Below are 71,089 nucleotides of genomic sequence, written 5' to 3'. Positions count from 1 at the left end.
GAGATGGGGTTTCACCATGTTGGCCAGGCTGGTCTCGAACTCCTGACCTCATGATTCCCCCACCTCAGCCTACCACAGTGCTGGGATTACAGGCGCGAGCCACCGCGCCCGGCCGGCTCTTTTTCTTGACAGGTTCATGCGTCTCTTCTGCCTGGAGACCCTTCAGGAGGATGTGCACTGTCTCAGAGGGAACGTGACGTGTTAAATTTGTCATAGGTCAGACAGTTCCTCATTCAGATTCTTCTGCCCGAGTTCTCACTTCTATCCTGGTTCATCATTATGGAACAAAGCATTTCAGTTCTTTAGAGTTCACTTAAAAAAAAATCCCCAATCACATTACCGACAGGCCAAAGGAAGCACGTACAGGGTTCTACGCAAGCATCGCCGCTTCTCGGATCTGCTGTCTCCACGGATTTTCCTGCTGTAAACTGTGAAAGGTAAATAAATCTCAGGACCTCAAAATCACGAAGGAAAGGAAAGGTCATAGTGGAGACTGTCTCAGGCAATCTTGCCTCCCATTTTATTCGTAAATAAGGTACTACAAAGATTTTAAAAATTACATAACGGGGCCGGGCACCATGGCTCATGCCTATAATCCCAGCACTTTGGGAGGCCGAGGCTGGTGGATCACTTGAAGCCAGGAGTTTGAGACCAGCCTGGCCGACGTGGAGAAACCCTTTCTGTGCTAAAAATACAAAAATTAGCTGGCATGGTAGTGCGTGCCTGTAATCCCAGCTACTCAGGAGGCTGAGGCAGGAGAATTGCTTGAACCCAGGAGGCAGAGGTTGCAGTGAGCCAAGATCGTGCCACTGCACTCCAGCCTGGGTGACAGAGAGAGACTCCATCTCAAAAAACAAAACAAAACAAAACAAAAAAGGACTACATATCTCCCTCACAATATGGCCACAAGGAAATCCTTGGAGATAAAGGACAAACAGAATTCAAAGTCTGATTTTTTCCTCTCCCCTACCTTTTTTTAAAAAAAATTTTTTAAAGGAGTTTCGCTTTGTTGCCCAGGCTGGAGTGCAGTGGTGCGATCTCGGCTCACTGCAAACTCCGCCTGCGAGACTCAAGCGATTCTCCTGCCTCAGCCTCCTGAGTAGCTGGGATTACAGGCACCCACCACCACACCACACCTGGCTAATTTTTGTATTTTCAGTAGAGACGGGGTTCCACCATGTTGGCCAGGCTGGTCTCGAACTCCTGACCTCAGGTGATCCACCTGACTCAGACTCCCGAAGAGCTGGAATTACAGGGGTGAGCCACCGCGCCCGGCTCCTCTGCCCTATTGTTCATGTAAAAATGCACATTTAGGGCCGGGCGCGGTGGCTCACGTCTGTAATCCCAGCACTTTGGGAGACCGAGACAGGTGGATCACGAGGTCAGGAGATCGGGACCATCCTGGCTAGCGCGGTGAAACCCCGTCTCTACTAAACATACAAAAAAATTAGCCAGGTGTGGTGGCGGGCGCCTGTAGTCCCAGCTACTCGGGAGGCTGAGGCAGGAGAATAGCTTGAACCTGGGAGGCGGAGGTTGCAGTGAGCCGAGATCGCGCGACTGCGCTCCAGCCTGGGCGACAGAGCAAGACTCTGTCTCAAAAAAAAAAATGCAGATTTACTGAGCCAGACTAAACTGTGTATTCTGTGGAAGACTGATCAAGGACTCAAATGAAACCTTTTGTCACTTAAGGACTTACTGGACATCATCAATGCATATCTTACACGTATTGATTGATGTCTCATATCTCCCTAAAATGTATAAAAGCGGCCAGACGCAGTGGCTCACGCCTGTCATCGCAGAACTTTGGGAGGCCGAGGCGGGTGGATCACTTAAGACCAGGAGATCCAGACCAGCCTGGCCGACATGGGGAAACCCCGTCTGTGCTAAACATACAAAAATGAGGCCGGGCGCGGTGGCAGGTGCCTGTAATCTCAGCTACTCGGGAGGTTGAGGCAGGAGAATCGCTTGAACCTGGGTGACAGAGGTTGCAGTGAGCCGAGATCATGCCACTGCAACTCCAGCCTTGGCTACAGAACGAGACTGTATCTCAAAAAAAAAAAAAAGAAAAAAATACAAAAATGAGCTGCGTGTGGTCGCCCACACCTGTAATCCCAGATACTCAGGAGGCCGAGGCAGGAGAATTGCTTGAACCCGGGAGGCGGAGGTTGCAGTGAGAGTGAGCCGAGATCGCAACATTGCACTCCAGCCTGAGTGACAGAGCAAGACTGGATCTCAAAAAAAAAAAAAAAAGAAAAAAAAAAAAAGGCTGGGCGCAGTGGCTCATGCCCGTCATCCCAGCACTTTGGGAGGCCGAGGCAGGTGGATCACTTGAGGCCAGGAGTTCGAGACCAGCCTGGCCAACATGGTGAAACCCCGTCTCTACTAAAAATACAAAAATTAGCTGGGCGTGGTGGTGAGCGCCTGTAATCCCAGCTACTCAGGAGGCTGAGGCAGGAGAATCGCTTGAACTCGGGAGGCAGAGGTTGCAGTGAGAGTGAGCTGAGATCGTACCATTGCACTGCAGCCTGGGTGACGGAGCAAGACTGGATTCCCAGCCCCCCCCCCCCACAAAATGTATGAAAGCAAATTGTGCCCTGTGCATCCAGAGCACCTGTCATCGTGATTTCCTGAGGCTGTGTCATGGGCAGGCGTCCTTAACCTCGGCAAAATGACTGAGACCTATCTCAGATACGTCCTTTTTGGTTTACAGGACGTTTTGCAGTCGTGGAAAATTATGCAATATCTTCGCGTTTTGTCTATACCGCTTATACTTCTCTTCTTCTTTTTTGTGTTTACAGAATGAGTTTTCTTTCCCCTTTCTGTAAATTTTCCGCTGATCCTAAAATAGACGTCGCCAAGCTTCCTTCTCAGATTCAAAGCAAGAATGATAGAGAGTGAGAGAAATCATATTTTACCCCAACACAGGGCTCCGTGGTATAACAAGGATTTTTAATGAAAAACCCTTTGATGCCAGGAGCGGTGGCTCATGCCTGTAATCCTAGCACTTTGGGAGGCTGATGCGGGCAGATCACGAGGTCAGGAGATTGAGACCATCCTGGCTAACACAATGAAACTCTGTCTCTACTAAAAAAAAATACAGAAAAAAAATCTGGGCGTGGTGTCAGGCGCCTGTAGTCCCAGCTACTCGGGAGACTGAGGCAGGAGAATCGCTTGAACCCGGGAAGCGGAGGTTGCGGTGAGCCAAGATGGTGCCACTGCACTCCAGCCTGGGCTACAGAGTGAGACTCCGTCTCAAAAAAAAAAAAAAAAAAAATACGGCTAAGAAACATGTTTTGGGGCAAAATATGTTGTTTTTTTCTCTTTGTCTTGTAATGTTTGCCAGAGTTAGGTTGGAAAGTAAGTCATGATATATAGGGTTAAATAAATTCAATTTGATGAGAATTTATGGTTTGTAGGGCTTGCCTCCCCAGGCCTCTTAGACAGGAATTTGGGCAAGATAAAAAAAAGTCAGAGGCCTGGTGTGGTGGCTCACGCCTGTAATCCCAGCACTTTGGGAGGCTGAGGTGTGCAGATCACTTGAGGTCAGGAGTTCAAGACCAGCCTGGCCAACATGGTGAAATGCTGTCTCTACTAAAAATACAAAAATTAGGCAGTAGTGGCACGTGCCTGTAATCTCAGCTACTCGGGAGGCTGAGGCAGGAGAATTGCTTAACCTTGGGAAGTGGAGGCTGTGGTGAGCTGAGATTGCGCCACTGCACTCCAGTCTGGACGACAGAGTGAGACTCCATCTGAAAAAAAAAAAAAAGAAAGAAAGAAAAAAAAGAAAAAGAAGAAGAAGCTGGGTGCAGTGGCTCAGTGGCTCATGCGTATAATCCCAGCACTTTCGGAGGCCGAGGCAGGTGGATCACGAGGTCAGGAGTTTGAGACCAGTCTGGCCAACATGGTGAAAGCCCCGTCTCTACTAAAAATACAAAGAAAATTAGCCAGGCGTGGTGGCAGGTGCCTGTAGTCCCAGCTACTCAGGAGGCTGAGGCAGGAGAATCGCTTGAACCCAGGAGGTGGAGGTTGCAGTGAGCCGAGATCGCGCCACTGCACTCCAGCCTGGGCGACAGAGTGAGATGCGGTCTCAAAAAAGAAAAAAAAAAAGAAAAAAGAAAAAAATCAGAGTTCAGTCCTCACTAGAAATCATATATTGCTCCTCAACAGAATTCATCTTTCCCCCCAACCCTATAACTTTGTTTTTTTTTTGTACCAGGATCCAATCTCGTATCCTTTCTGTAGCCTCAACGTGGTGTACAAGCTTTGAACCCAGAATCTTGTGTATACACATTATATAAATGTGTAAATCTGGCTGGGTGCAGTGGTTCACGCCTATAATCCTAGCACATTGGGAGGCCGAGGCAGGCAGATCACCTGACGTCAGGTGTTTGAGACCAGCCTGACCAGTGTGGAACAACCCTGTCTCTACTAAAAATACAAAAATTAGCCAGGCGTGGTAGCGCATGCATATAATCCCAGCTTCTGGAGAGGCTGAGGCAGGAGAATCAGTTGAACTTGTAAGGTGGAGGTTGCAGTGAGCCGAGATCGCGCCATTGCACTCCAGCCTGGGCGACAGAGGGAGACTCCATCTCAAAAAAAAAGAAAACAAAACAGAAGTGTATATCTTTTCTCTTATTAATCAATCTGCCTCATGTCTGTCATTTACAGCAAACCTATAGGGGACCAAGAGCTTTCAGTCCCCAAGAAGAGCTTCTTGAGTTTAAACCAAAAATTTAAAGAGCGAAATCCGGCCGGGCGCGGTGGTTCACATCTGTAATCCCAGCCCTTTGGGACGCGAAGGTGAGTGGATCATTTGAAGTCAGGAGTTCTAGACCAGCCTGGCCAACATGGTGAAACACCATCTCTACTGAAAATACAAATATTAGCCCGGTGTGTTGGTGGGCACCTGTAATCCCAGCTACTCAGGAGGCTGAGGCAAGAGAATCACTTGAACCCGGGAGGCAGAGGTTACAGTGAGCCGAGATGGCATCACTGCACTCCAGCCTGGGCAACAGAGCAAGATGCTGTCTCCAAAAAAATAAATAAATAAATACAAAAATTAGCTGGGCATGGTGGCACGTGCCTGTAATCCCAGCTACTCAGGAGGCTAATGCAGGAGAATTGCTTGAGCCCGGGAGGTGGAGGTTGCAGTGAGCGGAGATCGCGCCACTGCACTCCAGCCTGGGCGACAGAGTAAGATGCTGTCTCAAAAAAAAAAATACAAAAATTAGCCGGGTGTGGTGGTACATGCCTGTAATCCTAGCTACTCAGGAGGCTGAGGCAGGAGAATTGCTTGAACCCAGGAGGCGGAGGTTGCAGTGAGCAGAGATCGCACCACTGCACTCTAGCCTGGGCGACAGAGCAAGATGTTGTCTCAATAAATAAATAGATTAGCTGGGCTTGGTGGTGTGTGCCTGTAATCCCAGCTACTCAGGAGGCTGAGGCAGGAGAATCACTTGAACCCGGGAGGCAGAGGTTACAGTGAGCCGAGATGGCGCCACTGCACTCCAGCCTGGGTGACAATGCAAGACTCTGTCTCAACAAAAAGAGTGAAATTTGATTTAGCACACCTATAAAACACCCAACAAGCTGTCCAAATCCAGATTCTTAGGACCCCAATCTGGGTGGTAACTAAAATGCTTCATTTCTGTCTTTTTATAATTTGTAATAATTTAATCTTCTTTTTATACACAAGGAATGGGGGCTCTTACGATGTTGCCCAGGCTGGTCTGGAATTCCTGGCCTCAAGCAATCCTCTCTCACCTCAGCCTTCCAAAATATTGGGATTACAGGCGTATGCCACCATGCCCAGCCTTAAACGTTTTATTTATTTATTTATTTATTTATTTATTTATTTATTTATTTATTTCGAGATGGATTCTCACTGTGTCACCCAGGCTGGAGTGCGATGGTGCAATCTCAGCTCACTGCAATCTCGACCTCCCAGGTTCATGCGATTCTCCTGCCTCAGCCTCCCAAGTAGCTGGGATTACAGGTGCCAGCCACCACACCCGGCTAATTTTGGGTATTTTTAGTAGAGACGGGGTTTCACCATGTTGGCCAAGCTGGTCTCGAACTCCTGACCTCAGGTGATGGCCTGCATCGGCCTCCCAAAGTGCTGGGATTACAGACATGAGCCACCATGCCCAGCCTTGTTGGTGTTTTTTTTAAAGAGACATGGTCTGACTTACTCAGGCTGGTCTTGAGTTCCTGGCCTCAAGTGATCCTCCTGCTTGGCCTCCCAAACTCCAGGGATTATAGGCATGAGCTACCATGCCTACCCTTTTTTTCAATGTTTTTTTGTTTAACAAAATCATATATATATGCTTATATATGTTTATAGAGAGAGATATTGTGGAAATTTTGCTGTATTAAAAAGCTTAATGCAAAATATGATTGCACAACCTATATAACTGTAAATTAATAAAATTTAGAATGTCTGGTGTATAGCATATTTGAAAGCTCTTTAACAGAAGATGAAAAATTCCCTTTTGAAAGAATATTCTAGGCCAGGCATGGTGGCTCACGCCTGTAATCCCAGCACTTTGGGAGGTGAGGCGGGTGGATAACCTGAGGTCAGGAGTTCGAGACCAGCCTGGCCAACATGGTGAAATCCTGTTTCTACTAACAATACAAAAATTAGCTGGGCATGGTGGTGGGCGCCTGTTATCCCAGCTATCTGGGAGGCTGAGGCAGGAGAATCACTTGAACCCAGGAGGTGGAGGTTGCAGTGAGCCAATATTAACCCAGATTCCCAAACTATAACCTGTGAAAATTGTAGATTGTTTACTTGCATTGATTCAACTTTTAATTGGCAGCACTGTATTCTACTAGTGAGAGCAAGAGAGGGCATGTGGATCCCTGTGTCCATGGACCGACCGTGGGAGGCTTCGCCATCCATCCATATTTTAACTGAAGTATTAAAAGGAGTTCTAAATAGATCCAAAAGATTCATTTTTACTTTGATTGTGGTGATTATGGGATTAATTGCAGTCACGGTTACGGCCGCTGTGGCAGGAGTTGCATTGCACTCTTCTGTTCAGACAGTACACTTTGTTAACAATTGGCAAAAAAATTCTACGAGATCGGGGAATTCACAATCTGGTATTGATCAAAAATTGGCAAATTAGATTAATGATCTTAGACAAAATGTCATTTGGATGGGAGACAGGCTCATGAGCTTAGAACATCATTTTCAGTTACAGTGTGACTGGAATATGTCAGGTTTTTGTATTACACCCCAAGCCTATAATGAATCTGAGCCTCACTGGGACATGGTTAGATGCCATCTACAAGGAAGAGAAGATAATCTTACTTTAGGCATTTCAAAATTAAAAGAACAAATTTTTGAGGCATCAAAAGACCATTTAAATTTGGTGCCAGGAACTGAGGCAATCACGGAAGCTGCTGATGGCCTCACAAATCTTAACCCGGTCACTTGGGTTAAAACCATCAGTAGTTCCACTATTGTAAATTTCATATTAATCCTTGTGTGCCTGTTCTGTCTGCTGTTAGTCTGCAGGTGTACCCAGCAGCTCCGAAGAGACAGCGACCATCAAGAACGGGCCAAGATGCAATGGCAGTTTTGTCAAAAAGAAAAGGGGGAAATGTGGGGAAAAGAAAGAGATCAGATTGTTACTGTGTCTATATAGAAAAGGAAGACATAAGAAACTCCATTTTGATCTGTACTAAAAACAATTGTTCTGCTTTGAGATGCTGTTAATCTGTAACTTTAGCCCCAACCCTGTGCTCACAGAAACGTGCTGTATCAAATCAAGGTCTAATGGATTAAGGGCTGTGCAGGCTGTGCCTTGTTAACAATGTGTTTGCAGGCAGTATGTCTGGTAAAAGTCATTGCCATTCTCCATTCTCTATTAACCAGGGACACGATGCACTGCAGAAAGCCGCAGGGACCACTGCCCAAGAAAGCCTGGGTATTGTCCAAGGTTTCCCCCCACTGAGACAGCCTGAGATATGGCCTCATGGGAAAGGAAAGACCTTACATCCCCCAGCCCGACACCCATGAAGGGTCTGTGCTGAGGAGTAGTGAAAGAGGGAGGCCTCTTTGCAGTTGAGATAAGGGGAAGGTTTCTGTCTCCTGCTTGTCCCTGGGAATGAAATGTCTCAGTGTAAAGCTGATCATGAGGTAGGAGAAAACCACTCTGTGGCTGGAGGCGAGATATGCTGGCAGCAATACTGCTCTGTTACTCTTTGCTACACTGAGATGTTTGTGTAAAGGGAAACATAAATCTAGCCTACATGCACATCCAGGCACAGCACCTTTCCTTGAGCTTATTCATGATACAGATTCCTTTGCTCACGTTTGCCTGCTGACCTTCTCCCCACCATCACCCTGTTGCCCTGCCACACTCCCCTCGCCAAGATAGTAAAAATAGTGATCAATAAATACTGAGGGAACTCAGAGACTAGCACTGGTGCAGATCCTCACACGTTGAGTGCCAGTCTCCTGGGCCCCCTGTTCTTTCTCTGTACTTTGTCTCTGTGTCATTTCTTTTCTCAGTTGCATCTCCACCTGACAAGAAATACCCACAGGTGTGGAGGGGCAGGCCCCCTTCACATATTGGCCAGGCTGGTCTCAAACTCCCGACCTCAGGTGACCCCCCCACCTTGGCCTCCCAAAGCATTGGGATTACAGGTGTGAGCCACCGCACCCAGCCCACTAATTTTTTCTCCTACTGTTTTTCCCTCCGTAGTCTCCTTTGTGGCCTTGTCTTCCTCTGCTTCTTTCTTGTGTTTTTTGGTGCTATTGTAGGTCCTCCTGTCTTCTATGCACTCTCTAGGTGATCTTATCCATAACCATGGTTATCAAATCTGTATCTCCATTTTTGAACTTTCTCCTGAGCTATACATCCATGGATCCAACATCCTATGCCACATCTCCACTCTGATATCCCATAGGCATGCCAGTCTTGATAGGGCTAAGCCTGTTGCTTCTCTCCTCTGGTCTTCCTCTAGAAATGGCACCCCCTATACTTCAAGCCAGAAAGTGGGGCTTCATCCTTGACAACTTCCTTCCGTATACACTCTAAATCAATCAAATCCTAAAAGCTACCAATGGTTCTTCTTACTTATCTCATGAATCCATCCACTTTTCACCAATCCATTGGTCAAGGATATACTCAGGAACTTACCGTTTCTTCTGTTACTGCAACAGTCTTCAGATTTGTCTATTGGCTTCATTTTCTACTGTCTATGCTGTCACTGCTGTGATCCTTCTACAACACACATCTGAGATTGCCACTCTCCTAATTCTAAATCCTTCAGTTGTTTTCCACTGCTTTCAAAATGCAATGCAATGGGCCGGGCACAGAGGCTCACCCCTGTAATCCCAGCACTTTGGGAGGAGGCCGAGGAGGGCAAATCACCTGTTAGGAGTTCAAGAACAGCTTGGCCAAGATGGCAAAACCCCATCTCTGCTAAAAACACAAAATTAGCCAGGCATGGTGGTTGCCTGTAATCCCTGCTACTTGGGAGGCTGAGGCAGGAGAATTGCTTGAACCTGGGAGCGGAGGCTGCAGTGAGACAAGATTGCGCCACTGCACTCCAGCCTGGGCAACAAAGCTAGATTCCATCTCAAAAAAAGAAAAAAAAATGCAATGCAATGGTTTCATGACCTGCCACAACATGGCCCTGCCTAGCTCTTCTTACTTGCCATTGCTCCTCATTTTCCCCTGCCCTCCCCACTCGACTGAACAGCTCTCAGTATCTCAAATTCATCATGCTCTCTTCTACTCCAGACTTTTGCTCATGTGGTTCCTTCATTTCCAACATTCCCACTTTTCCAACATTGACCTTCCCTTAGCTCATTTCCAACATTGACCTTCCCTTAGCTCAACTGCTAAGGTCTTGCCTCCAGGTGCCACCTCTTTCACCTTCTTCAGGAACCTTTTTTTTTTTTCTTTTTTTGAGACAGGGTCTCACTGTGTTGCCCAGGTTGGAGTGCAGTGACATGCTCACAGGTCATTGCAGCCTCAATCTCCCAGCTCTGCTGGTAAACAGATGGGCCTCTCTGGACCCCAGTTTCCAAAGGTTGAAGATCAAGACAATAGCTTGCAATTCCCTACATTTGTTAGGATTGTATGAGGGGTCCTTCCAGCACTGTCCTAGTATGGTGCTCGGCTAATGGAAAACCAATCTGTGTAACTTGGACTAGTTTTATTCCTACCTTATTTGGGAATTATAAGAATATAAAGGTATAAGCTTGTAAAAATATAAAGTTAACAATCTGACCCTCACTTGGGAATCATAAAATTACAATCTGATAACCACTTTACTTGGAAATTATGGTCAGCCCTCTGTATCCTCAATCAACCTGGGACTGAAAATATTTGAAAAAATTACAATAACAAAAAATCATACAAATAAAAAAGCACAGTGTAACATCTATTTACATAGCATTTACATTGTATTAGGTATAAGTACAGCAGGTCCTGGAATAACATCATTTCATCATTTTGCTTGGTGGTTTTCTTATAATGATGAGAAAAAAATAGATTTCTGGCTGGGTCCACTGTCACATTTTATTCATGTCTGTGTGGATTTTCTGTCTTCTGGTGTCTTGTTGCATCCCAAAGCCATGCAGTGCACTTTAGGTGAATTGGTGCATCTACATGGTCTCAGTGTGGGTGTGGGTGTGTGTGAGCGCGCCCTGTGAGGTGCCCTGAGTTGGAATAAGCCGGTAAAAACGATCTCACTTTTATTAATCTTTATTTTTCTCTAAGGGAGAGGGATAGAGGGTGTTTAAAAAAAAAAAAAGCTTTTTCTTTGAGACAGAGCTGTGCTCTGTCGCCCAGGCTAGAGTACAGTGGCATGATCTCGGCTCACTGCAACCTCTGTCTCCTGGGTTCAAGCGATTCTCCTGCCTCAGCCTCCCGAGTAGCTGAGAATACAGGCATGCACCACCACAACCAGCCAATTTTCTGTATTTTTAGTAGAGATGGGGTTTCACCATTTTGGCCAAGCTGGTCTTGAACTCGTGGCCTCAACTGATCTGCCCACCTCAGCCTCCCAAAGTGCTGGGATTATAGGCGTGGGCTAAAAATCTTTTTAAAATATATACATGGCTCACACTTACTTCAATGTTTAATATTAGAAGTGTTTTGGTCTTTATTTAGAAGTTTAGGGGCGATTTTGTGACCACAGATATGTTGTAGGAACTTCACTCATATCAATTAGCCTGTGGTCAAACTGGTTTCCTTACAGTCATTTGGCTTAAAGTTTCAGTTTCCAAAAACCCCTCCACGATGTTAGGTGAGGACTTAGGGAATGGAGATGACCTAAGTATACGACGGGAAGATGTGCGTAGGTGATACGCAAATACTATTTTTTTGTTTTTAACCAAGGACTTGAGCATCTGTGGACGTGGGTCCCTTGGAGGGGCCCTGGAACCAATCAGGATTATAAAATCCTTTTAAGGTTTTAAGAAGAGCATTGTTATCTCTGTGGTACTGACGAAGCCCCGTAAGCTCACCGAGATTAAGTGCCCCTGCCTAAGGTTACAAAGCCTCTTATCCTCAGGCCACCTCCAGTACAGCAAATTCAAGCCCTCCCGTCTAAACTTGGCGCCCTGAGTACCAAGGGTCACCTCGGCCTTTCAGGCTGAAGGAAGGGAGGCAGAGAGTCTCAGAGCAGGGTCTGAGCCCCACTCCGCACCCCACCCACTGTCTGGCACAGCTAACCAAACGAAAGTGCCCGAAGCCATGACATCCCAGCTGGCGGCTCGCAGGCCCTCGCCCTCCGCACGTCACGGCCGCCGGGTGCAGTGCCCCCTAGGGGCCCCCTGCGGACCACGAGGAAGCGCCAGGTCCTTCCCCCACCGCCGCCGCCGGCCGCCCTCGGCAGCCGCAGCTCCGTGTCCCCTGAGGACCTGCCTCCCCACGCCATGGGCACGCGTCTGCCGCTCGTCCTGCGCCAGCTCCGCCGCCCGCCCGAGTCCCCGGGCCTGCCGCGCCGCCTCCGCGTGCCCTGTCGCGCCAGCAGCGGCGGCGGCGGCAGAGGCGGAGGCGGCGGCGGCGGAGGCGGCGGCGGCGGTGGCCGGGAGGGCCTGCTTGGACAGCGGCGGCTGCAGGATGGCCAAGCCCGGAGCAGCTGCAGCCCCGGCGGCCAAACGCCCGTGGCGCGGGACTCGATCGTCAGGTGAGTGTCGGGTCTGGCCCTGGCCCAGGTCTCCAGCGGCTGCGGCCCCAACCCAGGGGCGGAGTGCCCGGGGCCGCCGTGGGGAGCGAGGCGCGGGGCTGCGAGTGTTTGGTGCCAACTCGTTAGGGGCGTCGGGCGGTGTGTCGGGAAACGCGGGCTTGGGGACTGCAGCTGGGCGCGCTGGCGGAGAACGAGGGATCCAGGACCCGATCGGACCCGCAGTGCTGGCGAGCGCGGGCATCCCCGATGGGCGCCGAGCGGCACGGACGGCACGCCCGGCTCCACGTGCGCAGCCGGCCGCCGACTCTGATGCAGTCGCGCCGGGCGCGACCCAGACGGTAAAGGGGCGGTGCGGCTGGGGCGGAAACCGGGGGAGGGGGCGAGGAGTAGGAGGAGGGCGGGGCTGCGGCTCCGTGCGCCTGCTGGCCCGGGGTTCGGGGCGGGCATGCGGAGCTCCGGAAAGGCGGGCTCGGGCCCAGCACTGCCCGCGCGAAGCTCCCTGGTGTTGTGTGCCCCTCCCTGCGCACCGCCCCCTCCTGCGGGGCTGGGGTCTGTGGCTCAAGTCCGCTTTTCCCGGAACGGCAAAGGTGGAGCCAGGCCCCCGGGGCAGCCGCCGGGGGAGTCCGAGAGGTCTCATCGCTGGTTTCCAGCTCCGCTGCGCAGCGCGCACGGAGTCCCCGCGCAGCTGGGTTTGCAGGGTTCTCTGCGGGCCCAGAGCGAAATGGCAGCCCCGGACCGGGTCTTTCCCGTCCCGGTCCCCGCCCCTGGGCCCCAGCCTTCCCCGCCCTCGCCGAGAGGGGCGCCCAGGTCTCGGGCCTTGCAGGGCGACCCCTCGGGACAACCTAGAGGTGGCGAGAAAGCCCCTTCCGCCTGCCTCGGAACTGGGACTAGGAACGAGTTCCAGGATGCGGTTTCCTCAGCAAGCGGACCACCTCCTCCATTCACATCCTCTTCCCTTTCCTTCTAGCCGTCTTTCTTAGTCATTGCCTGCTTGCGTTTGTCTCTGCCTTTGCTTCCTCCCTCTGCTCTCCCATTTTCCTCCCCACTCCCCTTCTCCCCTGTCTCAGTAGTAAAATACGTTTCCTAGGCTCTTTATTATGAGGCGGATGATTTTAAGGGGCCGTTTATTTAGTTTGCCTTGTTCTCTGTCTTCTTTTCCTTTTAGAAATGGAGTCTCTGTTGCTCAGGCTGGAGTTTAGTGGTGCCATCTCGGCTCACTGCAGTCTCCGCCTCCTGGGCTCAAGGGATCCTCCTGCCTTAGCCTCCAACTGGGACCACAGGTGTGCGCTACCATGCCCGGATAATTTTATTTTATTTTTGTAGAGACAGGGCCTCACTCTGTTACCCAGGCTGGTCTGGAACTCCTGGGCTCAAGCCATCGTCCCTTCCCCCAAAGCGCTGGGATTAATTACACGTCAGGTCATTAGGTTAATGCTGAGACTCATCTTACCGGTTAGAGTCTGAGGCCAGGATAGGCGGCAAAAAACACCCCCTTCCGTCATGCTGTTTTATTTTCTAGGTAACACTGATTATTACCTGAAACTTCCTTCCTTCTTTGCTCATTTCTTGTCTGTCTCACCCACCAGGAATATGAGCTTCGTGAGAGACAGCTGTCTCTTCTGTGCTATATCCTAGGTCCTGGAGAGAGTGCGCAGCATGTAATAGGCACTTGTGAAATGGTTACAGAAGGAGTGCATCAAGATTTGGGGTCATCTGTGGGTTTTATTCATACGTATTCTTTTTTTTTTTTTTTTTTGAGACGGAGTCTCGCTCTGTCGCCCAGGCTGGAGTGCAATGGCACGATCTTGGCTCACTGCAACCTCTGCCTCCCAGGCCTGGCTAATTTTTGTATTTTGAGTAGAGACAGGATGTTTCACCATGTTGGCCAGGCTGGTCTCGAACTCCTGACCTCAGGTGATCCGACTGCCTCGGCCTCCCAAAGTGTTGGGATTACAGGCATGACCCACCGCGCCTGGGCTATTCACGCATACTTTTAGGTTTAAAGCCATGACTGCCTTAGAGATGAGTAGAGAGGTTAGTAGGGGGCTTTAGGGCCTGCACTGGGTTCCCCAAACTCAATTCCTACAGGAAAATGGGAGGAGTAACAGTACCTACCTCAAGGGGTTATGGAAACAATTATGTGAGACCAAACATGCAAAATACATAGCCCAGGACTGTTACATAACAAGAAAAGTCCCTCAACAAATGGTGGCTATTAATTTTTTTTTTTTTTTTTTGAGACGGAATCTCAGTCTGTCACCCAGGTTGGAGTGCAGTGGCACGATCTCGACTCACTGCAACCTCCACCTCCCGGGTTCAAGCGATTCTCCTGCCTCAGCCTCCTGAGTAGCTGGGATTACAGGCTCGCACCACCACGCCTGGCTTATTTTGTGTTTTTAGTAGAGACGGGGTTTCACCGTGTTGGCTAGGCTGGTCTCAAACTCCTGACCTCGTGATCCACCTGCCTCGGCCTCCCAAAGTGCTGGGATTACAGGTGTGAGCCACCGCGCCCAGCAATATTTTTACAACTCACTAAGCCAGGAGTCCACAGACTTTTTATATAATGGGCCAGATAGTAAATATTTTAGGTTTAGTGAACCTAGAGGCAAAATCAAAATTATTAGTAGGTACATTTATAACAAGAGAAAAGACAAATTTAGGCCAGGCACCATTGTTCATGCCTGTAATCCCAGCACTTTGAAAGGCCAAAGTGGGATGATCACATTCCCAGGAGTTCAAGACCAGCCTGGGCAACATAGTGAGACACCCATCTCTATAAAAATTTTTAAAAAATTAACTGGGCATGGCGCGTGCCTGTAGTCCCAGCTACTCAGAAGGCTGAGGCAGGAGGATCACTTGAGCCCAGGAGGTCAAGGCTGCAGTGAGTGGAGATTGCACTACTGCACTCCAGCCTGGGCAATGGAGTGAGAACTTTTTATTTTTTATTTTTGCAATTAAGTATTTTCAATTAAGGTATGTACATTTTTTAGACATATTGCTTTCGCACACTTAATAGATGGCGGTATAGGGTAAACGTAACTTTTTAATTTTTATTTTACTTTAAGTTCTGGGAAACATGCTGAATGTACAGGTTTGTTACATAAGTATACATGCGCCATGGTGGTTTGCTGCACCCATCCACCCATCATCTAGGTTTTAAGCCCCATATGCATTAGGTATTTGTCCTAATGCTCTCCCTCCCCTTGCCCCCCACCCCCGACAGGCCCCGGTGTGTGATGTTCCCCTCCCTGTGTCCATGTTTTCTCATTGGTCAAATCCCACTTATGAGTGAGAACATGTGGTATTTGATTTCTGTTCCTGTGTTAGTTTGCTGAGGATGATGGTTTCCAGCTTCTTCCATGTCCCTGCAGAGGACACGAACTCATCCTTTTTTATGGCTGCAATTTTATTTTTGTAGAGATGAAGTCTGTAGAGATGAAGCCTGTTGGCCAGGCTGGTCTCAAACTCCTGGGTTCAAGTGATCCTGCTGCCTCAGCCTCCCAAAGTGCTGAGATTACAGGCATGAGTCACCACGCCTGGCTATATTGTACCTTTCAGTTGAGTTATGTGCATGGTTTGCTAAAATTCTCTAGCCCCTGAGGATTGGAGCAAAGTGGGTGGGGGCATGAGTCAGCTAGAAGTCACCTGGAGTAGACATCCAGAAGCCAAAGTGTCTTAGGTCAGAAAAGTTAAAGAATGAGCTCCCTCAAAAGCATAGTGACCTGTTGTTCCTGGTGATGGGACTAGATGACCATAATCCCTCAGCCTCCCAAGTAGCTGGGATTACAGGCAGGCACCACCACACCCAGCTCATTTTTGTATTTTTAGTAGAGACAGGGTTTCACCATGTTGGCCAGGCTAGTCTTGAACTCCTGACCTCAAGTGATCCACCCGCCTTGGCCTCCCAAGTTGTTGGGATTACAGGCATGAGCCACTGCCCCTGGCCAGTAATAATACATTCTGTATAATAGTCACAGTAATGGTGAAAATAACAAAGCTGCTGCTGATGGCTTAGTTCTGAGTTTTAGCTACACACGGCAACCTAGCTAGAGAGCTCACATTCCTTCCCACTGTCCTCAATCAAAGTGGAAGCTCACAAGGCCGTTTTTCTCCCCCAAGGACATGAAAATCTCTGATTAGAAACATTTATGCTACTTTTTGGATTTATTGAGCCTAATGACTCCTTTTTCTTTCTTGCTTTGTTTGTCACTGTAGGAATGAGTAACCTCAAAGAATGAAACATTACACATATAACAAGTTGTAGGGAGCATGAACCTATTTTGTTTTATTAGCTTTGGTGGTAATAGCATTGAACGCCTTTACACACCTGTACAGGCACCCCTAAGATATTGTGAGTTCAGTTGCAGACCACTGCAATAAGGGCAATATCACAGTAAAATGAGTCACACAAATTTTGTAGTTTCCCAGTGCATACAAAAGTTATGTTTAGACAATACTGTAGCCTATTAAGTATGCAATAGCATTTTGTCTAAAAAAAAAAAACCATATATAAGGCCGGGCGTGGTGGCTCATGACTGTAATCCCAGCACTTTGGGAGGCTGAAGCGGGTGGATCACGAGGTCAGGAGTTCGAGACCAGCCTGGCCAACATAGTAAAACACCGTCTCTACTAAAAATACAAAAATTAGCCAGGCATGGTGGTGTGCGCCTGTAGTCCCAGCTACTTGGGAGGCTGAGGCAGGAGAATCGCTTGAACCCAGGAGGTGGAGGTTGTGGGGAGGCGGAGGTTGTGGTGAGCCACTGCACTCCAGCCTGGGAAACAGAGCAAGACTCTGTCTCAAAAAAAAAAAAAGAAAAAAAAACACCCAAAAAACATATCTATGTATATACCTTAATACTTTATTGCTGAGAAACGCCAGTGATTTGGTGGAGGACTGTGACTAGATATTGATGGTAATTGACTGATCAGGGTGGTTGCTAAAGGTTAGGGTGGCTGTGGCAGTTTCTTAAAGTAAGACAATGAGGTTTGCTGCATTGATGGAACTCTTCCTTTTGTGGAAGATTTCTCTGTAGCAGTGCTACAGAGAAAATGGTAACATTTTACCCACAGTAGGACTTCTTTCAAAATGAGCGTCAATCCTCTCAAACCCTGCAACTGCTTTACCAAGTACTTGATATCAACTACTGTAACCTTTTTTTTTTTTTTTTTTTTTTTTTTGAGGTGGAGTCTTGCTCTGTCACCCAGGCTGGACTGCAGTGCTGCGATCTCAGCTCACTGCAACCTCCACCTCTCAGGTTCAAATGATTCTCCTGCCTCAGCCTCCTGAGTAGCTGGGACTACAGGCACCCGCCACCACGCCAGGCTAATTTTTTTGTATTTTTAGTAGAGACGGGGGTTTCACCATATTGGCCAGGCTGGTCTCGAACTCCTGACCTTGTGATCCGCCTGCTTTGGCCTCCCAAATTGCTGGGATTACAGGTGTGAGCCACCGCGCCTGGCCTAACTACTGTAATCTTACAAAGCCTTTGTTGTCATTTTATTTTATTTTATTTTATTTTATTTTATTTTATTTTTTGAGACAGAGTCTCACTCTTTCACCCAGGCTGGAGTGCAGTGGCACGATCTCCACTCACTGCAACCGCTGCCTCCCGGGTTCAATAAATTCTCCTGCTTCAGCCTCCCGAGTAGCTGGGATTATAGGTGTGCACCACCATGCCCTGCTAATTTTTGTATTTTTAGTAGAGACGGGGTTTCACTATGTTGGCCAGGCTGGTCTCCAACTCCTGACCTCGTGATCCGCCCACCTCGGCCTCCCAAAGTGCTGGGATTACAGGCATGAGCCATTGCGCCTGGCCTAATAAGGCTGTTTTCTTATCATTTGTGTGTCCACAGGAGTAGCACTTTTAAATTTCTTCAATAGCTTTTCCTTTGCATTCACAGCTTGGCTAACTGTTTGGCACAAGAGGCCTAGCTTTTGACCTGTCTTGGCTTTCAACACACCCTCCTCACTAAGTTTAATTATTTCTAGGTTTTTATTTAAAGTGAGAGACCTGCGACTCTTCACTTGAACACTTAGAGGCCATTGTAGTTACTAATTGTCCTAATTTTAATATTGTTGTTTCTCAGGGAATAGGGAAGCCAGAGGAGAGGGAGAGAGAAGGGGGAACAGCCAGCCCAGTGAAGCAGTCAGAACACACACCATCATGAACCGTCGTGGCCACGGTTTGGCCAACACAATTACAACAGTAACATCAAAGCTCGTCAGTCACACATCACCATAACATACTAAAAATGAAAAAGTTTGAAATATTTCAAGAATTATCAAAATGTGACAAAAAGTGAGCAGATGCCATTGGAAAAATGACTCCCATAGACTTAAAACACAAGTTGCCACAAACTTTCAATTTGTAGAAAAACACAATATCTGTAAATTGCAATAAAGCAAAGCACAAAAAATGATGTATGCCTGTATTTCTTTTTCTATCTACATCCACCCCCTAACTTTTTTTTTTTGGTAGAGACCAGGTCTTGCTATCTTGCCCAGGCTGGCCTTGAACTCCTGAGTTCAAGTGATCCTCTCACCTCAGCCTCCCAAAGTGCTGGGATTGCAGGCATGAGCCACTGCACCCAGCCCCCATCCCCAACTATTTTAAAAGTCTGATTACTTTTTGACAATTGCCAACTTACTTATAGAAGTGTTCCTTTCAGCCCGCGAGGTGGCTCACCCCTGTAATTCCAGCACTTTGGGAGGCCGAAGTGGGCAGATCACGAGGTCAAGAAATCGAGACCACCCTGGCCAACATGGTGAAATCCTGTCTCTGCTAAAAATAGAAAAATTAGTGGGACATGGTGGCGTGTGCCTGTAGTCCCAGCTACTTGGGAAACTGAGGCAGGAGAATTGCTTGAACCTGAGAGACAGAGGTTGCAGTGAGCTGAGATTGTGCCACTGCACTCCAGCCTAGCAACAGAGTGAGACTCCGTCTCAAAAAAAAAAAAAGAAGTGTTCCTTTCATCAACTATGAATGGATCAAGACTGTGAATATTTCTGAGAAAATTATTGCTGTTAGTATGAATGTTTTTAGTGTTTAAGGGTAACTTTGGGGCACAGAAAAAAACAAACATGTACATTTATAAGAAAAAGAGGAAAGAGCCACTGTAGTATACCTGTTTTACAGATGAGGAAACTGAGGCTCTTAGAGACTATTGCCCACGCTAGTAAACGAAAGGCCCAGTACCAGTCCTGGGCCATATTTCCACTTAGTGCCTCAGAACTACCTGGACTCTGTTAAAAATGCCCATTTCTGGGCTCCACTGAGACACGTTGAATCAGACTTTCTGGGGTGAAACACCAGAACCATTATTTTTTTTGAGGCAGAGTCTCGCTGGAGTGCAGTGGCGTGATCTTGGCTCATTGCAGCCTCTGCCTCCCGGGTTCAAGTGGTTCTCCTGCCTCAGCCTCCTGAGTAGCTGGGATTACAGGCATGCACCACCACACCTGGCTAATTTTTGTATTTTTACTAGAGATGGGGGTTTCACCATGTTGGCAAGGATGGTCTCGAACTCCTGACCTCAAGTGATCCGTTTCACCTTAGCCTCCTGAAGTGCTGGGATTATAGGTGTGAGCCACTGCACCTGGCCTGGAACCTTTATTTTTACCAAACTCTCCAGTGATCCTTATACCATGAGCCGCTTGGGACCCACACTCCAGGGCTTTCCTGGACCCAGACAAAAATAAGAACCCGGTATAGCCAAATTAACAGTCACGACAGGCTGGAAAGAGCGCGGCATGTGGGCCTCAGTCGCCCCTTATTGGATGGTTGGATTTTAGTGCTTATTTATAAGGCAGTTTGTAAACTTTCCCATATGGTCACATTTATTCAGCACAATAATACAATTAATTCCCTGGGAATGAAGTAGCTTTATCCCAAGTGTTTCCAAACAAAACAAACTGAAATGTTCCCAGGTTATAGACAGTTGCCTGCACCCAGTCCATCTGTTCCAGTAGAAAGGCTGGTCCTGGTTGTGAGTCTGAGCAGCTCTCCCCTCTAAAGCCCCGCCTGGGCACTGCAGTGCCTCCAGTTCCATTTGTCAGCTGTGTCTCTCTGAAAACTGGGGGAAGCTTCCCGATGCCTTTCTGCTCTTGGCAATGTACTGTTGATGGCATTGGCTGGAACTTCTTCACCCTGCATTTTTGTTAGGTGCAGTGCAAGACCCTGTCAGAGACTGAAAACAAAATGTAAAAGTGGTCTTAGCACTGAAGCCTGGGGGCTGCTGTGGCTGAGCCTTTGGTCTATTGTGAGAGGGGGAAAAGCCAGCTCCCAGTGCTCATGTGCTGCTGAGAACATATCGTAGGGTGGTGGTGAAGGTAGCCTCTGCAGTCGCTCCTCCCAGAAGGTTCCAGAAAGAGCTGAGCTCCTAACACTTTTTTTTTTTTTTGAGACGGAGTCTTGCTCTGTTGCCCAGGCTGGAGTGCAGTGGCACAATCTCAGCTCACTGCAACCTCTGCCTGCCAGGTTCAAGCGATTCTCCTGCCTCAGCCTCCCGAGTAGCTGGGATTGCAGGTGCCTGCCACCACACCCAGCTAATTTTTGTATTTCTGGTAGAGATGGGGTTTCACCATATTGGCCAGGGTGGTCTCAAACTCCTGACCTTGTGATCCACCTGCCTCAGCCTCCCAAAGTGCTGGGATTACAGGTGTGAGCCACCATGCCTGGCCTTTTTTTTTTTTTTTTCTTTTTTTAAAAAGAAATTGAGTCTTGCTCTGCCACCAGGCTGGAGTGCAGTGGTGCAGTCATATCTTACTACAGCCTGAAACTCATGGTCTCAAGCAGTCCTCCAGCTTCAGCCTCCCAAGTATCTGGGACCACAGGCATGCACCACCACGCCCAACTAAATTTTTTATAGAGATGGGATCTTGTTATGTTACCCAGGCTGGTCTCAAACTCCTAGCCTCAAGCAGTCCTCCCGCCTTGGCCTCTCAAAGTGCTGGGACTACAGGTGTATGCCACCATGCCAGGCCTTCTACCACTTTTACCTAGGCCTGCTCACCCCAGGCTGGCACCTCCCTCAGAGGCGGGAGGTGAAGGTGGCTGTTGCTGGGCATTTAGCAGATACAGGTGCAGACTATATTGTGGATTCTCAGAGGACTGAGAAGCTCTCTGTCTCTCTCCCTAGGAGGCTTTGATAATGTTTTCAAAGTGGGTCTCCAGTGTTTCTGGAACTTTCCTCTCCTTCCCTTCCTTCCTTACCTAATTCCTTCTTTAAATTCCGGGACCTGGAATTTATCTTGGCTTGACACTCCTTGTCCAACAGTGAGCCCCCCGTCTTTACCCCGCTAATCACCTGTCTTCACTTCCCTCTTCCCACTTTATTTGCTTTCCCCATGGACCCATACTCAGGGTTTTAGGAGGATGGCAGCGGAGTATGGTGGAGGAGAAGGATTATTTACAGTAGAAACCCAAAGCTTTTATTATAGCAAACTTGGAAAATACAAGAGAAAAATTCACCCCTAGAAAATTATTGTAAACATCTAGTTTGTTTCCCTCTGCATATGTTAAAAACTGGATTGCTACATTTTACCTTGTGTTAGTGTCCTGATTTCATTGTTACGCCGCCTCCCCCCTCCACACTGTATACTTGGAGTGTGTCCTTCTGTGGTCTGATTATTTTCACTTGGAGGAATGAACTTTCTGAGAAAATGAGTTGTGTCAGTCCTTGCTACTCATTAACCAAGAAATCACAATGTTGTTTTTCTTTCTCAATGTAGAGAAGTCATTCAGAATTCAAAAGAAGTTCTAAGTTTATTGCAAGAAAAAAACCCTGCCTTCAAGCCGGTTCTTGCAATTATCCAGGTAAGCCAAGAACAACGTTCAGTCCTACTGTTTTAGGATGCCTTTCAATTTAGAAAATGATTGTATACAAAAGAGCAGCTGCATTTCTTGCCAAAGAGGAGAGGGCTCAGTTGGCAATGCTGTTTTCTTTGGTCTTTTGCTTCTTTGGGGTCACGGGTGAAGTACTGCCCTGCTTAAATGTGTCTTCTTTCGTGAATTCTCCTCTCTGAGGTATGGGTAGCTTTCAGAGGTCTGGGATGTAGGCACTTACATGCATTGCATTACACAGGATATATCATGGTCCATGTGTGCTCACAAATGCTTACCAAATGTGATTTGAAGGTGCTGGGGAAAAAAGTGGCATTTTTTTCAATAGACACAGATGCTAGATGAAACATGGATATTTGGTAATCTTTTTACTCTATCTTTTAAAACCTGCTGTAAACTTAATGGGACAAAAGTCATTACCCCATCAGAAGGGCTTTGCATTCCACATACTTCTTTTGGCTGCAGCCTCTGGTTCTGAGCCACAGTTGGCCCCAGTTGCCATCCTGCTTAGCATACTTGTGTGATGGCAGGTGCCGAGAAATAATGAGGTGAGCCAAGCCTGGAAGTAAACACAGTCCGACAGTTGGGCTGCTACCGCGGGGCTTGGCACGCACTTAGGGTATCAAACTAGCAGCCTGTGGTTCCATTGTGCTGCGTATTTCAGGATTAGAGAGCTGTGCTCAAGTTACTTACATTCTTTGGGATCTGTAGCCACATCTCATTACGAAGATAGACAAGTTAGAACAATAGAAAGAAAATTAGATTAGGGCTCAGGCCTCCTGGGAATCTGCTGACTCCCTGGCTTTCCATCTAAAGGCAAACCATTTCAACTCCTACCTTTGGTGTCCCCATTTTTTGGCTTCTTCTTGTGATGGGGTCTTGCTCTGTTGCCTGCACTGGAGTGCAGTGGCATGATCTTGGCTTACCGCAGCTTTGACCTCCTGGGCTCAAGCGATCCTCCCACATCAGCCTCCTGAGTAGGTAGGACTGCAGGCATGCAGCATCATGCCCGGCTAATTTTTGTATTTTTTGCAGAGATGTGGTTTCATCTTGTTGCTCAGGCTGGTCTCGAACTCCTGGGCTCAAGCAATCCACTGCCTCAGTCTTCCAAAGTGCTGGGATTACAGGCATGAGCCACTGTGCCCAGTCAGTGTCCTCATTTTTAGAGAGGAAAGCTGGCTAAGTTACTATCTATGTCTTCTAATAGGAGGGATATTATTTTCCTTAAAAAAGTGACATAATTTGAAGGCCTGAGGAATTACTCTGTTAAATACTGGCCCCGAGTCCCTTTTTATAAGCAGCAAGATTGTTTTTCTGCACCTTCCATATTATCTTTGTAATTAGATCATCTGTAATCACAAAATTCATCTCTGGATTACCTTTTGTACCTTTTCAAGCTATTTTTATGTTGTTATGTTGTTTTTACTCTCCTAAGGCAGGTGACGACAACTTGATGCAGGAAATCAACGAGAATTTGGCTGAGGAGGTGAGGACTTGCTTTTAAAAAATTCATTATAACTTTTAACAATAGTAACGATAGATTCTCTTATAGTGATGAATAACCTTGTGTTCCTTTTTTTTTTTTTTTTTTTTTTTTGAGACGGAGTCTCGCTCTGTCGCCCAGGCTGGAGTGCAGTGGCGCAATCTTGGCTCACTGCAAGCTCCACCTCCCGGGTTCACACCATTCTCCTGCCTCAGCCTCTCCAAGTAGCTGGGACTACAGGCGCCCGCCACCACGCCCGGCTAATTTTTTTTTTTTTTGTATTTTTAGTAGAGACGGGGTTTCACTGTGGTCTCGATCTCCTGACCTTGTGATCCGCCCGCCTCGGCCTCCCAAAGTGCTGGGATTACAAGCGTGAGCCACCGCGCCCGGCCCCTTGTGTTCCTTTTTCAGGCTGGTCTGAACATCACTCACATTTGCCTTCCTCCAGATAGCAGTGAAGCTGAGGGAATAATGGCAGAGCTGTAAACTCTTGCTTCTTCTTTCCTCTTGAGACTTAATAGGCCCATTGGAGTCTCTTAGTGATGGCTGGGACAGATCTAACCTTTGCTTGTGGCTGAATGTTAGAGGGGAGAGTTCACTTCTTTTCTCTAGGGTAAATGCTTCATGATATCCTTGTTCCTTGTCATTTGTATGTTTCTACCAAAGACTTGAGCTGCGACTTGTTGAATTCGGTTGTGTTTCTTCAGCTGCGGTGGCAACATCATCTAGTGGAAATTGTCAGGCTGAGGTGAGGAAACTGGACCTTGGGCCACATATCGCTGTGCCAGGGCCCAGCCCTTCTGTGGTTAGATTTTCTTCCTACTGGCTTCATGTGATAGAAAACCTCAAATAATGGAATCTTAAATAACATACAAGTTTATTTCTCTCTCCCTCTCTCTTTTTTTTTTGAGATGGAGTTTCACTTTTGTTGCCCAGGCTGGAGTACAGTGGTGCCATCTCGGCTCACTGTGACCTCCACCTCCCAGGTTCAAGCAATTCTCCTGCCTCAGCCTCCTGAGTAGCTGGGATTACAAGTGCGTGCCACCATGCCCTGCTAATTTTTGTATTTTTAGTAGAGACAGGGTTTCACCATTTTGGCCAGGCTGGTCTTGAACTCCTGACCTCAAGTGATCCACCTGCCTCGGCCTCCCAAAGTGCTTGGATTACAGGTGTGAGCTACTGTGCCCGGCCTAGAAGTGTATTTTTCTGGAACATGAATAAAGTTTGAAAGTAGGCAGTCCCTGGTTGGTGACATCACCAACTCATAGGAGCTCAGGCTCCTGTCCCTCTGCTCTGCCGCCTTTGTAGTTTGGTTAACAAGCACTTTGTTCTGATTGATCAATTAGGCCCAGCAGGTCTGCTAGTCATTTGTGAGACAAAAAATGGGAATTTGTAGAGTTTGTATCTGGTCTTGTACTATGTAAACAAGGGGGCATTGGTGAGTCTTATTTGAGTCCTATGGGGAAGGGAAGTTCTTTGCAGTACACAGAGGGTGTAGGGATTTGTTAATCTTCCCTCTTTTTCAGGATCACAGGGCTCAGGTAAAGTTCATTGTCACCAAGAAGAAAAAGGAAGGACAAAGACAGGCCCCTGCTGTCTTTAAAGACATTTCCTGAAAGTCACAGTTCTACATCCGTTCGGTTGTTCCCTACCTAGTTGCCTGGCCAACTGCAAGGGAGGCTGGGAAGTGTAGTTTTTATACTAGGAAGCCTTAGATCATTTATTAGCAAGCTAAAAATCAAGAGTTTATTACTAAGAAGAGAAAGGAAACTATATATTGGGTGATAAGTGTTTGCCACACTTGCCATTGTAGCAGGGTACAAATACGAAGTGTTAAATATGTAACAAATACCTGTGATACCAGCAGTGACAGCATGCAAAGGAAGTTGTTGTTCATTTGCAGGATACCCACTGTCTGCAACAGAATTTGCTTTTCTTTCTTTCTTTCTTTCTTTCTTTCTTTCTTTCTTTCTTTCTTTCTTTTTTTTTTTTTTTTTCAGATGGAGTCTTGCTCTGTCAGGCTGGAGTGCAGTGGTGCGATCTTGGCTCACTGCAACCTCTACTTCCCGGGTTCAAGTCATTCTCCTGCCTCAGCCTCCCAAGTAGCTGGGATTACAGGCGCCTGCCACCATGCCTGGCTAATTTTTTGTATTTTTAGTAGAGACGGGGTTTCATCATGTTGACCAGGCTGGTCTCGAACTCCTGACCTCAGGTGATGGCCTGCCTCTGCCTCCCAAAGTGCTGGGATTACAGGTGTGAGCCACCACACTCAGCTGGAATTTGCTTTTCTTTAGGTTGCTTTGCCACTGGTATTTTTTTTTTTTTTTGAGACGGAGTCTCACTCTGTCACCCAGGCTGGAGTACAATGGCGCAGTCTCCACTCACTGCAACTTCCACTTCCCATGTTCAAGTGATTCTCCCCACTCAGCCTCCCAAGTAGCTGGGATTACAGGCACCCGCCGTTATGCCTAGCTAATTTTTGCATTTTTGTAGAGATAGGGTTTCACCATGTTGGCCTGGCTGTTCTTGAACTCCTGACCTCAGGTGATCTGCCCTCCCTGGCCTCCCAAAGCACTGGGATTACAGGCATGAGCCACCTCACCTGGCCTTGCCACTGGTATCAATAGCCCTTGATTTTCGTTGTTGTTGTTTATAATTGACAGATAATAATTGTGCATGTGTGTGGGGTACAGTGTGGTGTTTCAGTACTTGCATATGTTGTGTAACGATCAAATCAGGTTAGTTACATTCATCACCTAGAACGTTTATCATTTCTTTGTGGTGATAGCTTTCAAGATCTTTTCTAGCTGTCTCGAAATATACAATACATTGTCATTAGGTATAGTCACCCTACTATGTAAGAGAACACTGGAATTTATTCCTCCTATCTAAGTGTAACTTTGTACCTACTGATGGACCAACCTCTCCCCATTTCCCCTCCCTCATCCCTCTCCAGCCTCTGGTAACCACCATTCTATTCTCTATTTCTATGAGATCAACTTTCCTAGATTGCACATGTAAGTGACATACTATGGTATTTGCCTTTCTTCACCTGGCTTATTTCACTTCATGTTATGTCCTCCAGGTTCATCCATGTTGCCACAAATGACAGGATTTCGTTCCTTTTTATGGTTGAATGATACTCCATTGTGTATACAAACCACACTTTCTTTATCTTCCATTAATGGGCACTTGGATTGGTTCCATCTCTTGGCTACTGTGAATAGTGCTGTAATAAACACGGGAATGCAGACGGCTTCTCAGCATAGCAGTTTCAGTTCCCGTGTGTATATGCCTAGTGGTGGGAATGGCTGGGTCATATGGTAGTTGCTTTTTTAATTTTGTGAGAAATCTTCATACGGTTTTCTCTAATGGCTGTATTAACCTGCATTCCCACCAACACTGTATAAGAGCTCCCCTTTCCACATATCCTCGCCAGCATTTGTTATTGTCATTTTTGATAATAGCCATTCTAGCTTGATATCTCATTGTGGTTTTGATTTGCATTTCCCTGATAATTAATGATGTTGAGTGTTTTGTCATATACCTGCAGGCCATTTGTATGTCCTTTGGGAGATGTCTGTTCACATCTTTTGCCCATTTTTTATTTGAATTATTTGTTTTTTTGTTATTAAGTTATTTGTGTTCCTTATATATTCTGGATGTTAACCCCTTGTCAGACGCGTAGTTTGCAAATATTTTCTCCCTTTCTGTAGGTTGTCTCTGCTTTGTTGATTGTTTGCTTTGCTATGAAGAATGTTTTTAGTTTGATATAATCCCACTTGTGTATTTTTGCTTTTGTTGCCTATTTTGTTGAGGTCCTATCCAAAAAAACCTTGCCCAGACCAATGTCATGAAGCATTTCCCATATGTTTTCTTCTATTAGTTTTATGGTTTGAGACCTTATATTTAAGTCTTTAATTCCTTTTGAGTTGATTTTTATAGAAGTGAGCGATGAGGGCCTAGTTTCATTCTTCTGCATGTGGGTATCCAGTTTTCCCAGTGCTATTTGTTGAAGAGGCTCTCTTTCCACAATGTGTGTTCTTAGTACCTTTGCCTTGACTTATTTTTTGATAAGGAATCATTTATTCCGTATTTTTCTTTGGGAAAATTCTAATAGAGTGAATTTGTATGGTGTTATATTGAAAAAGAGTAAGTACCTTAATTTATTAATTAAGATTTATGTTGGCATTTGTTGCTTCTACCAAATGCTTGGTACAGGTGACAGTAGTTTCCTCACTTCACTCTGGTCTCTGCTTGGACATCATGGCCTCTGACCACCCCTCCACCCATCACTCTGTTAGCCTTTTACCCCACTGAACCTTTATTTTTCTGCATGTCATTTATTCTTTCCAGTGATTTTATTATTATTATTATAATTTGGAAGGGAGGAACTTCCCTCCTCCACTAGAGTATAAGATCCACGAGGACAGTTTTTTTTTATAGCTGTATTTCCTTTACTTAGAAGTGATACAGAGTAGGTGCTCAAACCATTTGTTGAATGAATGAAAGAATGCCGCATGAATGAAACAAAGCTTTCTTTCTGATTTTGTACCTCAAATGGTTTCCCCTGCCACTGCACAGGTAGTGATTTTTGCTAGGCAATGAAACAAAAATGGTAAATCAACCCTTCCTCAGAGCCTCTGAGTGAGATCTATATGCAAAGATAAGTATCTTCTAACTTATGAGCAAATATTTTTGTTAAGTGATATGAATCAGGATCTTATCTCCTGGCATAAAATAGAGAGGACAAAGCATTGCTTATTTAGAGACACACCCAGACATTCATTAGCTTCCCAAAGTGTAGCTTGGTCTTTTTCCTGAATAGTGAATTATTTGTGTTTCCCATAAAAGGAGCTGGGCATGCTAAGAATGTTTCTAGCATAAGCCTTTGGAAAGGCTTCTTATGTGTCACTGAGGTCCAGATAACCCGAGGGCCTCTGTGACTGCTTGGACGTCATGATTAGTGAGCTGTGTTGAACACATTGTGTTTGAAACGCACAGGCTTAGCTGGGCCAGGTTGGAATGCTTCAGATTCATGCTTCCTGTCCTTCCTGAAAACTGGCAGTGTTTGGCTTAAAGTATGTTTGTTGACAGAGATGTGTCCTTTGTCTATCTAAACCTTAATAGCTGTTGAGCTTTGGTTTTGTACTGTTTTGTCTTTTTCTGGCACAGAGTAGAGCCATAGAAAGGCAGAGAAGTCACTAAATATTCAGCTAAGCCTTTTAATTTTTTTTGAGCCTTGTACACATGATGAAAAGAAAAAAATAGGCTTTTTATTATGCTTTACACCAAGTCTTCAGCAAGGAGCAAAACAACAACAAACTATAACAGATGCATTTTCATGAATCCACTTTTTATATAAAGCGTCCTTTGTTGGGTCTCATTTTCACAAAACTAATTTCTGTTTTGTTTTTTTGTTTTCTCTTTAGATTATAGATGAAATCTTAAAGATTAATGAAGATACCGGAGTACATGGCCTTGCCCTTCAGATATCTGAGAACTTGTTTAGCAATGAAGTCCTCAATGCCTTGAAACCAGAAAAAGATGTGGATGGGTAAGAAAAGAAAATCAAATAATCAACCTTTATGGCTAAATCCCTTTTTCTATTGTGCCTGCTTTTATTTTTCTAAATTTCTTCTATTTATCTCAACTGTGTCAGTAATTAGATGAAAAAAAGTCATTTTAAATATTTCAGGAGTCTGTAGGTTTTTTTTTTTTTTTGAGATGGAGTCTCACTCTGTTGCTCAGGCTAGAGTGCAGTGGCGTGATCTTGGCTCACCACAACCTCCACCTCCTGGGTTCAAGCGATTCTCCTGCCTCAGCCTCCTGAGTAGCTGGGATTACAGGCATGTGCCACCACGCCTGGCTAATTTTTGTATTTTTAGTAGAGATGGGGTTTCACCATGTTGGCCAGGATGGTGTCGATCTCCTGACCTCCTGATCCACCCGCCTCAGCCTCCCAAAATGTTGGGATTACAGGCGTGAGCCACCATGCCTGGCCATCTGTAGCCTTTTAAAATTCTGCATGCAAAAGTTACATATTTTGGAAAATACATTAGCCCTTTTATAGTGCTTCGGTGCCATATGATCTTACACCATCAGATTAATTTAATAAGTTTCAGTCTGACTTATACAATCTTGAGCCAGCTCTATTCTTCTAATAGTTTTTTCCTTGGTAATTCTATCAGACCAGAGAAAAAAACTTAGAAACCTGATTCCCCAGCAGTACCATATTCTGTCTTAGTCCCAGGCCGGTTGAGAAAAGCAAAATAAATACTTTTCTTAGTAACACAAGGTTTTATTTGAAATTTGGAGGGGAACATCATAACTATTGGGTGCTGTAATGTTGGGCTGTGGTTCATGTCATGGAGTGACATAAGCTTCGTAGAACAAAGGATACTGGCCGTCTCCAGTGGGGGATAAGCATGCTTCCTGGGGATTAAAACCCCATTTTCCTCCATTGAAATATAGGAAGTGTTTCTTACTGTGGCCAAAAAAAACACAATGTGTTTACGGTTATAGGTTGTAAGCAGATTTATAAAGTTAGATTCCAGATCTGGTAGGCCCTGCAGGGGCTGGATGGGGAGGCTGCCACCTTCCTGAGACACCCAGGAATCATCCATTCTAGCCATAGACCCAAACACAGACTGAAAAGGTGTCATGAACACCTCCAGTCCTGGCCGGGCACAGTGGCTTGCACCTGTAATCCTAGCACTTTGGGAGGCCAAGGGAGGAGGATCACTTGATCTCAGGAGGTCAAGATCAGCCTGGCCAACATAGTGAGACCTCGTCTCTATTTTTTTTTTTTTGAGACAGGGTCTCGCTCTGTCGCCCAGGCTGGAGTGCAGTGACACGATCTCGGCTCACTGCAAGCTCTGCCTCCAGGGTTCACACCATTCTCCTGCCTCAGCCTCCCAAGTAGCTGGGAATACAGGTGCCCACCACCACACCTGGCTAATTTTTTGTACTTTTAGTAGAGACGGAGTTTCACGGTGTTAGCCAGGATGGTCTCGATCTCCTGACCTCATGATCTGCTTGTCTCGGCCTCCCAAAGTGCTGGGATTACAGGAGTGATCCACCATGCCCGGCCCCTTGTCTCTATTTTTAAGTAAATAATTAAACAGTTTTTTAAAAAACAACAACAATCTCCAGTCCTGTCGTATACTAACTTTAAAAGGAGAATAAGCACTAATCAATGAGAAAACTTTCAGAACTTGAACGGCCTAGGGCATAGTTTCAAGTCTTTCATAAAAGGAGAGGAATTCATGCTGAGGCCCAGCCAGGAAAAACCAAGCCAAACAACAACAACAGAGAGTAAAAGGAGAAATTATGAAAATGGTTCTAAATGTCTTCATTCTGTTACTAACTGGGATTGACGTGCTCAGTTTAGGCTAGATAGCTGTGGAATGTTTTGTCCTAGATTTGAACAGGGAAAGGCACAGGACCCTTCAGAATTGTGCGGTCACTCATTTTTTCCACTGCCCCCCACCCCGACTTCTCAAGGAGATAAATATTAAGGTCATGTTGAAATCAGACCTGTGACCTGTGCCTCAATCCCAGGTCTTACTGGGTCACTCCAGATTTATAGGATTGGTTCTGGGTTTTGAAGGGACTGCAGGACCATGCTGCTGTGTGACCCTAGGGATGCTAGTCCATGGGGGTCCATTGAAAGGAGCTCCCTGGAGTTGCGAAGTGAAGCCCTGTATGGCCTTAGGCTGTGTCCTGGTATACTGGCAGAACCAGAACACCCAAGGTCAGGGCCAGGGTGGAGTTTCCTAAGGTACTGCCTTAGAAAATGAATGGCCTTTATTGCCTGCTTTCTCTTTATGGGTTTTGGTTTTTTGTTTTTTGAGACAAAGTCTCGCTCTGTTGCCGAGGCTGGAGTGCAGTGGCATGATCTCAGCTCACTGCAACCTCTGCCTCAGCCCCCTAGTAGCTGGGATTACAGGCACGTGCCATCATGCCCAGCTACTTTTTGTATTTTTAGTGGAGTCGAGGTTTCGCCATGTTGGCCAGGCTAGTCTCGAACTCCTGACCTCATGTGATCCACCTGCCTCAGCCTCCCAAAGTGCTGGGATTACAGGCGTGAGCCACCATGCCTGGCCCTCTTTAATTCATTTTTATGTATTCTATCTATCAAACATTGATTTGGATGTTATTTGGGGTTAATATATGTACATTACATGTGAGTGATTTTTTTGGCTGGGCTTTGACTTAACCTACTCCTTTATTTTCTGATTCAGAGTAACAGACATAAACCTGGGGAAGTTGGCGGGAGGGGATGCCCATGAATGTTTTGTTTCACCTGTTGCCAAAGCTGTAATTGAACTTCTTGAAAAATCAGGTAGGATGCTCCTTGAGAAATGCTGCTGATTTCTATTTATTGGTATTTACATTATTTTTAATAAGGATTTGCTTGGGGAAGAATTAAAAATTTTTTTATTATTACTATGATATCCTTTTAGGATGTTTCTAGAAGATTCTAACTGAACATAGAAGTGATATTTCACATTGCCTTTTTTTATTTTTCTCATCTTTTGGGAGATACAAATGAATACCTAGAAACTTTTTCTAGTAAGACCATCTTATAAATTAAAAGAGAAATTAGTAGAGATAAATGATTAGCCCTGTTTTAAACATGCTCAGTTTCTCTCACGAAACAGTCAAAGTAACCACAGTAAAATATATTTCCAGCTTCAGCTTACTAAATCTGTCAATATGTAGCCTTAGATAAGACTTATATTGAAGACTTAAATGAGGCCAGGCACAGTGGCTCATGCCTATAATCTCAGTGCTAGGTGAGGCTAAGGCCAGAGGATCACTTCAGGCCAGGAGTTCGAGACCAGCCTGGGCAAACATACTGAGACCTTGTCTCTACAAAAAAAATTTAAAAATTATCTGGGTATGGTGGTGTGCACGTGTAGTCCCAGCTATGCTGGAGGCTCAGTCGGGAAGATCGCTTGAGCCCAGGAGTTTGAGGTTATAGTGAGCTGTGATTGCACCACTGCACTGTAGCCTGGGCAATATAGCAAGACCCTGCCTCAAAAAAAGAAGAAGAGGAAGAAGAGGAAGGAGGAGGAGGAGGAGGAGGAGGAAGAAGAAGAGGAAGAAGAGGAAGAAAAGGAAGAAGAGGAAGAGGAAGAGAAGAGAGAAGAAAGAAGAAAGAAGGAAGAAGCCATTAGATGTGGAGGAGGAGGAGGAAGAAGAAGGAAGAAGAGGAAGAAGAGGAAGAAAAGGAAGAAGAGGAAGAGGAAGAGAGAAGAGAGAAGAAAAGAAAGAAGAAAGAAGGAAGAAGCCATTAGATGTAGTTTACGGCACAGGAACCTAGGTTGGGATTTATTGGTGAGCAGCTTGCTTTTCAGTAGTCAGGACTTAATTTCCATTGTTGTCCCCTTGACTTGGCATTTTTATGTCAGTGTAATAGAAATGAATATTTTCTCTTTCTTCATTATTAAATTTAATGAGTAAATTACTACCAAGTATTTATATATTTAAGGGCTTTCTGAGAATATAACGATTCAACTAATTGGGCCGGCACAGTAGCTCACACCTGTAATCCCAGCACTTTGTGGAGCCAAGGTGGGAGGATTGCTTGAGCCCAGGAGTTTGAGACCAGCTTGGGGAACACAGAGAGACTCCATCTCTACCAAAAAAAATTTTTTTTAAATTAGCCAGGTGTGGTGACATGTGCCTGTAGTCCCGGGTACTCGGGAGGCTGAGGTAGGAGAATCGCTGGAGCCTGGGAGATCAAGGCTTCAGTGAGCTGTGATCACACCACAGCACTCCATCCTGGGCAATAAGCAAGATCCTATCTGAAAAAAAAAAAAAAAGGAGAAGAAAAAATTGAACTAACGAAATATTTTTCTCTACTCCAATTTGAATAGAAATGAAGCAAATGCCCCTCCCTACCCCTGAACATCCAACAATCAAAGAAAAATTTCAAAAATATATGGCGAAGTTTTATTAAAAGGTTAACATTCAGGATATATATGCTTTTGGGACAGTAATATTAAGTTCAAGTCTATGAAATAATCCATATATACAGTGCTTTTTCATTACATGGATTATCAAGATGAAGATTCTGAGCCACTTCATTAGAAAGTACTCAAAGAAAAGAGTAAATTAGGCTGCTTAATTATAGTTACATATTGTGGAAAGAAATTCAGCAACAGGAATTGGAACCAAAAGGGTTTGAATAGAGAACTTTTGTTGATTATAACACCCCACTCCTAGTTCATAGTCATTGTAGGTTGGTGCTGAGAAAGGTCAAGTTTTAAAAGGGTTTTTTGTTGTTGTTGAGACATTCTTGTTCTGTTGCCCAGGCTGGAGTGCAGTGGCGTGATCTTGGCTCACTGCAACCTCTGCCTCCCAGGTTCAAGTGATTTTCCTGCCTCAGCCTTCCAAGTAGCTGGGATTACAGGCATGTGCCATGACGCCTGGCTAATTTTCTATATTTTAAGTGGAGACGGGGTTTTACCATGTTGGCCAGGCTGATCTTGAACTCCTGACCTGAAGTGATCTGCCTGCCTCGGCCTCCCAAAGTGCTGGAATTACAGGTGTGAGCTACCACACCCAGCCTAAAAGGGTCTTTTTTTCTTAAGATAAAGTTCTTAAAGGAAAGATCTGAAGTTTTGAATATAATATTGAATTTTCATTTGGTTAGTAGGTGTCAACCTAGATGGAAAGAAGATTTTGGTAGTGGGGGCCCATGAGTCTTTGGAAGCTGCTTTACAATGCCTGTTCCAGAGAAAAGGGTCCATGACAATGAGCATCCAGTGGAAAACACGCCAGCTTCAAAGTAAGGTAAATTTCATGTTGGAAACATACATCTTGTAGGCTTATGTTAGAACAGAAGAAAGTCTAGAAATTTATAAGCTAAGCACTTAATTCAAGAAATTAGAGGAAGAAAATTGAATAGACCCATATCCATTAAAGACATCGAATCAGTCTACTCACCAAACAAACAAACAAGAAAAGGCAACAGGTGGTTTTACAAATGAGCTCTATCAAACAATGAACAGATCATTCTAATACAATCCTTTTCTCCAGCAAATGGAAAAAGAAGGAACCTGGCCTAACAGACTTTATGAGTGCCAAACCAAACAAGGACAAGATGCTAAAGGAAAATTAACAGGCCAGTTTCAGCTATGAATATAAATGAAATAATCATGAGCGAAATCTGAGAACACAAAATACAGCAGGAAGTAGGGTTTATTTTTGGATTTCCAGGTGATTGAACATGAGAAAATCTATCACTGTAATTCACCACATTATGATTAAAAACTAAATTCTCACCATAGTAAGTGCAGAACAGTCATTTGGTAAATCTAGTATCCATTATGACCCTTTGAAAGTAATTATAATTTTGATGAAAATTATTAAGAAGACCTATATAAAAGCAGAGGTATCATCTTCACGGAGAAGATGCAATATCTTAAAGATATTAATTGTCTGCAAATTATAAGTTCCTGACATATTTTTTGTAGAATTTGACAATCTGATTCTGAAATCCAAATGGAAGCATAAAGGACAAAGACAGTCAAGACAATTTTGTGGAAAAACTAGGTGGGAGGCATTCCCACCACATAGTGTGAATTATTATGCACTTACAGTAATTAGGATAATATGGTAGGCAAACAGACAATCGGAACAGAAGAAAGTGGAAATTGATGCATATATGGAAGCTTGAGAGCAGGTACTGCAGATCAATGGGGAAAAGATTAACTATTAAAGGCCTGGTGTGGTGGCTTACACCTGTAATCCCAGAACTTTGGGAGGCTGAGGCAGGCGAATCACTTGAGCTCAGGAGTTTCAGACCAGCCTGACCAATATGGTGAAACACCGTCTCTCCTAAAAATACAAAAAAATTAGCCGGGCGTGTTGGCGCAAGCCTGTAATCCCAGCTACTCAGGAAGCTGAGGCAGGAGAATCTCTTAAACCTGGGAGGCAGGGGTTGCAGTGAGCTGCAGTCGTGCCACTGCACTCTAGCCTGGGTGACAGAGTGAGACTCCGTCTCAAAAAAAAAACAAACAAAAACTAAAACATTAACTATTAAAAATGATGCTGACTTAACTAGTTATGTATGTGAGTCTAGCATGTGATTACTAACCTGATACTACATATAAAAATCCCTTCTATATTAAAATACCTAAATGTGGAAAGCAAAACTTATAGAAAAAAATATAGCCATATGCATTTAAGATGTTGGCATTCGAAGGATAGCTTAAGAGACCCCAAAACCACAGATTGCTAAAGAAAAGATACATAAATCTGACTACATTCAAATTTTTTAAAAGCCCAAAGTTTTTCTTTCTGAAAAGAAGTTCTTAAAAAGGTGAAAAGACAGCTATAGTGTAGAAGATATTTACAACAAACATTCAGCCAGTAATTAGTATCTTATAAAAGATTCCTACGAATCGGTGAGACAAAGACAATCTGTTAGAAAAATGGACACATGACAAGCCACTAACAGATGAAGAACCTGAGGTTTAAAAGACACGTGAAAAGCTGTCTGGTTTCTGACTGTGTTTGCTCACCAGTCATATTGGCAGTAGGTAAAAAGTGCCAGTTAGACATATTGACAAATGTCTGGAGCTATGGGAATTCATATATTGCTGGCAGGAGTTTAAATTTGAAGTAGGCATTTTGGAAAGCAGTTTAATGGAGTATGAGCTACTCTTTGACCCAGGAATTTCACTCTAAATATATATCATCTGGCTGGGCATGGTAGCTCACCCCTATAATTCCAGCACTTTGGGAGGCTGAGGCAGGCAGACCACCTGAGGTTAGGGGTCCAAGACCAGCCTGACCAACATGGAGAAACCCCATCTCTACTAAAAATATAAAATTAGCCACATGTGGTGGCGCATGCCTGTCATCCCAGCTATTCGGGAGGCTGAGGCAGGAGAATCGCTTGAACCCAGGAGGCAGAGGTTGCGGTGAGCCGAGATCACGCCATTGCACTCCAGCCTGGGCAACAAGAATGAAACTCCGTCTCAAAATAATAATAATAATAATAATAATAATAAGTGTATATATATATATATATATATACACACACACATATCATAGACAAAACTTGCCCATATATATACAAAGGTGTATTTACAAATGGTCAGAGCAGCATGTTTATAGTGCAAAAAGTTTTGTTTGTTTGTTTGTTTAAGACAGAAGGGCAGTGGTGATTCTGTGGGTCTGCTGTCAGGGCTGAGTTGGCTCCGTGAGTTGGTGAAAGCGGTATCCAGCCAGGTGCAACGGAGACAGGGGCAGGATTTCGCCTTCACTGATGGGCAGGCAGTGGTCCCCTGTAGAACGGTGACTCTTGAATATTGAGAGGACGGTATCCCTCCCTGAGCATCTTCTGGAGCTTGATGACCACTAGGGAATGTATCCGAGTCACTTGCACCAAATATGTTACCGGTGGCAGCTATTTGCGTTATCCCGAGTTCGTGCTGGTGTACAGGTCTGCAACAACTTCAGCTCTTGCCTCCTCAGAAGAAAGAATTGGACTGAGGGCCTTAAGGCTGAAGGAGAGACTGAGGCAAGTTTCAGAGCAGGATGGAAAGTCTAGCAAAAAGCTCTAGAACAGTAAGGAAAGGAAAGAAGGAAAGTACAACTTGGAAGAGGGCCAAGCAGGCGACTTGAGAAACCAAGTGCGCCGCAACAAGTATTGAAACAGTGACCTAAATGCCCATCAGAGTGAATGGATAAATCAGTATAGTTGCATGTAGAGTATGCATAGACGTATGTTCACAAAACAGAATGATATACAAGCAGTGAAAATTCATAAACTAGAGCTGTAGATAGCAACATGTTTTTTTGTTTTGTTTGTTTGTTTGAGATGAAGTCTCGCTCTATCCCCCAGGCTGGAGTGCAGTGGCGTGATCTCGGCTCACTGCAACCTCTGTCTCCTGCATTTAAGTGATTCTTCTGCCTCAGCCTCCCGAGTAGCTGGGACTACAGGTGTATGCCACCATGCCCCGCTAATTTTTGTATTTTTAGTAGAGACAGGGTTTCACTGTGTTGGCCAGGCTGGTCTGGAACTCCTGACCTCAGGTCATCTGCCCACCTCGACCTCCCAAATTGCTGAGATTAGGGGCATGAGCCACCGTGCCCGGGCTGGAAGAATTTTTTAAAACACTTTTCAGTGAACAAAAACCCAAGTTGCAGAAGGATGTATTTCATATAACACCATTTATATATGTCTGAAAGCAACACAATATATATATATGTAATCTAATACATACATACATATGTATTATATATAATCCTAACATATGTATAGAATCAATATATATATTTAGGTCAGGACATTTAGATCACTGTTTAATATATATATTATATTATTATGTATTAATTATATAATCCTAATATATATATATTAGAATTCCATGCAAATGAAGTAAAAATATAAAGAAATAATGCAAACTACGAGCCGGATCCAAAAAGCATTTATTGAGGCAAGGATGTGGATATAGATGGAAAGAAAACCCAGACACCTTCACGCCTTTTTTCTTAAACTGGGCAATAGGTGTTGTCTAGGTATGTTAGGTTATTGTTTTCATTTTTATGTCAGAAATGATTGTTTTTCGTTTTTAAAAATGACGGTACAGCTCACAGATTTCAAGCAAAGTGAAGTTTTAAATGAATGCGTTAAGTACAATCAGTTACTACAGAATGTGATCTAAAAATACATGTTCCTCATGTTGCAGGGTGAGAATGGAAATGAGGAGTAAATTGTAATCCTGCCAGGGAAGCCAGATGTCTCAGCAGATTTGGAATCTTTGCATGGCAGGTGGATCTAATTTATGTAATGCCTGGGTTAAGACAGCTCAGGAAGGCAGCCTTGCAATGAAACCTGAACCTGTGTGCGTTTTTAGCAGTCACCACATGGTGGCAGCCTATCCAAGGAAATTCAAGGGCAATATTTTGCACTTGAGAGCCCAGAAATTTTGATTTGGAAGCTCAGTGGAAGAGGAAAATAAACCTTGCCCTGCACTGAACAGCTGTGGTGACGAGAGAAAATACCTTCCTTGGCAATTGAATGTTTTCGCAGCTGTCAAAGATACTTTTGCTAGTTGTATCTGTATTTTTGAAAAACAAAGACATTTTTCAAAGTACTTTTTTATTACGGAAATAAATCACCTTGTCTCTGTACTTTGGGATGAATCTCACTCAAACTTTGAGAACGATTAAGTGGCTTCACTTTCTGGAGAATCTAGTCATCGGATAACATTCTTGTTTTCATATGGACCAGAAGGTTCTCTTTCATAGTTGATGTTGCACACACGTTTCTTTCCCTAAGTCCTTGGTATTTATAGTGGCACCATTGCGAACGTTAGAGGCTATCAACTTTCATTCTTATTATTGCTTCATCTTTGTAGCCAAAAATATGGGAAGAAATGTTCATGGCCCCACCCCATACTTGTCCCCCTCTACCTGGCCTACCTACCTATGTGAGGCTCCTGTCCCACCACAAATGACAGCCTGTGTCTTCCATGTTAGCAGCTAGTCTTTCACTAGCCACATACCTCCCGTAACCCATATGCCTCCCTGTGTCTGCCTGACGTTTGAATTGTCACTATTCTGTTGTTGTATTTTTATAAGAAGAATGTATGGGGCAGAAAACCCTTGCCATTCATTTCCTGAGTAGGAATTCTAGCCTTCCTTGGAGTCATGGTAATATGGAGACATGGTAATATGTGGATTGTACCACTCAATGGCTGTCTGGAGGCCACAGTGGTGCAAAAAGCCACCTAGGCATGGGTTAGTATCCTGGGGCACCCAATCGGGACAGACACTGTCCACACCTGGTACACCCTTGGAAAAGCTTCACTGTGAAAAACACTGGAAGTAAACATTTTAACAACAGATAGGGATTTTTTTCCCCTCGAGACAGAGGCTCACTCTGTTACCCAGGCTAGAGTGCAGTGGCGTGATCTCGGCTCACTACAACCTCTGACTCGCGGGTTCAAGAGATTCTCCTGCCTCAGCCACCTGAGTAGCTGGGATTACAGGCGAGCACCACCATGCCTAGCTAATTTTTATATTTTTAGTAGAGATGGAGGTTCGCCATGTTGGCCAGGCCGGTCTCGAACTCCTGGCCTCAAGTCATCCACCCACGAGGCCCTCTCAAAGTGCTGGAATTATAGGCCTGAGTCACTGTGCCTGGCCCAGATGGGGATTTTTGTTGTCCAGTTTAATCAACCAAGAATAAAAGTGCATTTTAAGATTATAGTCTATTTAACTTCTCCTTATTGGCAATGGTAAACGAGTTAAGGAAAAAAGAGAATAAGCTTAGGATTATGGCTACTAAGTAGAAGGAGGTTATCTTTGACAGGCATTTCTGATGTGCTTATTTGTACCTGACATGGAACAAGACCCCCCATCCCCTCAACACATACCTGCTGTGGGACATCTGGCTGGAGATTTCCAAAGCTGAGGGTGAAAGGTTTGGGCATCGGGTGTGACTGTGTAACACTAGAGTTCTGTCTACCATCTCTTAAACTACAGGTAGTCTTACCGGTGTGGGCTGACCTTCCGGTTATCAGGCAGCCTGCTGCAACCACTAGAAACTGCCTTTGAAGGTTTCCAGTCCAGCACGACATTTGTGTTCTCATTAAGCAGTAGAGCATAGGCTTTGGGGACACACAGCTCTGGGCTCAAGCCTTAGCTGTTGCTGCTCTGAGCCTGTTTCCTCGTGTAGAAAGGCAATCATAATATTCCCTACTTGATGGGGCAGTTGTGGGAATGGAATTAAATACTAATGTGGGCCGGGTGCAGGGGTTCACGCCTGTAATCCCAGCACTTTGGGAGGCTGAGGAGGGCAGATTGCTTGAGCCCAGGAGTTTGAGACCAGCCTGGCAACATGGCAAAACCCCATCTCTAAAAAAGTACAAAAATTAGCCAGGCGTGGCGGCGGTAGTCCCAGGTACTTTGGAGGCTGAGGTGGGATGATCACCTGAACCTGGGGAGGTTGAGGTTGCAGTGAGCTGAGATTGCACCACTGCACTCCAACCCAGAGTGCAGGCTGGAGGAAAAGAAATATATGGGTCAATTAGGCAAATCGCTCAAATCGTAAGTAGATAAACTAGTAAAATGGTGTGACTTAGGGTCCCTCACTGGAAGCCTGGTATTACATGCTTCCATTGTGTGGGTGGGGGGAGGAGAGAGTGTCTCCAGCTCTCTGTGAGGTCTCCCAGCAGCATATTGGCCAAGGGAGTGAAACCAAAAGCAAGACTACCATGAGACAACATCCCAGAGAGAGGAGGGACTGACCAGGGCAGGTGCCCAGCTCTGGCCAGTCAGGCTCATCTTCCAGTCCTCAGTAGATTATTATCAACTTTAAGTGATGTCACAGAGTGCCTTCCTCCAAAGCTGTGGACCTCTTCCTTCCCATGCCTCTTGTTACTCGGAAGTCACTCTACTTCCAAACATGTGGGCTGGAGATCCCTGATGGGCCACTTACTACTTTCAGGCTCTGTAGGTTTAAAGAATAGTTATATCCAGTTAGTTACAAATAGAAATCAATCCTTTCTCTGTCTGTCTGTCTAAACGGAAGGATATTCTATGGACAGTGATTAGGTATAAAATCTCCATGGAGCCTGAGCATGAAGAATTGAACTTCTTAGCGTTCCACAGAAACCAGAATAGACTTCTGTGTTTGGCAGCTTTGTAACTTACGCCCGTTGAGGTGTATGGTTGAAAATCGAGAATAAATTTCCTATTCTGTTTCTGAGCATCTTTTCCAGGCTTGGAGATGCGTTGAGCATTTCCACGGAGACCCTAGAGGTGGGGAGAGGAAGAAGGCCTGGGCATTTGTCCAAATTAGCCATATGCTGTGGAGTGTCACATGTCAGGAAGCCAAGGCACTGGAGCTAGTGTTTTTGGGCAGGGCTAGGGAACCCCCCGCCTTTCCTCCACCCAAACGCAGGCCCCCACACCAGCATCCTGGGCCTGCAGGGGAATGACACTGTTGGCTTCACTCTCAAGAATGAGCATAGATTTGGAGATAACCTCTTCCTGACCCTGATTATTTCACTCTGATGCCAAAACCAGTCTGAAGTGGGTGTGGTTTTGTATTTGGTGTTTACAAGGTGGAGTGGTGCCCTCCGCATGGAAGGGAGAGGTGGGCAGGTATGGTGGGGCCCTGCTCCCTCGGGAGTCTCCTCTGAACCTGTGGTTAGGGCACAGCCGAACAATGCTGAAATGGTCTCCAGCTGGGAGATGAGGTAAACCTCAGCTGCATGCCGAAGAAATAACCTAGAAATCAGAGAACCGTTTTATTTTGTTTTTCTCAGAGGATCTCATTTCTCCCTCTCCTCCTGAGCACAGAAACCCTCAAAACTGGTATTCACAGAAGGAAAAAATATAGGTCTTTCACCTTTGAAGGATCAAAGTGTCTAGGGTTTTTAGAGGTTTTTTTTTTGTTTTTTGAGCAAAGCTGAACTATTACAAAATCTTTTTCAGTTTAAATTTAGTGCATGGCATGGCTCATGAAAGACTTTTAAAAGTGATTTGGAAAATTCTAAATGCACTTGTATTACACATGTGAAAGGATGACTTCTTGAAAAAAGAATAATGTCTGTTCCAAACAGGAGAAGGGAGGAACTCTAGCTTTTAAACTGCACTGCATTAGTGAGTTACATGACAATTCTCCTTTTAACAGGATGGAATGCACTTAAAGCAGTAATGTGCTGTAGTGACAGTAATGACAGCCAATGTTAATTGACAGAATGGCTACTCTGAACCAGGCACTGTCTTGTACTCCTGTTATCTCAGTGATCTTCACATTTATTCTGTTAGGCAGGACTGTCATGCTCCCCACATTACAGATGAGGAAACTGAGGCTTAGGAGACTTTGCAAAGATCATGTGATTAAAAAATGGTAGAGGTGGCAAAACAGCCTGTGTTTTTAACACTGTCCCATGTCAGCTCTTATTCCAGATCATCACATAAAGTCTAATCTCTAATCTTGAAAACCAAAAAGCACCTGCCACCTCAGATAAGAGAGACCAAGACCCTAGACATTCGACTTGTGTTGAATTCACTCTTATTTTATTTTGATGTTTGTAATCCCAGAGCCATACTTGTTAAGAGAGTTGAGCTGAAGCAGACTGAATGCTCTCCCCTCCCTGAGGCCTGGGGCTCATCACCAGCTATCCAGGCTCCCCTTTCAGAGGGGATGGTGAGCACCTTCGGAGAGGGCAGGGGTGACACACAAGACAGCCTCAGTTATGTGAGTTCATCCCCACCCCTGCCTGCTGTGGGTGAGATGGATAAAAAAGTGCCGGACCCTCCTGGGCATCACAGCCTCGTACTTAGCAAGTGGCTGAGGCCATCAGTAGCCTAGGTCATCAGTAGTGTGGAATTAAGTGCACTAAATAGTGTCCGCCTCTGAGCTTTGTTTGACAGATTTAGGGGGTCAGCTTCCCACTTACCCCTCTTGCTTCTGTCTGATATTGCTCTGTTTGTTAATACCAGGGAAGAAGGTGAATAGAACTTTTTAGAAAGCCAAAAAAATCTTTATTAGACTTTATGCCATTATACTTAGCAGTGCTGAGGGAAGGATTTGTGAGATGATATATTCAAACTAATGGGCATGAGACCAAGAAGGGGCTGTGTGGCGGGCACGGTGGCTCACACCTGTAACCCCAGCACTTTGGGAGGCCGAGGCAGGTGGATCACAAGGTCAGGAGATCGAGACCATCCTGGCTAACACAGTGAAACCATGTCTCTACTAAAAAAAAAAAAAAATACAAAAACAAAATTAGCAGGGCGTGGTGGCGGGCACCTGAAGTCCCTGCTACTCGGGAGGCTGAGGAAGAAGAATGGCGTGAACCTGGGAGGCGGAGCTTGCAGTGAGCTGAGATCGCGCCACTGCACTCCAGCCTGGGTGATAGAGTGAGACTCCATCTAAAAAAAAAATAGCCGGGGGTGGGGGCATGTAATTAACAGACTGATTGGTCTTAGGTGGTTCAGAATTTAAGCTGAGGAACTGAAATTGAGAAGAAATGATGTATTGTTGCTATATCAAATATGTGAGTAAAAACATAATTAAAACACCATCTATCTCCAGTTTTCCCAACATTACCTCCCTTTTACGATGCCCTTCCTGTACCTTATTAGGCAAAATATTCTAATTTCAGTCTCATTGGATTATGTTCTAAATGTTTGAAGGTTGGTCTGAACATGGAATGTATTTTCTCATAGATATAATAGTATAAATGGTGTTAGGGTCATGGGATTGCGAAGCCAGTTCCACTGCAGTGGAATCATATTGACCTCCTTTCCGATTTTTCTGTGGGAAACTTCATCTGGAGCTTTAATGTACTTCTTAGCTATGGGGTAAGTTTCAGCCTCCATGACGCTTGTGTTACTTTGTAGTCACCTGTGGCCAACCACAAATAAATCTTTGTGGTCTTCAGGGGATGGGGAAGTGAAGTGTATACTGCACAAAAGAGAGCCTACCCCAATTCTGGAAGAAGGGCTGCAGGCCTGTCTCCCGCAGAGAACAGGCGGGAAGCATCACCTTCAGCCGACTGGCAGCAGGTCATGTCCCATTTGCTTTTCTGCACTATCAGCAGAATCTGGCTTCCTCTTCCACCCCTTCTCCAATGTGAATGCTTTTTAAGGAAGTGGAATTAGCATGTAAAAAAAAAATTTTTTTGAGACAGAGTTTTGCTCTTCTCGCCCAGGCTGGACTGCAATGGTGCAATCTCAGCTCACCGCAATCTCCGCCTCCCAGGTTCAAATGATTCTCCTGCCTCAGCCTCCTGAGTAGCTGGGATTACAGGCATGCGCCACCACACCCAGCTAATTTTGTATTTTTAGTAGGGACAGAGTTTCTCCATGTTGGTCAGGCTGGTCTCCAACTTCTGACCTCAGGTGATCCGCCCACCTCGGCCTCCCAAAGTGTGGGGATTACAGGCATGAGCCACCACGCCTGGTCAGTATTAGAATCTTTTAATGGGAACGTCTTAAACATAAGCTGTAACAATGAAGCACCTTATAATTGTGTGGAGATGTCCTTTTCATGGCTTTTCATATATGCCTCGCATTCACCCAGCAACCCTGCAAACTGGACGTTATGCTCACCAGAGAGCCTTGACCCTGATTGTCGCTGGCAAGGAGCAGTGTCTGGACTTGAACACAGGTCGCAGGACTCCACTCATGGTGCTCTCCCTACTGTGCCTCAATTCCTCACTTTTCAAAGGAGGCAGCGGAGGCCTGGAGAGTTTCTCAAAGGAAACGGAATGCAGAAATCTGTCGATGTGCAATGTGAGGCTCAGAACCGAAAAGCATAAATGTCAGGAAATGCAAAGCAAAATTTTCCCCTGCAACGGCAGTTTGCATGAATGTGAAGACACTATATGGATGAAAGTTTGTGGCTGGCGGCATGAGCATAAATCCTCGGGGCTGCTGTTCCTCTAGGAGCCTGACTTGCCTGGTGTTGCCCTGAGAACTGCAACTTGAGCATTTCCTTAGTTTTGTACTAAAGGAACCAAAATAAGAACCAAAAATACCTTATTTTGGTTCTAAGTCTTTGTCATGTGAAGGAAACTTCCCGTTACCACCCCACATCTACACACATTCTCTTAGCCCCATGTTTGAATTTTATGTTTTTCCTAAAGTATAGGGAAGAGAATTATTATTATTATTTATTATTATTATTATTTTCTTTTGGAGACGGAGTCTTGTTCTGTCGCCAGGCTGGAGTGCAGGGGTGCGATCTAGGCTCACTGCAAGCTCTGCCTCCCGGGTTCAAGTGATTCTTCTGCGGAAGGGAATTATTTTTGATGAGTCATTAAAGTACATCCATTCCCAGAATGGTGTTGCATTTTTCCTTTTATCATCTGTCATTACTTTTTTAAGTGTGAAGCTTACTTCCAGAGGAATTGTCTTTTCCAGCATTTTGGATACAACTAAATATCTTTGATATTTTCTTCTCATATGTTGAGCAGTAAATTAAGTTGAATGGTGAAGTAAGAGGTGAACTTAGGAACATTTAGAAAAAGGAAGGTCATTTATTATTTTTTAGGGGAAAACTTTGGTAGATAAATGTTGTAATCCTAATTCCCAGAAGTCCATTTGGCTTGTAGTCATTTTGATTTATGAAATAATCATAAGAAATGTCTTAAAATTTTAAAAGCCAATAATTTGTTCTACTAATCACAGATGAGAGTGGAAATAAAAGAAATACACCCAATTCCTAAAGGAAAAAAATTCTCCCAGGATGAGATCACTGGGTGGACATGAAGTGGGTAAAATCCCTTTTGCTGCAATTGTCATCCCTTTATCTTGCCAAAGTATGAGAACATCTGAATGAAGATGGTTTGATGTTCTTAGTTTAGAGTAGTTATACTATTATTTTAACATTTCTATTTAATGGTATGATTAATACTGCAGGGAAAGGTAGATACAGATTCATAGCTACAAAGCAATAATCTTATGATCAATGTTCATTTAATTTCAAATACAAAGTTAGACATTCAGAGTTAAAAAAATTAATGAATGGGCTGGGTGCCGTGGCTCACGCCTGTAATCCCAGCACTTTGGGAGGCCAAGGCAGGCAGATCACGAGGTCAGGAGTTTGAGACCAGCCTGACCAACATGGGGAAACCCCATCTCTACTAAAAATACAAAAATTAGCTGGGCGTGGTGGCAAGTGCCTATGATCCCAGCTACTCAGGAGGCTGGGACAGGAGGTTGCAGTGAGCTGAGATTGAACCACTGTACTCCAGCCTGGGCCACAGAGTGAGATTCCATCTCTCTCTCTCTCTATATATATATATATATTTATATTATATATAATATATTATATTTTTATATATTTTATATTATATATAATATATTTTGTATTTTATATATGTTATATTTTATATATATCTTATATTATATATAATGTATTATATTATATATATATTTTATATACATATAAATGAATAAACCGGGCATGTGCTTATGAAACAGTCTACCTGAATGAAATTTCCATTCGCAGGCAACACACTCTACAGTAATGGCAGGACTGTATCAGGCATGGTTCCTAATGCCCATTTCTGTAGCAAAGTCACCAGTAGTTCCTAATTGCCAAAAGTGAGTCACTGGTAGTTCCTAATTGCCAAATTATAGTGACCTATGATCATGCCACTGCACTCCAGCCTGGATGACAGAGTGAGGCCCTGTCTCTAAAAACAAACACCACCACCAAAATAAATAAATAAAGACTTTTAAAGAGTGATAATGACTGGAGACTAGAATCATCTGGATGTCTCTTTATTCACACATCTGGCAATTGATGTGAACTATTGGCTGGGGCCTTAGCTGGGGCTCTCAACTGAAGCCTCTCCATGTGGCTTGGGCTTCCTTGCAGCATAGGTATCTTCTTCCATGACAACTCAGGGCTTCAACAGTGAATGTCCCAGTAAATTTGTAGAAACTGCAGTGTTGTCTTTTTTGACTTAGCGCAGTTACTTTTATTGGTTATGAATAGATGATAATGAATATCTTTTCATGAGCATTCTTTTTTGCCATCCATATATATTCTTTGATGAATTGTCTGTTCCAGTCTTTTGACCATTTTTAAATTGAATTTTTAATTTTCTTAGTGTAGAGTTTATAGAATTCTCTATGTATTCTGGATGATGCAAGTCCTTTGTCAGATATGATATTGAAATTTTTTTCCCATCTGTGGCTTTTCCTTTCATGCTCTTATCAGGGTCTTGAGAGCAAATGTTTTTAATTTGATGATATCCAATTGATCAATATTTTCTTTTATGGATTATATGTTTGGTGTCATATCTACAAATTCTGTGCCTAACCCTAGGTCACAAATAATTTCTCTTATGTTTTCCTTTAAAAGTCTTTATTTATTTTGGTGGTGGTGTTTGTTTTTAGAGACAGGGCCTCACTCTGTCATCCAGGCTGGAGTGCAGTGGCATGATCATAGGTCACTACAGACTTGAACTCCTGGGCTCAGGCAATCCTCCTACCTCAGCCTCCCAAGTACCTGGGACTACAGGCATGTGCACCTATGTCTGGCTAATTAAAATTTTTTTTCTTTTGTAGAGACAGGGTCTTGCTATATTGCCCAGGCTGGTTTCAAACTCCTGGTCTCAAGCAATCCTCCTGCCTCAGCCTCCTAAAGTACTGGGATTAAAGACATGTGCTGCTGAGGTTTTATAGTTTTATATTTTACACATAGATCTATGATCCATTTTTAGTTGCTTTTTGAATAATATGTGATTCCAGTCCCCAGCCATTGTCACTCCTATTCACCTAGTTCATGTCCAAGTATTCAAACACCATTTGTTGAAATGACTATCCCTTTCCAATTGAGTTGCTATTGCAACTTTGTCAAAATCAGTTGGCCATCCTTGTGTGGCTCTATTTTGGAAGGCTTTATTTTGTCATTGATTTATGTCTCTATGACTTTGTCAATACCACATTATCTTAATTACTGTAGTTATAGTAAGTCTTAAAATCAGGTAAGACAATTCCTCCAACTTTATTCTTTTTTAAAACTGTTTTAGTGATTTGGTTACTTTGCTTCTCTATCTAATTTTAGATTTAGTCTGCCCATATTTGTAAAAAACCCCACTAGGATTTTAATAAGAATTATGTTAAACCTGTATGTTGTGGGAAGTCAGGGACCCCAAATGGAGGGACCGGCTGAAGCCATGGCAGAAGAACGTGGATTGTGAAGATTTCATGGACATTTATTAGTTCCCCAAATTAATACTTTTGTAATTTCTTATGCCTGTCTTTACTGCAATCTCTAAACATAAATTGTAAAGATTTCATGGACACTTATCACTTCCCCAGTCAATACCCTTGTGATTTCCTATGCTTGTCTTTACTTTAATCTCTTAATCCTGTCAGCTGAGGAGGATGTATATCGCCTCAGGACCCTGTAATAATTGCATTAATTGCACAAATTGTACAGCATGTGTGTTTGAGCAATATGAAATGTGGGCACCTTGAAAAAAGAACAGGATAACAGCAATTGTTCAGGGAATAAGAGAGATAACCTTAAACTCTGACCGGCCGGTGAGCTGGGTGGAACAGAGCCATATTTCTCTTCTTTCAAAAGCAAATGGGAGAAATATCGCTGAATTCTTTTTCTCAGCAAGGAACATCCCTGGGAAAGAGAATATGCACCTGGAGGTATAGGCTTATAAACAGCCCCCTCAGGTGTGCTTGTCTCTTATGGTTGATCTCAAAACCCTGTCTCCTGATAAGATGTTGTCAATGACAATGGTGCCCGAAACTTCATTAGCAATTTTAATTTTGTCCTGGTCCTGTGGTCCTGTTATCTCACCCTGCCTCCACTTGCCTTGTGATATTCTATTACCTTGTAAAGTACTTGATGTCTGTGACCCACACCTATTCACACACTCCCTCCCCTTTTTAAACTCCCTAATAAAAACTTGCTGGCTTTTGTGGCTTGTGGGGCATCATGGAACCTACCAACATGTGATGTCTCCCCTGGATGCCCAGCTTTAAAATTTCTCTCTTTCTACTCTGTCCTTTTATTTCTCAAGCCAGCCAATGCTTAAGGAAAATAGAAAAGCACCTACATGAATATTGGGGCAGATTCTCTGATACCTGTAAATCAATTTGAGAATTGACACCTTTACTATATTGACATCTTTACTATATTGAGTCTTAGCAATCCATGAACATGGTATGCTTCTACATTTATTTACATCTTAATTGATTTCTTTCAGGTTTAGTAGTTTTTAGCATACAGATGCTGTACATGTTTTGTTAGGTATATACTTAACTCTATCTTCTGTCCTTCTTTCCTTTCTTTTCCTAGCAATGTTAAACAGTATCGTGTTTTAAATTTCAGTTTACAATTGTCCACTGGTAGTTTATAGAAATATATTGATTTTTGCATGCTGACCTTGTATCTTGTGGATTTGCTAAATCCATTTATTAGTTCTAAGAGGTTTTTTGGTAGATTTCTTGGAATTTTTTATGTAGACAGTCAAGTCATCTGAAAATAAGGATAAGCCCCATCCCTGCCCCTTTCCAATCTGCATGCCTTTTTTTTTTTTTTTCTTGCCTTATTGCGCTGGCTAGGACTTCCAGTCCTATGTTGAATAGGAATGGTGAAAACAGAAATTCTTGCCTAGTTCCCAATCTTGGGGAAAGCATTTAGCCTTTACCATTAAGTTTAATGGTAGTTATAGGTACATAACATCACTTTTGATGACTGCTTAATACTCTGAAATATTCAGTCAATGCTCTTTTGGGCATTTAGGTTGTTTCCTATTTTTTGCTATTATAAGCAATGTTTCAATAAATGTCCATATGGAAAAATCTTTATGCAAATCATCATTACACACCCTCCAAATGCCCACACTCTCTGTTTTCCCCTTTTTACTAAGGATGAAGGATCTCATCCAAGGCCTATGGTCCTCTGGTTTCTATCCCATATCACCTGTAACTATCTCCTCTCCTTTCCTCACCATCAGTTTCCCTCCAGCTCCTGGATCAATTGCATGAGCATCCAAACAAGCTCTAGCATATACTATTAAACAAATATTCCTTCCTTATTTCCACATCATCTTGCAGCTGCTGCCTCCTCTCTGTTTCCCTTTATGAAACTTCTTTTTTCTTTGTCACAGTCTCTACTTGCTCACTTCACATTCTCTCCTCAACCCACTCTAATTAGCCTTTGTTCTCACCTCTCCATGGAGAATATGCTTGTCAAGGTCAGCAATGACCCTTATGTTGCCAATCCAATGGTCACTTCTTGGTTCTTATTTTAGTTGTTACTGACTCTTCTTGGAACACTTTCTTCATGTTACTTCATGACATCACAATCTAATTTCCTTGTAACTCACTGGCTGCTCCAAAACACATCTACTAATTTATCCTCCCACCAGCCATGGCATCAGGATTGTGCTAGATTAGTAAAATGAATTTAGAAATTTTTTTTATGTTTCTGTCCTACAGAACAGTTTAAATAGCAGAAATGTTTTCAATTCCTTGGAGATTTAACATAACTTGTCTCTAAACTGCTTGGGCCAGCATATTTTTAAAGAGGTGATTCTTAAAGTAATTAGTTTATTTCACTGCTATTGACACTTGAGATTTTGTTTTCTTTTACCCAATTTGTTCTTGCTTGTTGGATAGTGACTTAAAACATGGACTATTGGCTTAGAAGTTTTTTATGTTGAAGGGTCCTTTCTTTCCATTCTAGTTTATTCTATTTTAGTTAGGCCTAGAGAATTATGTTGTTAAGGAGAATCAGGATGTTTGCAATGTTCATCAATGACGGTCTCACACAGGCTTTGGGATTAAGGGAAATAAAAGGAAGTTTGAAGCAACTCAGCATTTTAGCAACAAAACTGCCCTCAATTACCAGGGAAAATCAGCCCTGAATCCAAGCACTGGTTTTAAAACTCTTGAAGCTGCAAACCTGTTTGGATAAGCAATGCATAATCCAACTTTTCTTCTTCCTTAAAAAATATATAAATGTATAGGGACAAACACTAATTTGAGCCCAAACCATGATCCAAACCATGGACATTGAACTTGTAAAGTTCTGGGGAAAGTGAGACAACTGTTTGGGAACCACTCAAGAGGAAGAATTTACCAGGATGGCTTTGAAGAGTCATTGTTGGGAGAATTTCCCCGAGTGGTCAATTGGGAGGAACCACCATAGACTTCTGCTGACATTCCACCCTTCTGGCAGAATGAGGGAAGAACGGGCTTGCCATTTACACTCATGACCCAGTTCACTGGTTGCTGTCTTCCAGGGACTTCCTTGCCTACTGTCAATCCCATTTGCCCACATTTGCTGCTGGCACTGGATACAGGAATAGCCAAGGGAGCGGGAGATGCTACACTAAGGGTGTCGGTGCTGTAGGGAGGCTAGCCCCAAAGGGCTCATTGTGCTAAGTTTACAGATGAGAAAACTGAGGCTCAGATAAGTTAAAAGACTACTTGAATTTTACCCTGAGTTAGAACCAAGTCCAGAATCATGACAACATGGGTCTTGAATCTGAAGATGCTTTACTGACTACCCCCAAAAAGAGAAATTTGCATGAGTGGCAGTTTTCAGGAGCTGGGGATTGGGAGCTCAGCGGGTATGTATAATCCAGGCACTACTTCCCCTAGTGGCCAATAGGAACATTTTCAGCAAGACTAAACCATTTCGGCTGGGGTCCCAAAATTAGGGAGATGAGGAAGATTAGGGGCACTCACCAATGTGTCATGAGTAGTGGTAGGCGTGTTAGTCACTGACCAAGGCATGAGTTGATTCCTAAAAAGCGGAAATAAGTTTATGGCTTAGAATTCCTATTTAAGAATGTTTTAGGGATAGTCTTCTGGGGGAAGGGGCTAGATGTGCCATTTTATTCAGATGGTGTGTTTCCTGGGGTGGCTGAGGGTATGGGAAGATGGGATTTTTGAGGGTCTGACTTTCCCCAAGTGTCCCCTGGTGTTTCCATTGCTTGGTGTTGATTGTCGGGGTGTAGAGCAATTGATTGTCCCTAAACATTTTTGAGGATGCCTGGGTGTGGAGGACAGCGCTGTTTGTGGACTTTCGGCTGCCCACCTCTCTGCTTTGGTCTGCTTAAACCATTGATTTTCAAACAAGACCATGCCCTAGAATCATTGGGACAAGTTGAAAAATAAAGATTTGCGGGCTCTACTGCTGACCACCTGTAGCCTCTTTCTCCAAGGGGTACTAAGCCCAGAGACCTGAGGTTTGTTGTTTTTTTTTTTTAAAAAAAAGGTTTTATTGAGATGACACTGACATATTACGTACAATAAGTACATATTAAAATTGCCTAACTTGATATGTTTTGAAACTATCACAATCAATCACAATGACTACAATATTGATCACCCCTCACCCTCCCCAATATCCTTGTGCCCTTAGAAATATGTCCTTCCTGCCCCATCCCAAACTCTGCTGACGACTAATCTGCTCTGACACGATAGACTCATTTGCATTTCCTAGAATCTTAGAGGATGGAACCACACAGTAGGCATTCTTCTTAGTCTGGCTTCTTGCACAGAACATAATTGTTTTGAGAGTCACCCATGTTGTTGGCCAGGCATAGTGATTCATGCCTGTAATCCCAGCACTTTGGGAGGTTGAGGCGGGTGGATCACCTGAGATCAGGAGTTCTAGACCAGCCTGGCCAGCATGGTGAAACCCTGTCTGTACTAAAAATACAAAAATTAGTCGGGCGTGGTGGCAAGCACCTGTAATCCCAGGTACTCGGGGTGGGGGGGTAAGGCAGGAGAATCGCTTGAACCTGAGAGGTGGAGGTTGCAATGAGCCGAGATCGCTCCATTGCACTCCAGAGTCACCCACGTTGTTGTGTGCACAACATTCCTTTCTTTATCTTTTTCTTTTTGTGTGTGTGTGTGTGTGTGTTAGGGGGCAGTTTGGAGTCTTGCTCTGTTGCCCAGCCTGGAGTGCAGTGGCACAGTCTCAGCTAACTGCAACCTCTGCCTCCCAGGTTCCAGCAATTCTCCTGCCTCAGCCCCTCCTAGCAGCTGGGATTACAGGGGCAAGCTACCACACCCGGCTAATTTTTGTATTTTTGTATTTTTAGTAGAGACGGGGTTTCACCATGTTGGCCAAGCTGATCTCAAACTCCTGACCTCAGGTGATCCGCCTGCCTCAGCATCCCAAAGTGCTGGGATTACAGGTGTGAGCCACTGCGCCCGGCCCTTTTTTTTTTTTTTCTCCTGAGACAGGGTCTCATTCTGTTGCCCAGGCTGGGTGAGCTGAGATTGCATCACTCCAGCCTCGACCTCCTGGGCTCAAGTGATCCTCCTGCCTCAGCCTTCCGAGTAGCTGGTATTCAGGCCTGTGACACCACACCTGGCTTTTTAAAAATTATTTTATTTTTATTTTTTTCTGTAGAGATGGGATTTCTTCATACTGCCCAGGCTGGTCTTCAACTCCTGGGCTCAGGTGATCTGCCCACCTTGGCCTCCCAAAGTGCTGAAATTACAGGCGTGTAATCTCACCATGCCCGACCAGTGCATTCCTTTTTACTCCTGAGTAACATTTCTTGGCCTGTCTGTACTACAAATTATTTATTCATTCAGCTGTTGGTGGACATTTGGGTCGTTTCCACTTGGGTGCTATTACAAACAAAGCAGTTATGAGCAGTCAGGTTCAAATCTTTGCATAGACAGATGTTTTCGTTTTTCTTGAGTAAATACCTAGGAGTAGAATGGCTGAGTCGGATGACAGGTGTATGTTTAAAATTTTACGAAACTCCAAACTGTTTTCCAAAGGAAAGAGGTCATACCATTTTATATTTCTACCAACAATGAATGAGGAACTCAGCCCTCCTAGGGCTGAGTCTGGTGACTGCGACCGTATTCCAGAGGCTTTATAATCCTGCTGTTTTTTTTTTTCCTGTGAGCAAAAAAGTTATAAAGGAACGAGATCTAGGAAAGATAGTTGTAGTTGAACCAAAATATTTTATCCAGGGTGAGGGCGTACAAACTGCAAGCGGCCTGGGTCGGGGAGGCAGAGAAGCGCCCGCCTCTTTCGACCTCTCAGGTGCATGTGAGCCGATGATCCGCTAGGGGGCGCCGGAGAGCAGGCCACCCCCCTGCGTGGCTCTCAGAGCCCGAGGGCTCCCGCCGGGTCCGCCGCCTTCTGCCTACAGGCAGGAGTCACTTTCCCAACTGGCGCGGGCGGGGGTGCCCACTGAGCCGCATCTGCCACAGTCAGGAAGCTTCCTTTTTTTTTTTTGAGACGGAGTCTCGCTCTGTCGCCCAGGTTGGAGTGCAGTGGCGCAATCTCGGCTCACTGCAAGCTCCGCTTCCCGGGTTCACACCATTCTCCTGCCTCAGCCTCTCCGAGTAGCTGGGGCTACAGGCGCCCGCCACCACGCCCGGCTAATTTTTTTTGTATTTTTAGTAGAGACGGGGTTTCACCGTGGTCTCGATCTCCTGACCTCGTGATCCACCCGCCTCGACCTCCCAAAGTGCTGGGATTACAAGCGTGAGCCACCGCGCCCGGCCTAGTCAGGAAGCTTTCTTAGCACCTCCTGGAGTTCAAGGAAAATCCAGAAGCAGCTCTTTCCTTGAAGGAAGAGGTTCACAGCATCGCACCCACGAAGAGGGTGCAGCTTCCCCCTCTCACCCTTCTGGGTCTCTGCCGATCGCCTCGCAGTTGGGCTCGATCCTGCAGGAGGGAGCAGGCATACATAGCGCCTGCGGAGGAGCGCTGCTCCTACCTCCCAGGCGCGGCCCCAGCAGGCCGGGCAGTGACCACGGTGGCCTGGCCCGTAGGGCGTGCGGGTTGACCCTGCCCCTCCTCCAGGACGCGCTGCCGGCGGCTGGGTTTTCGAACGCGCGGCTGTGAACGGCTCCTTGGCTAGGAGGCACAGCCTCCGCAGGCCGGAAGCCACGCGCCCACCAAAGGCACGAGGAGCAGGGCGGAGAGTACTGCGGGTCAGACGAGCGAGGCCCTCGGGGAGGCGCCTAGAGGAGCGGGGCAACGCGGCAGCAGCGGGGATCGGGTCCGCGGATGCTCTTCAGGCCCCACTGTGGGGCTGCTGCCCCTGGGCTGCCCTCTGGCTCGGTGGAGTGCGGGGGAGGGGGGGCCTCTGCTGCTTCCACCCTAGAAACCCGGGTCAGCGTTGGGAGCTGCACTGGGCGGCAGCGGAGAATATTAGAAGGGACAGTGTTTGGGTTAAAATCTAACCCTCGGCCAGGCGTGGTGGCTCACGCCTATCCCACCACTTTGGGAGGCCGAAGCGGGCGGATCACGAGGTCAAGAGATCGAGACCAGCTCGGTCAACATGGTGAAACCTCATCTCTATTAAAAATACAAAAATTAGCCGGGCATGGTGGTGCACGCCTGTAGTCCCAGCTACGAGGGAGGCTGAGGCAGGAGACCCTCTTGAACCCAGGAGCGGAGGTTGCAGTGAACCAAGATCAAGCCACTGCATTGCAGCCTGGCGACACAGCGAGACTCCGCTAAAAAAAAAAAAAAAAAAAAAAATCTATCCCTCATGATCTTGCTTTCTGTGCGTGTGTGTTTGCGTAGAGGGCGGGCAAAGCCTGTATCACACACATCGCCTAGTGTGGTCTTTACAACACAGGCTTTAATTATTTTCCTCCTTTCGCAGCTGAGAACAGAGAATTTCAGCAACTTGCCCAGAGTTCCAGAGCCAGACCTTAGAGGTAGGGCTTGTGACTCCGCATTAGAAACGTTCTCCTCCCCTGGATGGACCGGATGCCCCGCACTAATTATCTTGAGCCGGAATTCAGCAACGCAGTGGTGACATTGAACCTTCCGCCTCGCGGAGGCGGCGCTGGCGGGGCAGGAGACGGCCGCCAGGGGGCAGTGTGGCTCCGTGCCTTCCAGCCCGCTCCCGGACACGCGCCCTGCCACCGCCGGTGCGGAGCCCTCCAGCCCTGCTCCGCGTTCTTAGCAGCATCGCCAGGCGTGGAAGAGGTTGGACTCAGGGCTATGTCTTCCAGTAGTTAAAAAACAGGGGGCCGAGGCCCCCACAGTTAAAGTGGGCGAGAGAGCAGAGAAGTGAAGTTACTTGTCCAAGTCCACACAACTAAAACTGAGAACTTGAGGCAGCCTTACATCAGTACCCATAGCTGTCACCACTGTTCAGTCGACACAATAGACAGTCTATTATTTTTCAGTTTTGCTCTTTCTTGGAGAAAAGAATGAAAACGGAAAGGGTTAGAATGGATTTGAGGGAAATCTGGAAGGAGTTTAAAGTCTACAGAAAATGGGTGAAAGAGCTCTTGGATAGTTCCAGGGCCCGACAGTGACGGAGGGAAGCTTGCAAGTCCAGTCTTGCTGGTAAAAGAAACTATGGAGTCAGATTGCTCCGGGGCCCAAGCCTCACTCTTGGAAACCACACTCAGATCAGCCCACGCAACACCTTTCCCTGGGGGTCGGACTGCCCTGAGACATCATACAGACCTCCAGGCAGGGTTTTCCATGCAGAAGCCTCTGGAGGATGAGCGCAGAGACTGAAGCCCTTCTCTCCCATGCGAATGGGCACCTGCAACCCCATCAGGCATCATTAAGGAGCTTGCTGGCTGCTTTTCCAATGGCGTTTGTGATGCTGAAGGACTCTTCTCTATGCAGATTCACCCCCGCCCCCCGCCTTTTTTTCTAATAGATTTCTTTTTACATAACATCTATTTACATTTCATAGAAGCATTCCATGGCCCATACTAGGGGAAGCACACATTGGCTTAGGTGCTGCTCGTGATAACAAATGCAAGACCACCTCTTCCATCAGAGATCTTACACTCCCATTTCCAAGACAGGATCAACTCACACCAAACTAGAGAACAAAGTAAGGAGAGTCCCTTCTAGCCAAAAGGTGCTTTGTGCAAACTAACAAGAAAAGGGGAACGTGTCCCTTACTCCAGGGGCACACCACACCAGGGCACACTGCTGTGAGCAGAGAGCACGGACTGGACTTTTGTCCCAGCTCATCCCCTTGGCCAGATGCCTTGTGCAGTGATCAACTTACACAACCTTACATGAAAATAAGACCCAATAAATTAAATATAACGCCATTTCAGTAAGTTTATTACCAATATTTGAAAAAAGGACAAGAAGGGCATAGTTATCAAAGAACATTCCACAGCTAAATCTCCAGGTGCCCCAGCCTCACTTCCCCTAGTCTCTGCCTTGTTTCTGTTTTGTATGCATTGTCTGTGTTTCTGTCTCAAAGCCCAATTCCCCTCCCTCACGCTGACTCGAAGACCTCTCATCTTCAGTTGACCCTTCTTTCGAGCGCCAGCAGTCTCCTCTTTCTATCGAATCATTCCCATCAATAAACAAATGCTGAGATGGCTCTCAGCTTAAAAAACAAACATTTTGACCTCATCTTTTCCAACTCATGCCCCAATTCTCTCCACTCCCCTTCTCGGTGAAGCTCCTCAAAGAAGATGTCTGTACGGCCCATCTCCCTTCCCCGCCCCTAATCTGGGGGTGCCTCTGCAAGCCTGGCACAGACTTGATTCCCCCAACTGGCTTAGGATACAGTAGTACCTGGCACTTACTGCACTAGGCTTGGCCTTTGGGGCATCAGTGACAATAGAGACAGAAGGAGTCCCAGCTTATCCTCCTGACACATGACCATCATAACGCATGAATTCTCTGAAGCAATGAGACTCCCGTGATTCTATTTCTCCTGCTCTTCCCTTGTATTCAAGGGTCTGTCATCACCAGTCCATCACTGTCTTCAGTGCTCTTCAGCAACTTGCAAAGCATAGAAGTTCCCTAGGTCAGGGCTTACAGACTCAAATCCCTCTGGAGTCCAAGCAACAGTGTGAATAGGGAGACCCACCGCAACCGAGAAATCCCAGATGAAGAGGACTCACATGGAGGCTTAGTGCAGGGGAGCCATAGGGAGGGGTGGGGCCATTGTCAACTTGAAGGGGGCAAGCCCTGCCCTTTCTGAAGGGGCAGCTCCTGCTGGGTTCAGGCCAACTGTTGCTTTGCTGGAATATGGGCTTATTGCTGTTCCAAACTCTAATATTTCAAGAGAAGGCAGAAATCTGGCTTTTTATGTGATATCTCCAGATATTTAAAAGTTGGCTACTAATTCATATTTTCTTCAAAATACTGTGTGGACCAACAAACCAGAGGCCAATCAAAATACATATGGGCACCAGGGCTGGCAACAGGCCTTCAGGGTGCTACCTTGGCCTGATGTTTTCATCCTGAGTTCAACCTCCCTTTGATTATTTCTCCCAAGTTCCCCACAATTTTATTATTTCCTTTTTGTTCTCTCCAGCTCTCTTCTTGGGTCTTAGAAATTGGAACCAGGAGACAGATGGACAGAAAGCAATGTTTTTCCCCACACACTGAACTTAGAGATTCACTACTGATTCACATTGTAATTGTGAATCAAGAAGACTTTTTTCTCATCTTCTTTCTTATATTTCTGTTCTAAATCAGAGCACAAAGAATAAACTTCCAGGGTCACCCACCAGATGACAGAGCCACCCAATGGGAATCACCCACAACGTTTGTGAGCTCAAAGCCCCAAGCATACGTCTGACCAGAAAAATAAAAGGCAAATGGGAAAAGCGCTGAGCCAGAGGAACCAAAGACTGAGCTCTCTCCTCATTTAACACGGGGATCTCCAATGAGAATGCCTTCCACACTTGTTACTCCTAAGAGTGATGGCTGCTAAGGCCAGGGGTGGGCCTGGGGACTGTGTGGTGCTGAGCTGTCAGCAAGGCCATTCTTACCTACATTCACCTGCATTTCAGAAGCCTGGAAATTAGCAGAACTCCAGCGTCACTCAGCAGAAGCTTATCCTTCTGCATTAAAGTAGTAGCTGAAAGAGCTGCCATCTTAGGTTAAGATGTTTAGCCTGCCTAAAACAGTGTATTTCTGAGGAAGAGTACATATCGCTCATTTATACTTCCTTTTTATCTTAGTATTGTGTACGTTTCAGACCTTTCCTAAGGGATATGTGTAGAAGAGAAGTTTCTCCAGGAGTCGAGAGGGGGATTCGCTGAAGAGCTTGGACACTGAGGCGCTGAAGAGCGTGCTGTGCTCGCCAGTGTCCATGGGCTCCTTCCACGGTTAGGTGGGTGGCATGCTGGTTGTAGCCAAGGGCATTGCACTTCTGATTCAGGCAGTTAAGAACCTGGTGCTCCTTCTACTCTTTCTCTTCTGTCCACATGACTAGAAGTACCTGAGCCAACCCAGATCACAAAGCCACACTATGATCTGAGTCACTGCTTGGAGGACAATTGTCATGGAGCCACCCAGTTCTCAGCAGACTTTGCACACCTGAGAAACACACTTGTATTCAGTTATTGGAATTTGAGGACTATTTGTTATAACAGCTAGCGTGAATTACTATAACTAATACAAAAGAGAAATTGGAAAGGCTGGTCAAAATGTATCCACAGTCATTTCCATAGCCGCTGCGCTGAGCTACAGGAAGTGGAAGCTGTGGCTATTCCACCCCTGTAACTGCTATCCCCAGGTCCTGAGATAACGTCCACCTGTTCTTTGAGATGATGTCACCCAGATCTCCAGATCTTGAGGACCCATCTGGAATGTGGCCCCCTCCACTGAAGAACCCACATGGTTGCCACGGTTTTCCCTCATCGCCGGCACATTAACAGGTAAGCCCTGTGCGATTTTGCTGAGGAAAATGCAGCTCCCTTCAAGGTTGTCTGTGAGCTTAGGCAGTGAAAAGTTGTCATAATAGAAAAAGTATCTTTCCAAATACCAGGTAGGACAGAAGATTTGTGCCTGATTGTAAGAAAGCCACCCTATCTGTCATGGGTGAAGAAGGAGGAGAGAGCGATGACTTTGCCTCTTCCGCTTGTTTGGCTAAATTGGTTTGACAGAGTTTTAGCAACAGCTTCAAATCCAGAGAAGCTACTCCAGAATGGCAAATTTGGTTTTCAGGCTCCAGTTATAGATGCATGACCCCTGATCATCCAGGTATACAGAGAGACCCTTAACTTGTTTAAATAGATACCGTAAGGGATATAGATTAAACTGGCTTCCATCAAAAAAGGTCCATCTTCTTTGCCACCTAAAAGAAAGAAACAAAATAAATAAATAAGAAAAAAACAAGGGCCGGGCATGATGGCTCATGCCCATAATTCCAACACTTTGGGAGGCTGAGGCAGGAGGATCACTTGAGCCCAGGAGTTTGAGACCAGCCTGGGCAACATAGCAAGACCACATCTCCACAAAAATAAAAATAAAAACAAAAATTAGCTGGGTGTGGTGGTGCATGCCTGTAGTCTCAGCTGCTCAGAAAGCTGAGGCAGGAGGATCACGTGAGTCTAGGAATTTGACACTACAGTGAGCTCTAATCGTGCCACTGTACTTCAGCCTGAATGACAGAATAAGACCCTGTCTCTCAAAAAAAATTGTTTTCAGGCCGGGCGCGGTGGCTCACGCTTGTAATCCCAGCACTTTGGGAGGCCGAGGCAGGCGGATCACGAGGTCAGGAGATCGAGACCACGGTGAAACCCTGTCTCTACTAAAAATACAAAAAATTGGCCGGGCGTGCTGGCGGGCGTCTGTAGTCCCAGCTACTCGGAGAGGCTGAGGCAGGAGAATGGCGTGAACCCGGGAGGCGGAGCTTGCAGTGAGCCGAGATCACGCACTCCAGCCTGGGTGACAGAGTGAGACTCCGTCTCAAAAAACAAACAAACAAACAAACAAAAATTGTTTTCTTTTTTCAAAGACAAGGAAGGAGCAGAGGAGGAGAAAGAAGAGATGAATGTCCTCCTTATTTGACACAAATGCAGAAAGATACACAGTTGACTGTTGAGCACTGTCAGAGTTATGAGTGATGATCCCTTGAGCCACCAAAAATTCACACAAACTTTCAACTCCTTAAAAACCTAACTACTAATAGCCTACTGTTGACTGGAAACCAAGAAGATAAACAGTTGATTGACACATATTTTGTATGTTTTATGTATTACATACTGTATTCTTACAATAAAGTAAACTAGAGAAAATAAAATGTTACTAAGAAAATCATAGGGAGGAGAAAATATGTTTACTATTCTTTAAGTGAAAGCAGACCATGCTAAAGACCTCATTGTCTTCACGTGGAGTAGGATGAGGAGGACAAGGAGGAGGAGGAGGGTTGGCCTCGCTGTCTGCAGGGGCAGAGATGGAAGGAAAACCATGTACAAGTGGACTCACGCAGTTCAAACCTGTGTTGCTCAAGAGCCAGCTGCATGTTTGTGATCCCAGGATCCAGTTTCCATTATCTGGAAAGAGTTCTAGCACTTCCGAGTCCCATTGTCCCTTGCTCAGGTAGCATTTGTGGATTCATTTCTTATCCTCAGCATGATGATGTTAGGTTCTCTGTGGTTTGACCCCTCAGCTCACCCATTCAGGTGGGAAGCACTTTTCTTTCTGTTCATTTAGCACAGGCGGGTAGGAAACTAACATCAGTCTTTTTCAGGTGGCCACTGCCCCCAGCCAGAATGAACAGGACCAGGGACTCTCTGGGGGTTCTGGCAGGAACCACGGCTGTGGCTGAGGAAGCACTCTGGTATGTATCAAGTGCAGCGTGAGTCCTGACTCGTGAGGCTGCCCCAGATCCAATGCATAAAAGGGAGAATCCAGTTGGCCTCACTGTGGTAACATGCCTACCGCTTGGCCAGGGAGAGCAGGGCGCCTTGATTGACAGTCTACCATGCGGGTGAGCTAATTCCCTGGAATGCACAGGATGGGGATGAGGTCATTTCCTGGAAAGGAAATGGGGTGCTATTAGCATGAACGGGGAGCAGCAAAAACATGCTTTCTAAGTTCATAGATTTGATTTTAGCCCAAGACTCCTGGAGACTGATGCTTTCATTCAAAGGCTTGGCATCCATGGAAAGGCGGAAAAGCATGCCCTGGTCAGGTGGTAAAGAAAGAACACCACTCCGCAGCGTCCTGACACTGGAAACTGATGACAGACCTGGATGCTCATTTCCTCCCGTGAAATTACTCCTCTCCTATTTCAGAAATGAGGAAGGAGGGGCAAAGATGGGAAAACTGCCCAACATCATCAGCTAAGCAGAAACCTGCCATGCATCCGAGATCTCTGTCTTAAGGCTCAATCTCCCGACCCCATGCATCTCGCTCAGTCACCTTCCGCTGCTGACAGGAGGGTCCTGGGGGGCTGAGGGCCTCACTATCACTGGAACCATTTCTGAAAGCAAGCATCCTCCTGGGGTAGGGGCATGGGGCATGGCCGTAGGCTTGACTTGAGGCTGATTGTTCCTGTCAAGGCTGGGGAGGGAGGGGACCAGGAAGGGGGTCGGGAACGGGAAGGAACCCAGCATGACAGATTTCAAAGGTGACAATATTTTCCTGAAAATATAGTGTCTGTGTGCAGTAGGTTTTGATATAACTAACCTTCTGTCTTGAGTTGGAGCTGGGAATGGATTCTTTTTTTTACAGGAAAAGGAAATGCACGGGTGTGGAGCTGCCAGCAGCAAGGGAAGTTCCCAGGTGACTTGTCATGGTGCAATTTATAGCCCCAAGTCTCAGAAGGGCTGTGGCGGGCTGAGGAGAGGGTATGATTTGCTGACAGTGGAGCCTGGCATCTGGCACCCATCCACGCCACTGAGCTCAGCATGCACGTGTGTCACCAGGACACAACCGCATCAGGGCCATTGAAGTGAAAAGGGCAGAAGGCAAATGCACTCATTCAGAGGGGACATAAAAACGGAACCCGGAAAGCAACAGAGAGGGATTGTGGGGAAGGGGAGCTGGCTCCAGGGTGAGGGGCCTCCCATGACCTCTCCGAGACCCGACTTGCCACAGCTAATTGGACCTGCCCTCTGCTCCTGAAACACACATAGCATGGATGCTGGCAAGGTCTTCCTTCCAAGAGAAGAACATCCCGTTGGCTGTCAGGCCAGCTCTTCTGGGAAGTGGACAAATGGGCCTCAAGGGACATTAATCAAATAACTGAACTCCCACCCTGTCCCTGAGGCTTTCCCCAGAGCCACAGAGACCAGAGGAAGCGGCTGGAAGACTGCAAGAGCCCATTAGGCAGCAAGGCCTGACAGTCCACACGGCGTCCCGGGGCGAGGGCCACAGCGGTGTTTACAGAGCCCGGGGCCCCTGCCAGCGCTAACATGCCACATGCTCGGCCCATCTGGGCAGGCTGGAAAAAGTCGACCATTTTCCTCTGGATCCCGATGGCTGTGGCTCAAAGCATTCCACACAGCTACATTTGCTTCCCTCCCCTCACATCCCTTCAGAAAACCCACACATCTGTATACACACTTGAAAATAAATATGCATAAATGCAGAATCCACGTTGAAGGTGGGGGCAGGACAGACCTCTGGGGCTCCTCTCTGCACGGACCCTGCCTGAAGCTGCTTTCCTGCCCCAGGACAGCCCACCCCGGGCAGGCTCCAACTGCAGCATTTTCTAGAAGTGTGAGAACTCTTCCCAACGTGCTACCTGGCTCTGTGGGTCCCCAGTCAACGCAAACACAATTTTGAGGTCTGCAGTTCAAATTTGCTTCCCCTACAAACTTCTGAGCTGGGTTCAGAGGGCAAAAAGGCCCAAGTTTCATTTCAAGTCAATTGGAAACCCTCCAAGCCAAGACCCGTCTGCATACACCCACTTTACCAAAGATTTTCCTTCTCACTAAGACAACAGAAGATAAAGCCTCTGCTCTGCTCTTTTTGAGCTTACTCTTGTCCATTTTTCAAACTCGGGCTCGTTGTTTTGATCCTCTTGGGTCCTGGGGATGGAAAGTGCCACCTGATAACTGGAAGCCTGGGGGTGCACAGGTGGTCCTGTCCTCTTAGCATGCTGTGGGCTCTAGGACTGCCTGTGGGGCAAGGGAAGGCAGTTGGAGTTTGAAGCCAGGCTAATTCAGGATGCCACTGAACAACAGCCACCACAGAGAAAGCAGAGACCCATGCACACACACTCGCCAGGGGCCAGCAAAGGGTGATGCCATCTACAGCTGCATTGTTGACCGTCACATAGCTGCTTCTCCCACTTGAGTGTCTACAAAATGGCCACGATATCAGTTGCTATGGTAATCGGCATCCCAGTGAGTGTTGCCTCCAGTGGGCAACTGGCTGGGCCCTCCTCTGACTGGCAGACACCTTTCTCCTTTCTCCTGTCGAGGTGCAGCTCCTAGCACCTCCTCTGCAAAGCTCCCTCACCCCAGTACATCCAATCACCCCTCGGATTTGAAAACCCGTTTGCTCCCTCACAGTTTTAAGATGACATTTTAAAAAACTTTTATTGCAAGTTTAAGTAGTTGCAGAGAATGTCATTTCCTTACTATTGTAAATATTAACATTTTAAAATAAAACCATTACATCACTCTTTTAAACTCTGCCAATGGAACTAAGTAGCAGAGCAATTCTGTACCCACCATGACCAATTTTTAAAATACATGAAAAGTCTTATTTGCTTCTTGTTCCATTTACTCCTCGAACTCATATTTCCATTCCATTTACTCCTCGTACTTCTTAGCAATTGTCATTTGCTAAGGAATATCTTAGCAATTGTCATTTGCTAAGGAATATCTTAGCAATTGTTATGTTTGAAAGTTATTTTCATAAATGACCATCATCATTCCATTCTGACACAAAAATGCACATACACTAAAATTTTAATTTCAGTATCATTGTAAGACTGTAAGGTTTAAACAGCTTTTTCTAGACCAAGTTTATAATTTCAATAATCATCAGAATACAACTGATCAAAACAACATAGCTCTATAATGTGTTTAAATAAATAATCAAAAAGGTGTTTTTTTCAATTAGCTGATATACTCACAGATGAAAATTACTTATTGCTAAAATGAAGTGGGGTCCAAAATTAATTCTATTTCTATTTTACATTTTTAGAAAGAAAATTGTGAGAAACTCTGTTCTCAAAAACAAGATATCAATGAAAGGAGTTTTATGATGTCAAAAATTACATTATAATCTATTATCAAAAATTAGTAATGACCTGTCACCTGACAAATCAACTTGGTCCCCATTCAATTTTGTCAAAAGAAAAGAAATGGAAACCATGAGACATGAAAATGTATTTGTTACCCAGTCATTTGTCATTCACTGTCTTGATTCTGGGAAATACACCAAAAAGACTGCACCCAGACTTCTCAGTGAGTGCTAATTATACCTGCTACTCATTTACTTAGAGGTTCCTTGTTAAAATGGAAAAGGTTAGGAAAATTAAAATACTAGTCATTTTAACACAACTTTGCCAATACAATTTTTTTTTTTTTTGGCTTTTCAAATTGAGATGTAATTCACATACCAGCAGGATCACTCTTTTAAAATGTGCAATTTAGTGGGTTTTAGTATCTTCAGAAAGTCGTGCAGCCATCACCACTGTCTAATTCCAGGCCATTTGCATCTCCCCAGCAAGAAATTTCATACCCATTAGCAGCTACTCCTCATTCCCCGCTCCACCCTCACGATTTTCAATAAAGTTACTTTATCTCGTCATATGCTTTAAGTACATTTTCATCCAAATCATGGCATTTGAGATGCAGCTCATTCAGTTCACGGAAATGCCTGCCATGTAACCTATTTGGCGAAGCAGTCCACTCATCCAGCCAGCAGCCAAGCCCGATCTAGTCTCAGTTAGGAAAAAACTGACTTCAGTTTCTAAGCAACGTGTTAATATGCATCCCTTCCCAACCATCTTACTTCTGAATTCTAATTCTGAGATGAGACATTGATGTACAAGGCGTATTGCATACCTCAGATTTCATTCCAGACCACCACAATAAAACAAATATCACAAACATCACAATAAAGTGAGTCACACATTGTTTTGGTTTCCTAGTGCATATAAAAGTTATGTTTACACTACACTGTAGTCCATTAAGTGTGCAATAGAGTTATGTTTTTTAAAGATGTATATGCTGTAATTCAAAAATATGTTATTGTTAAAAAATGCTAATGATCATCTGAGCCTTCAGTGAGTCACAATCGTTTTGCTGGTAGAGGGCCTTGCCTTGATGTTGATGGCTGCTGACTGATTGGGGTGGTGGCAGCTGAAGGCTGGGGTGGCTGTGGCAATGTCTTAAAATAAGACAACAGTGAAGTCTGCCACATCAATTGACTCTCCCTTTCACAAAAGATTTCTCTGCAGCAGGTGATGCTGTTTGATAGCATTTGGCCCACAGTAGACCTTCTTTCAAAATTGGAGTCAATCCTTTCAAACGCTGCACTGCTTTATCAACTAAGAGTATGGAATATTCTAAATCCTTTGTTGTCATTCAACAATATTCACAGCATCTTCATCAAGAGTAGAGTCCATCTCTCTTTGCTCATCCATGAGAATCAACTCCTCATACATTAAAGTTTTATCATGAGATTGCAGCAATTCAGTCACACTTCTGGACTCCACTTCTAGTTTTAGTTTTCTTGCTATTTCACTTGCTATATCTGCAGTGAGTTCCTCCTCTGAAGTGTTGGCCCCTCAGAGTCATCTATAAGGGTTGAAATCCAGTTCTTCTAACAATCCTGTTAATATTGATACTTTGAACCTGTCCATAAATCACAAATGTTCTTAATGGCATCTACTATTGAATCCTTTCTAGAAGGTTGTCAGTGTACTTTGCCCAGATCCATTAGAGGAATCACTAAATATGGTACTTAAAGCCTTATGAAATGTATTTCTTAAATACTGACTCTAGAAAGTCAAAATGACTGCTTGATCCATGAGCTGCTGAATGGATGTTGTGTTCACAGGCATGAAAACAATGTTGATTTCCTTGCACATCTCTGTTGGAGCTCTTGGGTGACCAGGTACATTAACAATGAGCAGTAATATTTGGAAAAGAATCTTTGTTTCTGAGCAGTAGTTCTCAATAGTGGGCTTAAAATCTTCAGTAAACCATGTTGTGGATAGATGTGCTGTCATCCTGGCTTTGTTGTTCCATTTATAGAGCACAGGCAGTAGATTGAGCCTAATTCTTTTTTTTTTTTTTTTTTTTTGAGATGGAGTTTCGCTCTGTCACCCAGGCTGGAGTGCAGCGGCATAATCTCAGCTCACTGCAATCTCTGCTTCCCGGGTTCCAGTGATTCTCCTGCCTCAGCCTCCCCAGTAGCTGGGACTACAGGCACAGGCCACCACGCCAAGCTAATTTTTGTGTTTTTTAGTAGAGACGGGGTTTCACCATATTGGCCAAGCTGGTCTTGAACTCCTGACCTTGTGATCTGCCCACCTCAGCCTCGCAAAGTGCTGGGATTACATGCATGAGCCACTGTGCCCAGCCCTTAATTCTTAAGGGCCCTAGGATCTTCAAAATGATAAATGAGCATTGGCTTCAACTTATAGTCACCAGCTGCATTAGCCTCTAACAAGAGAGTCAGCCTGTCCTTTGAAGCCAGGCACTGACTTCTCTTCTTTAGCTATGAAAGTCCTAGGTAGCATCTTCTTCGCATTTAAGGCTGTTTTATCTACATTGAAAATCTGTTGATTGGTGTGGCCACCTTCATCTTAGCTAGATCTTCTGGATAATTTGCTGCAGCTTCTACATCTCCACTTGCTGTTTCACTGTGTACTTTTATGTTATGGAGATGGCTTCTTTCCTTAAACCTCATGAACCAACCTCTGCTAGCTTCTGACTTTTCTTCTGCAGCTTCCTCACCACTCTCAGGCTTCACAGAATTGAAGAGATTCAATCCTGAGCCTTGCTCTGGATTAGGCTTTGGCTTAAAGGAACATTATAGCTTGTTTGACCTTCTATTCAGACCACTCAAACTCTCCACGTCAGCAATAAGGCGATTTTGCTGTCTTATCATTCATGTGTTCACTGGAGTAGCACTTTCAATTTCCTTTACGAACCCTTCCTTTACATTCACAACTTGGTTAACTGTTTGGCTCAAGAGGCCTAGCTTTTGGCCTATCTCAGCTTTCAACATGCCCTCCTCATTCAGCTTAATCATGTCTAGCTTAATCATTTAACATCAGAGACATGCAACTCCTCCTTTCACTGGAACACTTATTGGCCATTAGGGTTATTAACTGGCCTACTTTTAATATTGTTGTGTCTCAAGGAGGCCCAAGGCAAGGGATGGAGACAAGGAATGGCCAGTTAGTGAAGCAGTCAGAACATACACAACATTTATTGATTAAGTTCGCCATCTTATATTGGCATGATTCATGGTGCCCCAAAACAATTACAATAGGCCAGGCGTGGAAGCTCACACCTGTAATCCCAGCACTTTGGAAGGCCAAGGTGGGTGGATCACTTGAGGCTGGAGTTCAAGACCAGCTTGGTCAACATGGTGAAACCCTGTCTCTACTAAAAATACAAAAATTAGCCAGGCGTGGTGGCGGGTGCCTGTAATCCCAGCTGCTGGGAGGCTGAGGCAGGAGAATCGCTTGAACCTGGGAGGCGGAGGTTGCAGTGAGCCAAGATCGCGCCACTGCACTCAAGCCTGGGTGACAGAGCCAGACTCCATCTTAAAAAAAAAAACAAAAAAAAACCAAAATTACAATAGTAACATCAGTGATCATTGATCACAGATCGCCATAACAGATATAAAAAGTTTGAAATATTGCTAAAATTGCCAAAATGTGACAAAGAGACACGAAGTGAGCGTGTGCTGTTGGAAAATGGCTCGGATAGACTTGCTCAATGCAGAAGCCTTCCATTTGTAAATAATGTGATAGCTGCAAAGTGCAAATAAAGCAAAGAGCAATGAAACGAGGAGAGGCCATGGTGGCAAATGATTGGTAGACCAGCTGTTCATCTCAGAGAGGGACATCGAGAAAGTACAGCACCACGCCATGAATCGATTGCCTCTGTGAAAGAAAGCCTTTGCAATTGCCTTTGATACCCTCCTCCCTTGATTTTTGTGGGCTCTTTGTTTAGGGACATACGTTCTTTGACATCATTTATTTACGGGATGGAAGAAGTGAGCTTCTTAGGCAGAAATTCTCATCAATCCTGCTGCCTCACTCTACAAAACATCTGAGTTCAAAACACTCCAACTCAGGTCAAAATATCCCTCTTCTGAACACATTTTGCCCTTAGCAGAACCGCGCCAGCATGGGGAGGTGTGCTGGACAGAGTGCACTGTGTGGATCTCCTTCAGGGAAGCCTTTGCTGCCCAGCTGTGGGAGTGAGGCCAGCAGACGGCCTCCAGCTGTCAGCTCCTTCAGAGTCAGCCTCAGCTGCAGGGAGGCCAGCCTGGTCTGCCTTTTCTGCCCAAAGAGAGCCACCTTGGTGGGCAATGCTTGCTCCAGCACATCCGCCGGGGCTGACTAAGCCTTTGTGGGGTCTATAGCCCAATCTTGCTTCCTCCTCTGTTCCTTGACAGCTGTTGATCCCTAATAAATATCTGGCACCCCAAACTCTCAGCTTCTGCTTCTGAGACCCCCCTAAACAGAAAGACACTGGTGGTCTCTCTGCAGGTCAGCGGTGTCCAGTCACAGAAGCTTTGCCTATACCAGTATGTTGAATCATAACTTTATATGCCCCCAAAGACTCTCAGAGTCCAGAGCAAGACCCCATGGTGAGGTTCAGCATGGGTGAGGCGTGCCCTGACTTTCTTTGGCCAAGTGGGAGAAGAGAACTGTGATGAGGCGTTGGGGAAGGCCAGGGGCTGGCACCCCGTCACAGCTGTGTGTGGGCAACGCATCTTAGGAGAGTCAATGGAGAGTGAGCATCCACAGTTGACTCCCTTAAAACCAGCTCAGGCCACACCCACCCAAGAAGTCTCTGAGGATGTCTCGAGGGATGCAGGCCCAATTTAAAACTCCTGCCTACAGCAAGGTGTCTGTCATAATACCAACACACTGCATTCTATGGATCTGGTGAACATCTGCCATCTCCATCCCATGGGAGCTTCTTAAGGGAAAGCACTGAGCTTCCTTCATTCATTCACTCGCTCGGTTGGTCAGCCAGCCACCATAACTTTTTTTTTTTTTTTTAACAAATATGCCTGAGTACCCACGGTGTACTGGGCAGATACAGCTGAGCAATCCTCTAGGACCTCACAGGTTTGTAAGAGAAACAGGAAAAAGTGGAGGAAGCGGAAGGAAGCCAAAGCATCCATCCTTTCACTTTCACTGACCCACTGAGTGGGTCTCGCTGGGTCTCAGTGAAAAGAAAGCGGTTTCTACTGCTTTAACCCTTTCCAATCCATGTCCCTTCAGACAAAGTAACCCCTGTGAGCTGGTAATCAAACAGAATTTTATTTAAGTGAAGCAAACAATGGAGAAATACGGGAGTACCAGATTTCCTCCCTTTAATTTGCACATTTTCAAGTGCAGATATTAGTAAATACTTTATTTACATGAACATACAGGAAACTTAACCTTTAAGAGTTTGTAAAATACGGCTTAGTTTAAATGCATTTATTTGTCTAAAATTCATGGTAGTTAATTGTACTTTTTTTTTTTTTTGGCAAATTTTCACTTGAAATCTCAAAGTACTTTAAAGTAAGATGGCATTAAAAACAGCAACAGGAAGAAGCTGACGTGTCTTAAGGGCTCACCATGTTTAGACACTAAATGCTGTTAACATATATCACTGTTTACTCCTTGAACTCATCCTATTTTGTTATTATATATACACCATATACTGTATTATTATTGTCTCAGCTTCACCGATAAGGAACCCTAGCATGGAGAGTTCAGAATTACTGGCAGATTAGGGAGGAATGGAGAGTAGAACCCAGCCCTGGCTGTGTCAAGCCCCCTCGGGCCCCCTCTCCTCTGCAACACTGTCTGCTTCTCAGGCACCTGGAATCCTTCTCCAGCCCTTCAAAGCGCCACAGGTCCATGTTGTCCCAGCAGAATTAAAAGGTGCAGGCCAGCATCACCTGCAAAGTCCCAGGTTGGAAGGGAACCTCATCTACACTTCTACAGGCAGATAAGGTTAGAAGTAGATTTTCCAGTTGCCACGTAAGCTGCAGCTCTCTCTAGACAAACCCATGTCTGGAATAGCAGAAAATGCTCCCCACTTGCCGGTCTCCTCTGTGACCTTTTAATTCTGGGGCCCGGGGCTCCCTTGTTGGTCAAGTGTGAGCTCTTCCCTCCACTCCATCCATGTACTGAGGTCTCAAGCCACCACTGCCCCAGCCTGGACCTCACCCCTAAACCCAGTCTTGTGTGTGCATTTT

General features: G+C 45.2%; 1 protein-coding gene and 2 long non-coding RNA genes across 7 annotated transcripts; all 3 read left to right on the top strand.

The window, feature by feature from the left end:
• The first annotated feature begins 3,260 nt into the window (after window positions 1-3,260).
• Window positions 3,261-7,656, top strand: LOC116485037 (uncharacterized). The gene is made up of 2 exons (XR_004252731.2): window positions 3,261-4,800; window positions 7,516-7,656. It is a non-coding gene; the product is annotated as an uncharacterized LOC116485037 (long non-coding RNA).
• A 4,152-nt stretch (window positions 7,657-11,808) lies between these two features.
• LOC116484939 (monofunctional C1-tetrahydrofolate synthase, mitochondrial-like) lies at window positions 11,809-46,241 on the top strand. 4 transcript variants are annotated; one of them, XM_032180023.2, is made up of 7 exons: window positions 11,809-12,156; window positions 21,884-21,968; window positions 23,431-23,481; window positions 28,911-29,035; window positions 31,725-31,825; window positions 34,145-34,279; window positions 38,193-46,241. In XM_032180023.2, exons 1-7 carry the CDS (start codon window positions 11,903-11,905, stop codon window positions 38,195-38,197), a joined length of 756 nt encoding a protein of 251 aa, XP_032035914.1. In that variant the 5' UTR covers window positions 11,809-11,902; the 3' UTR covers window positions 38,198-46,241. The 4 variants fall into 4 exon arrangements, with proteins under 4 accessions (XP_032035914.1, XP_032035912.1, XP_032035911.1 ...); XM_032180022.2 differs by having other exon boundaries at window positions 11,811-12,156; window positions 34,145-34,284; XM_032180021.2 differs by lacking the exon at window positions 38,193-46,241 and having other exon boundaries at window positions 34,148-38,185.
• An 11,203-nt stretch (window positions 46,242-57,444) lies between these two features.
• LOC116485007 (uncharacterized) lies at window positions 57,445-66,045 on the top strand. Of its 2 annotated transcripts, XR_004252724.2 has the most exons (4): window positions 57,445-59,610; window positions 61,428-61,517; window positions 61,975-62,185; window positions 62,414-66,044. It is a non-coding gene; the product is annotated as an uncharacterized LOC116485007 (long non-coding RNA). The 2 variants fall into 2 exon arrangements; XR_004252723.2 differs by having other exon boundaries at window positions 61,975-66,045.
• Window positions 66,046-71,089: the final 5,044 nt, after the last annotated feature.

The sequence above is a fragment of the Hylobates moloch genome, unplaced genomic scaffold (assembly GCF_009828535.3).
Source record: "Hylobates moloch isolate HMO894 unplaced genomic scaffold, HMol_V3 SCAFFOLD_16, whole genome shotgun sequence".
NCBI classification, from domain to species: domain Eukaryota; kingdom Metazoa; phylum Chordata; class Mammalia; order Primates; family Hylobatidae; genus Hylobates; species Hylobates moloch.
This window is presented reverse-complemented; position numbering and strand designations above follow the sequence as displayed.

What these genes read in the sequence shown, in the direction of transcription:
- LOC116484939 (XM_032180020.2), top strand. Translation starts at nt 11,903, where the DNA reads ATGGGCACGCGTCTGCCGCTCGTCCTGCGCCAGCTCCGCCGCCCGCCC. An exon ending in CCAGAAAAAGATGTGGATGG is followed by an intron (nt 29,036 to 31,724) that starts GTAAGAAAAGAA and finishes TTTCTGATTCAG; the next exon opens with AGTAACAGACATAAACCTGG. An exon ending in TGAACTTCTTGAAAAATCAG is followed by an intron (nt 31,826 to 34,144) that starts GTAGGATGCTCC and finishes TCATTTGGTTAG; the next exon opens with TAGGTGTCAACCTAGATGGA.